Below are 62981 nucleotides of genomic sequence, written 5' to 3' on the forward strand. Positions count from 1 at the left end.
GCATACCACAAGCACTCGTCACCGACAATGGGACATAATTCATCGGCAAAAAAGGAATTTGTTGCCAAACTGGGCACTAAACAACATTTGATATCTGTTGAGCACCCACAAACAAACAGTCAGGCCGAAGTCGCGAACAGAGTGATCCTACGCTGCCTAAGACGAAGATTAGGCGGAGCCAAAGTGAGATGGGTTGAGGAGCTACACAACGTACTCTGGGCCTACAAGACAACACCACACTCGACCACTAGGTAAACTCTATTCCGACTAGCCTAAGGAACTGGAGCAGTATTTGAATACCAACCTGAAGCATTTTTTTTTTCATTTTGAAAATGTATCTAACACATTGCAATGCTTCATGAATAATTTTCAAACTCGTACATATTTTCATAACAATATTTCATGAATTTTTTTCAAACTTGTGCATCCTTTCATAACAATGGTTCATGATGTATATAAGATGTACACTTCAAAAATTCAGTTTTACCTCTTTAATAAATCTTTTTATACATTCAAACATCTTTTTCTAAGTGTTCAAAAATCTTTAAGTCATGAAATTTTGTGCATAACTTTTAAATCGTACAATAGTTTCATAACCATTGACCGTTAGTGACAATGTTTAGGTTTTTTTGAGGTAAGAGAAACTATTCCCACAAATAATGCCACCATTCTAATTTGGTATGAGAATATGGCTTCAATGAGGATTAGAGAGTTGCACCTTCTTCGCAATGATAAGTGGTACCTGCAAACACCTTAATGCTCAAGTTAATAAGTTAACATATAATGGGTGAAAAGATAGGTATGTCGATAGATGTTGTGTACCTGTGTTTCTCTTTATTGAGGGATTTTTCAAGCAGATCAAGATCTTACGTGGAGCGTCATCTTAATGTCTATATTTATAGCTTAAAAGAACAAAAGCCATTATATAAACCCTTATCTCTGGTTGAATATGTTGACTATGTTAAAGAAATTTTACTTAATAGGTTGACTATGCTTCTAGATTGTTCAATTGATGGATTGAACTCGAGTCTATTTCAAAATTTGACACTATATATTTAACCAAGACTCTAAAGTATTAGGTTTATGAGCAACAACATACGAAATTTTGTTTGATACCATATTTTAATCCAAAACTTTAAGATCTTAAGTGCCTGTTTAAAAAGACTCACTGTAACTTATCTACTAGCTAAGTTCTGTGCTATTGTTTGGTAATTCTTATCAAAACATATTATGACACCTTTCTTAATATCTTTTAAGTTTATTTTTATAAATTCTCAAAGATAACACACGCACGAACACAACTTAGAACATAGATAAACATAATTTAAATTTATGTTATGTTTTGTTATAAAAATAACTTATGCAAACTTATTCACAAGTGCTTATTTTGATAAGAACTTGTGCTAAAAGCTCCAAAAAAGATGTTTATCCCAAGAGATTTATGATATGAGACTTTTAACTCACACTTAATACATCACACAATTAACTTTAATTGTGTATGTGTGTGAAAAAAAACAATTTTTTCCTTCTCCTTCTATTTGTTTTAGGTTAAAAAAAAATGATGTTTACTTTATATTTTTAAGGCTTAATTACAATTTTGGTCCCTCTATTTTTTATTTTTTCAGATTTGATCCCCTATTTTAAAATTCGGCTTAATTGTTTTTTTAATATTTTTTAATAAATATGAAAATTTATATTATTATTGAGATAAAAATAATTATAAATGAAATTGAATTTTATTTATGCCACACAATCTTTGCCACCTCTTTAGTCCGATTGCCACATCATTAAAAATGAGACTCAAATAAAGTGAGGGACTAAATTCTAAAAAAAATCAAAATGGAGGGATTAATAAAAATAGATTTTAAACGGGAGAGATCAAAATAAAAAATAAAAGGACCAAATTGCAATTAAACATTTTTTTAAATATAGTTTTTATGAAAAATAATTTCAAGAGAGTCAAAGTTATTTTTAACTCATTTTTTATATAATAAAAAATAGTTTGATATTTAATAATGTAATCATTGTATATTAAAACATAGTTAAAATTGTTCTACTAAGTAAACACAGTTTGTAGTCGTGCAAGAACATCAGATATATATTCACATTTAAAGAGTGAATTTTTAGCATGACAAAGAAAAATATAGTTAAAATCACATAATATTTTAAAGACTTAATTACACTTTTGGTCCTCGTGTTTTAATCAGGTCACGAATATGCTCCTGCCTTTTTCAAATCCACGAAAATGGTCCTTACCTCTACCCCCCTTCAGAAACGATGATGTGTAAAAAAAAAGGCTTACGTGGCCTGACTTACATGGAATATCACAATTTAAATCCATTTTGATTATTTGAAAAAAGTCTAATTTTTTTTTTAAAAAATCATAACTAACATAATCCCTAATTCCTTTCACCAAAACCATTTCACGATACCCTAACCCAAAACACCTTCTTCATCACTCTCTCTCTCTCTCTCTCTCTCTCTCTCTCTCTCTCTCTCTCTATCTCTCTCTCTTACCCTATCCCACCCTACTCACAATCACGCCACACTCCTCTCTCCTTCAATTTTCACACATGCACCACACCACCCTTTCCTTCACGTTCTCAATCACCACCACCAATAAAAACAAACCTCCCTTAATTCTTTCTTCCGTACAAAAAAAAAGCCCTATTCTCTTTCTCCTTAATATCTGTTTCATCACTCACCACCATTTCATATACTTTTCCTTTTTGAGATGGGTTTAACAAACCGCATGTTATCATGGAATGAACAAGACAAATCCATGCTTCAAACCGTTCTTGGTCCTCCAGCTTTTTATTTTGTCATAACTAATTGTTTATCCAATGAAAATGTCTTAATCGCTATTGGTGGTAGTGCTGCAACTGGTGCTGATTCTCTTCAAAACAAACTCTCTGATCTTGTTGAAAACTCATCAACTTTCAATTGGAACTACGCTATTTTCTGGCAACTTTCTCAATCAAAATCTGGTGATTACATTCTTGGTTGGGGCGATGGATGTTGCAGAGATCCACACGAAGATGAACAACCAGAGACCTTTCAAAGATATGAAGAAAAAAAGGTTGAGCAGAATATGGGGAACAAGGTTTTACAGAAGCCACATAAAACTTTTGGTGGTTCTGATGAAGACAATTACATAATCAAAACACTTACCGGGTCCACCATACCTTGATTTATATACTCCAGTTGAAAGTGATGATGAAAGTGATTTATGATTTTAAAATTTTTATGTTTTGGTGAAGAAGGTGTTTTGGGTATCGTGTAATGATTTTGGTAAAATGAATTAGGGATTAGGTTATTTATGAGTTTAAATTTTTTTCATACTTTTTGCAAATAATCAAAATGAATTTAAATTGTGATATTCCATGTAAGCCATACCACGTAAGCCTTTTTTAACACATTAGCATTTTTGAAGGGGGAAGTGGAGGTAAGAACCATTTTTCGTAGAGTTGAAAAAGACAGAACCATTTTCGTGAGTTGATTAAAACACGAGGACCAACAATGTAGTTAAGCCTATTTTAAAAATATATTTGAATATTTTTAAATAAAAAGTTAATCCAACTAGCTAGTACTTTTTAAAATTTTGATGTAAAAAAATGTTAAATCCCTAAAATAACATTTATAAAAAAAAATTTAAACAAAATTTTTACTCAAGAATTTTTAAAAAATTTGTATAAGTTTTTTTTATACATAATACTTTAAAGTTTTTTTACACAAAATACTTTAAATTATTTTTATACATAATACTTAAAATTATTTTTATACAAAATACTTAAATTTTTTTTATACATAATACTTTAAAAGTGTTTTTTATACATAGTACTTAAATTTTTTTTTTATACATAATACTTTAAAAGTTTTTTTTATACATAATACTCATTTTTCATGGTGTGACTTTTTTTCCTCGAGAGATTTCTGTTGGGATCAACATTTTCTTTTCCATATTTAAACCTAGACGAGTTCAAAATTTCCTAGTTCTTCTCATTCTCAAAGACTATTTACCGTACCCGCCAAATTTCCAATTCCCTCTCCCTCCAAATGTCACACTCAGTAGAAGAGCAACTCTCCCTCTTTCGTTACCTTCTCCAAACCAGAAGGTTCTCCATCTCTGTCTCTCTTTCAAACGCGAACGTCCTCTCTCTTTTTTTCTCTCTAACACTTCAATTCCATTTTTCGCAGTTTCAACGAATCCACGTTCCGATTTCTGGAATCGCTTTTGGTCTCAAAAGATGTGAAATCATTGATCGAAACTCGATCCAGCTTGAAGCAACTCCTCAAATCTGAATCAATGTCCATTATTCATTCAATCGCCACAGAATCCGTTCACGATAAGCTCGTCGTTCTCGATTTCTTCGTCCACGCTTTCGCTCTTGTTGGAGATCTAGAGGTACTTCAACTATAACAACTGCTCGTATAACAGTATTGCAATGATTCAGTTCTATAACAACTGTTAGATTAACAATATGCTAATTCGTTTTAACATTTTGCATTTTCGAATTCCAATTTTGAAGAGTTGTTTGGCTTTGAGATACGAGGCTTTAGTAATGCGAGAACTCAAATCTGCTAGTTTTCAACCGCTACAAGTTTCTCCGGTAGAATGGTTGAATTTTGTGGAGGACGCTGTGCACAACGGTTTCCACTCTGTTGCAGTGAAGGTAACGATTGAGTAACGCGTCCGTCTTATTTATGACAATATGCAATTTGTGATAATGTAAATTGTGATGTAAAATTGGGTAGTTATGTAGTCTTTGCTCAATTTCTGTTTGGCAAATAGGCATGTGAAAATGCATTGCGGTGCATTGAAAATAACGATGTGCAAAAGCTTGGAAGAGACATGCTTCCTGAAAATTTGAAGGCTACTACTATCAGCGAGATTACTAGGCTCAGGAACTTTGCACTGACATCAGTTTTTTCACGTTCTGGTATATATTCATCCACTGCATTGAACATTCATGTTATTGTTGTTCTGAATATTGTGAATCTTTGGTTTCACTAAAGTAATTGCGATTTGTGCATTGTTTTCAGATTTTGCTATTCGAAATTTAAAGTGAAATGTTTCTCAGTCATTAATTGACCTAAGTATTTTTGTTGCAGCAAGAAGTCAAATTTTATTGGAAGTGTGTGATATATACTTTATGCTTTTAGAAGTGTGGTTTATGTTTTTCTTATGGATTTATGATGTTGCATTTGGTTAGACTTTAAAGCATATTTTCTTAGATTTTGCACACTACTCATACATATGAGAGTATTTCAATTCATGTAAGGTCAAGATGCTGGGTAGCATTGTTACATTTTTTTTCTCTCTTTCTCCTTGTCTTCAGAAGATGCTGGGCAGTATTGTCATATTTTTCTTCTATGGCTAATTTATAGACATTTGTATTAAAAGTTAATTTTCATATTCTTCAAAGAATTGGATTTATGCATTTTACATATTCACTGCTTCACTGCAAATGCTGTTTTGTCATATCAGTTCAGGTGCAAGCAACAGAGTACCTAGAAAGGAAAACAAGAGAGCAGCAAAAGTTGAACTTACCATTCAAAGAAAAACGATGTCTAGCAAGCACTTCTTTCAGAAATGGAATTAAAAGACAAAATATGCGAAAGTTACATGAACGACAAGGTCTTTTGCAGGTGAATGGTGCACTGCCTGAACGACATCCCAATTTGAGGTAAAATTAAATCCTGTTGTTGATCATGACTTTTTGGTGATTTATTTCATTGTTTGAGCATGCGAAGTTTCAAATTTCAGCTTGTCTTTGTATTTGCTTGTTAAACCTCGATCTCTATTTGGTTTTTTCACTTTTCACCAGTTGCAAGAATAAGTTGTTTACTCCATATAGTATTTGAGAAGTTAATGAAGATGATACTATATGAATTTTTGGGGTTATAGATAGGTTGATTTGGGAAGAGGAACACAAAGACTTAACTTAGAGGTTATTGGTTCTGCTCCTTTTACTTACTATTTGTATTAGCAGTTAGAAAAACTGTGGTTTACCCGTTTGTGGATAGAAATTGCAATTCTGAGTTTCTTTTATCAAGACCAACATCCTTTTAATTTTTGTGATATATTAAAACCAGTAGTGCAGATTGCAAGTTGCAACCTCCAGGTGTATAAGCAATTACGTGGTGTTAGTTATAAAAAAAGCCATCTCACTTGATTCATCAACCTCGTGGTTAAGCAAGCTCTTTTGATTGTTTTAACTAAAGTTCTTTTGATAACAAAACCTTGGAATGGCAAGTCTTAAGATCTTTATCTTAGTAATGCTAAAATTCATCTTGAGTTTGAGGAGTTTTTCGGATATTTAGGAAAATATAGAAGGGAATACAGTCATTTTCTTCGTTAGATGTGTGAGCTATGGTCAATATATTTTGTAATTTGTGAGGCTAAATTGATCAATCAAAAATAGATTTTGGATTCAAACAAATTAAAGAAAGACAATTCAAGGATACATCTCCTACATGAAAAATATACTTACATTTTTTTTTATAATTTGAATACACTCACAAACTATTAATTGGTTGACTATTTACTCGATAAAAATATTGTTACTTCTCACACACACATATGTACTATTTAGACATATATCACTGTAGATATGGTCAATTGAATGCAGAGATCAAGCTATCAAGAATAAGTTCATGTTCTTGAGTTCTCCTAATAGACTTGGATCCTCTAGAGTTGCATTTTGAAAATGAATTGTTTTGAAAATATGACATGCTAATGTTAAAAGTAAAGCAAATACGCGACATATTCACTGGTGAATAGATTTTTTCTAGGAGAATTATGTGCAAGACCAATGCTAGTTTTTAGGTCAAATTCGTTGGGAGAACGAAAACTTACCGAGAAAATGATAGACAATATGCAATTCTTTACCCCACGTGTTGTTTTATGTTTGAAAAAGTGAAAATAAAAAATTTCTTAGAAATTTAAAATATGGTTGGGTTGCCTCTCAATAAGCATTTGTTTAACTTTGTTGGCTCAACGCTTATGTCAGGGGATCATAATTAAGGGTGTTCAAATTAACTAATGTCAGGGGATCATAATTAAGGGTGTTCAAATTAACCAATTATATAAATTATTCATATCCATATCTAAATCCGGTTAATTTTAGTATGGTTTTTAACCAAATCCACATTTTGGACATTTTATAACTATGGTTTTAATCAAATTCATATTTTGGACATCCATATCCAAAATAAAAACTAAATTAAAATATTTTCTGAAAATCCAATTTTTTCTAAAATAAGTATAAATTATTTTTTCAAAAACTAATTGGATATGAATTGATTAGGTTAAATATCTGTTCATGAGCACCCCTAATCATAGTCGTATACGGGCCAAATTGTTTGGTTTCCCTTTTTATCAATTGTCATTATTTTGATCTATGACAGACCACTTTCTGTGTGGTTCCTAATATGTTTTAGGCCTTTGTTAGCTTGAGAAGTAGGTGGTTTCCTAGTATTATCCCCTTCATCTCTTTTTAGCGTTTGTGTCTATGTTCTAATCAATGACACATTACAATAAGTGTGATAGCAATATTTCCCAATTTCTTTTTATTATTTTGGTGGAGGTGGTTTCCCAGTTTCCTCCTCATTTTCTTCATCAATTTCAAACCTTTTGAAAATATCAAGAAATTTGACATGATGTCTTTGTATACATTTCTTGGTTAGAATGAATGGGTTTGATAATTCTTGTGTTGACTCAGAATCTTTTGTTTCCTCTATTTGTTTTTCTGGTTTAACAATAATTTTTTTTATCAGATTTATAAATAATATTATTTATCTTACCGCTTTTAATATTGATTATATTGTCAAGTTCTTCTGAATCCGTGTATAAAATTCTTAAGTTTCTGATTACATAAATAGTCATTTTCTTGTTGGCCATTGACAACTGCATAAATTAATTAAGAGTGCCTTCTAAATATGATGTCTCATCTGATTAAAGTTGACTTTGATTATCATTTTTATATAGCAGTTTTCCTATGTCTTGCATCCATCCTTGGTAAAAAATGGAAGGTTGCTTCTTTTGATAGTTATTGTATCCTCCTAGATGATAACTCATGTAGTTCACTACTTCAGCACAGGAAGGGTAGTAACTAATTGGATGATTCCCAACACATGACTCATTATATAACACATGGCTTTGTCTTCTAGGTGTTTTTTTTTGAATTTTTTTGAACATTTTTGAAAATTTGAAAATTTGATTTGATACTTCTTCCATGGTATGTGTCAACCACCTTAAATATCTTTGTATGACTCATAATATACCGTGCATTAAGAAAAAGAGTAAAGATCAAATATCTTTGTTGGATTAAAATGGTCATAACACCGTGATCATATCAAATGCATAAAATACATGATAATGTAGAAATCAAACCCCCAACAAGTGAGAACTTATCAACACATGACAATGGAGCTAGGTAGAAGGTTTAAAAGTACAACAATGTCTCAACCCTCTACTATTCCATTTAGACATGCCTTAAGTGTTACAAACACTCTGTCTCTCAATGAGAATTTTACTAAACTAAGTAAACTAATTAAAAGTTTATATCAAAACACTATATCCAAGCCCCTATTTATAGATTTCAAAATTTGTCCTAATTTTTTGGGTGAGCTTTGATTCATCTAGCGGATTTTTCGTTTAGGGTTACTTTGCGTTAAAATAATCTTCAAACCGCCTTGTAGAATTTGTCGGACGAGTAGTAATTTCACCAATTGAATTTAGTCAATTTTCTAACCAGATTTCTGTTCTAGATTTATTAGTCGATGGTCCATTCGCTCAACGAATTTTATTTCCATATACTATTTTTTCCTTGGTTCAGATTTGCGTCTCAAGCAATAAATTGCCCAACGAATTTGACATTGTTTTAACATTCAAGTCTTGGGTTATTTCCTCATATGGCTCAACAATTCATCCTTTTTGCAATGTTTATCAATCTTTTAACCAACAAAGATTAAAAAAAAATTATAAAATAAGATCAATGCATATTTTTTAGAACAATACTCAAATAATCATAAATTAAAGGTTTTCTATATTACTTCGTATGAAACTAAACTAATAAGTATATGAATATAATTGTAATATACAAATAAATTACACACTTCTCATTCACCAATCATCACAGGATCAACTAGTTGACATAATGACCAAGCCCTTAAGTTTGGAATTAATTTACAGATTGAGAGACAAGCTTGGGATATGCAAACTGAGATTGCTAAACTTGTCATAATTTTTTAGATAACTTGTCATGCAAGCAATATATTTAGTTCAATTAATTTTGGGTCATGATTTCTATTAAGTTTGTATTGCAGCCTATTAATAGGCATTGTTGCTAATGAGAAAGGAGTTGAGCTTTTCACTCTCAACAAGGAATGCATATAATTTAAAGATGGCTTATTATTTTTATTTATACTAAGTTGAAGCAATATACTAGCTAGTTCATTGAACATAAAGCAAGTATAGATTAGAGAAATGGTTTCTATGTGAACTCCCAAATCTACAAACATTCACGTTGATTGAACCCTAATCTTAAGGGATAGTCTCTGCCCATGTTAGGATTCCAATGACTTAAAGCAAAGAATTAATTAAATCTTTTTATATACTATCCTTCCAATTCTTACAGCTGTATTAGAGCTTAATCGTAATTTGAGTGTGAAACTTCAAATTAGATGTATATAAATAAGTATACTATACGTTATGTGTATAGAAAATTGCAGAGTCAATGTGTACGTAAAATTCACACAACTGCATGAATTGCCAACCCAACACACGCATAGGCCTTGTTTGACCACCGCCAAAATATTATTTAATTTAATATGTGAATTCTGAAGTATATATTATATACTATCTCTATTAATTAAACAAGACTATAAGTGGTTTCTCACTTTAATTTCTTCTTAAAACATCAACGTAATGTTAATATATTATTATCAACTCATACTTTACAAGAAAGACATGTGCATCTAGCAAATAATAATAACATAATATTCCACATTAGGCCAACAGCTTGAAATCTTACTGGCCTTATTATAAATACAAATTTTAAGTTCATTCTCTTAAACACCAAGGCTCATATCTTTCAAATGGGTTCAGGTTCTTCACCTTGTGCTTGTTGCAAATTATTGAGAAGGCGCTGCACACAAGAATGCATCTTTGCTCCTTATTTTCCTTCCGACGATCCACGCAGGTTCGCCATGGTTCATAAGGTCTTCGGCGCTAGCAATGTCACCAAAATGCTCCAGGTTTCACATCTATGTTAATTGTGGAAATATAATATATATGATTTTCGTAACATTGGAATGTCATCATTAACGCTTGTATATTTGTTTTGCAGGAGCTTCCAATTAATCAAAGAGCAGAAGCAGTGAACAGTTTAGTTTACGAAGCAAATGCAAGAGTTAGAGATCCTGTTTATGGATGTGTTGGAGCCATATCATATCTTCAAACACAAGTTTCACAATTACAAATGCAACTTGCAATGGCTCAAACTGAGATTCTCTGCATTCAGATGCAGCAAGACTCTACAGCCACGGTTACCAATACATTACCAACATATGTTGACCATGATGACAGATTGATGCTCCTATCTGAAAATAGTAACCGCTATGGAGTTCTTCCACACTATATTAACTTTCCCTCTTCTTCTTCTTCCTCATCTAATGTATTCCAAGACTTTGAGCCTCTTAAGAGAGAGACTTTTGGGCTTGAATTTGACAGCTAATTAATTAATTTCAACGAAAACTTTTGTTTCATCTATGTCGGTCTATTCAGAATATTGCTTTTGACTTTTTTTTCCTTGCCTTAACCATCTTATTTTCTATTAATTCAAAATTCAAAATTTAATCTACATATATGCAAAGTTTTTAGTCAAAATTGTTTCATTTACAGATTGGACTAATATACTATCTAAATATCATTTTTATTAAAAAAAATTAAATAAGTTAATTTAATGATAAATTAATTATTTATTAAAAAACATATTTATTGATTATAATTAATAAAATATTTAAATGAAAATAAATATGAAAACAATCTCATATTTACTTTTCCTATCATATTAGTCAACTTTTGTTTCAGTACTAAAATCTTATTCATTAACAATTTCGTATTAGTAAATAATATAAATTTATCATTAATAGTAATATATTTGATTATTATTTTTAAGAACTATACTTGACTTAAATAAGACACTTTAAAAATTGGATTGAGTATAATAAGAAAACATGAGTATAAAATAAGAATACATTTTATATTGATATATTAAAAAAATAATCATTTTGAGATAAAAATTGTAAATAATTTTTTTTTTATAAAACGCAGTAGTTTAGTTTGACTGAACCATAAATAAAATACATTAATTTATTTACATGGCCGCGCTTGATTCTTACATTCAATCTGATATGCTAAATTGCCTTTTCTATATAAAGATGGACGGAATATGGAGAAACTTTTTCATAATCTTATACGCTGGGTTTCTTTGTTTCTTTTGAGTCTCTTCCTCCTATCTAAGTGCATTTTACTGGAGTAACCGTTACCACCCATTCAAAGCTTCAAAGCTTCGACTTTTGGATTTTTTTTGCTTTATCACCTTCGACCTTACATTTCGAGGTACCTTTTCCTCCCTTTAGCTTTTCATTTTAGCATTTACTGTATTTTCATTACGATGAACGATAAACCTATTATCCTCGAGAGTGATTGAGAGGAAATTGTTTCTTCTTCTTCTTCTTCTTCTTCTTCTTCGAGAAGGGGGTGGACTCTGAATCACATTCTTTTTTCTTTGTCAGTGGGGATTTTAAATTGGAAATTATTCCTTCGATTGATGATTCTAAAATGGAAGGAACGTAGGAGAATTTCTTTCAGACGAGGTTCCTTCTAGGTATTCTTCAGAGATTCTATTTCTAGCAAAACCTGTTAGGGGTGAAAACCTTGTCGAGGGGCCAATGCCTCCCTTTGTCTTGAATGAGGTAGAATAGAAGTTGTCAGTCAAAGGAGGGAACTTGCCGTTAGTTTGTCAAAACAGACCGGGGAGTGACTCGTCATGAACCTATCAATGCTGAAGTCGCTCGTCATTTACAGTGCCAGGGGCTGTTTGATGCTGTATCTTGGGTTATCCCTGGTGATCATTATAAAGGTGACTTACTGGCTCGCAAGGGATTTCAGTTAATTGAGCAAGCTAATGCTAATAAATACCATTGGGTGGCCACTGAAATGGTTGGACTCCTTTCGTCTTGAATATCGTGAAGGCTATGATAAAATCTGACATTACAGTTGGCGACCCCTCAGATTAGTTGATTCTCCCAGTAGGTTTGGGGAGAGGATATGCATCTCTTTTGAGAGATGTTTTATTCCTTTATACGAGTGTCTTTTAACTAGGTTAAGGATATTATTTTCTAATTTTGAGGTGGCTATGATGAACCATTTGAAAGTTTCCCCCTCACAACTTCATTCAGAAGCTTGGGTTTTCATAAAGGTGTTCCAACTATATACTGGGTATAAATCTTAGAAACCTTCCCCAGGGCTCTTTTTTCGATCTTTTTTTGTATCTCATACTTCTCAAGATGACGCCCGAGATCAGGGATTGTTCTTCCTTCTCCCCCAAGTGGCTTGGTTTGGCTATTTTGCAACTGACTGGGGTAATTTTCTGGAACGTTTCATAATGGTAAAACCTATTGCTCCTGAAGCTCATCTTTCCTTTTGTTTGTTTTCGGCCCTGACAAGATGTGGTCGTTCTTGCAGAAGCAGTTTTCAAACGTATTGGTCTAGAGCGCATTTCCCACTACCCTCTTCCTTCTTACCATTATGGGCTAACTCCTCAATCTTCCGAGGAGGTGAAAATGAAGGAGGATATGCATGCCTGGTACTAAGGGCTCAATTATGAGGAAGGGTTTGGTCCTAATGAAGTACTCTCTTTTCAACAAAATAAAAGAATATTAGATACTTATGTGATTATCAGTGCGCCTGATCATTCTAAGAGACAAAAATTATTTGGTGAAGATGGGGATCTGAGGCGTTTCTTTTACAATGTTACTCGTTCCTTGCAGATAACATAAATTAGTTGTATAAAGCTATCATGCTCGCCAAGGATTAGGCCTTTACGACTGGCTTGTTTGGCCGGATGTCGGCGACTCTTATTGTTGTTTCTACTTCTACTCCAGGGATTTGAATACCGACTGTAGTGACTACCTTGGAGGTAGTTGAAAATGCAATATCTCGTATAATCCCTGAGGTGGAATAGTTGACTACAACAACGACTAACTTTTTTATTCAAGAGCCTTTGCCGTCTCCATCTCGTGTCAGAAGGAGTCAGAGTGATATCGCATCCACTCCTGTTGAATATGATTATTCCAAACAAGCTTGCTTGTTAGAAGGTGCCGAACAATATTCTCTTACTTATTTCTTCTGACTTACTTCAATTCTTCCGTCTCAGGTACCAAACACTCCAGAGGAATTTCATTTTCTATCTCTTTGTCTGATTACCGTTGTTTTTACCTACTACTCTTGTTGCCTTTATTCTCAAATTTATTTCTTTGGGAATTGGGTATTGTCTGAGGTCATGGTATAGATAAATCACCAATTGGACTGGATAAATAAGAGCATATCATTATTGGTTCACCGTGACGTTATGGTATTTCATCTTCAAGTGGACTGGATAAGACACAACGTCTAGCATTGCAGTGAAAGGTATGCCTAAGATATATATATATATATATATATATATATATATATATATATATATATATATATATATATATATATATATATATATATATGTTCTTGCACAGGCGAGTAATCATGTCATTAAAGGTTTGCAGGTTGGATCCCTCATACGGAGACAACCTTTTTCTCTTCATCCCGAGTTTCAGGAAAAACTCTCCATGCATGATGTCACATGAATTTCCTTCTTAGAAGAGGATCCTTGACACATCAAAGTTGGCCATAGTTTTTGTTATCAACAAAGGGAAGATTTCATTCAGATTCACATTCACCTTTTCACTATTACAGAACTTAAGGATATGCCTTTTCAATCTTTCATCAAAGATCGTGCTCCCCCTCTTTACCGTCATCAGCTCGTCAATTCTTCTCTTAAGTATTCCCTTAGACGAGTTATTAGGTCTTAGAAGACCTCCTATGATGGATGTGAGGTATTAGGCTTTTCTCCCTCCAGTATTACCCCCTTGTCGTTGCTATCTTTCCCCCCTTTAACTTCGTTCACAGCCTCGATGGCCTTCTTGAGGGAATCACTTTTTCCTTGGTGATTCATCCCGCCTTTTATATTCTTTCATTCTCTCGCAGTCACCTTTATGGCTATCCACCACAGTGTATCAAGTAAGCCTCCCTTTCTTGATAAATTATTCGATTGTATTCTTCAAGTATACAAATTTGTTAGTGTTGTGACCATGGCTCTTGTTGAAACGACATAAATTTATTTTATCTGTCCTAGCTAATTGCTTCACTGGGTAAGGGTTTATTATCCAACTTCCTTGAAGTCGGTATTCACATATTCTTGCATGAACTTCTCTCTTGATATGTTCAAGGGAGTGTAGGAAAAGAGTCTGGACTCAGGACTTCGGTCTCCATCTTTCTGACAGAGATTATGGTCTATCTTTATTGCTTGACCATTTCATGTGTTCCCCGACCCTTAGCCTTTGTTTATCTCTCTGCCCAAGAGTTCTTCTTCCTAATTGATGTAGGTCTTGGCCCTAGTTAGGAGATCATTTAGGTTTATGCTCCTCTCAGACCCAGCTTCTCGCAGAACATGCAATCTACCATCATCCCTCTCTTGAACATCCAACACATCGTCCCATCATTCGTCCCTTTGACTTCTACATTACTACAAAAAACACATTTTGAAATTCTGGAACTTGCAATACAAATGTCAAGACTGGTGTCTCAACACAAACCATAATGTCAGGACATACATCATCTGCTGACATAAAACACTTGCTAAAACCCAAGATTGTGGAGAAAGTAAACTGCAAGAAACTTAAACGACACAATCAATTGTTAATCTAGTTCGGTGCAACATCATCTATTCTATTATGGGGGCTACCAATCCAGGAAGGGAATCCACTACAATAGTAATAGTTTAAAGCCTAAATAGTCCCAGTTTATAACTTATAACCTAATCACTACTTATATGAAATTTCTACCTAAGAACCTCTTAGATATGAGACTCCCCTTCTCACTTCCCATAATCACCTCAGTGATAAAACTAGTCACAGTCTCAGTGACTAGTACTAAAGAACCAAATAGAAGATTACACTTCTAATAAACAATACTTCATTTTTCTTATAAGCTCCAACCAAGAACAATACTTAACTCTTTTGCTTAAAAGCTTCAAGAGTGAGAACAATCATTCTACCTCAATGTATCAGAAGATACATGAGTGACATATAAACAAAAACCAGGAAAACCTTAAAAGACTCCCAAAACCTAAATCCTTATTTTGCACCCATTAGTTGTTGTTGTGAATGCTTGATATTTTAGGTTTAGCAAGTCCTTATTTATAGATAGACTCTTGCAGTATGGGCTTGAACTCTTGAATCAAATTCAATCTTCTTCTTTTCAATCAGCTGCATGATCTTCACACAAAATATGAACAAATCAAATCAAATTAAATCCAAGTTTCCTAAAAAAGTCTCAAAGATCATATTTATGAAACCAAAGCAAATATGCATTGTTCCTAAAATATTCTTGATTGGCAGCGCATGTATGAGCACTAGAATATTCTAGAATCTCATATTTCTTAATAAAATCTTCAAGGATTAACCAACAGTACTGTCAAGATGTTCTATTGTAACATGTCACAACATCTGGTAGAACATCTGTCAAAACACATGACAGCAGAACCTGTCAAGACAGGTGGTTAAGATGTTACAACATCGTGCTCAACATCAAATAAGAATCATATTTTAGAAAAATTTATACCAACCATAAAACCATAGATCTAACACATTTCGCCTTTGACACGAAGTGCATTTAACCTCGGATAGAAAAGCGAGGTAACGAAGGGCGACATTAAAATCAGCCACTTTACCCCTCGGTTAACAAAAAACCGACGAGTTAAGTTATCTGCACATGATTTCGAATCCCAACATATGCATTTTTATTATTTTCAAAATTAGTGCATTATATCTCTCAGTTTATCAATAAAACCGAGGGGTAAGATAGATTTTTTTATAAAAAAACTCGTTACAATATTTACACAGAATATTAATAAATTAATTTGTTTACAAACTACATTGTTTACCCAGAATATTACATTATTTACACAACATATTAAAGTAAAAATTAATTTGTCAATGAATATAAAATGTTGGATCTTCAAATTATTGAATTTTGGAGAAGATCAAATGCTGGGTGCTAGGATACTTTCAATTACTTTTGTTTGCATTTGTTTCTGATATAAAAAAGGGTTAGATATATAAATGATTTCAAATAAATATTTAAGAACACAAACCTTAAACCCAAATAATTTTCTGCTCTTGCAATCCCTCCTAAAGAATTTTTCATGGCAAATTCCCTTGCAAATCTTAAAGTGGTGGATGTAGATAGTTTCAAGCTCTTCATGAGGTTTCTTTGTCAATTTTTGACATTCAGCATATTTTTTATAATGAAAGTTTTATATGTTTCAGGTGGATCACTAATTGTAGTATCTTGTGTGTTGATACTCATCAAATGGACGTCGAAGATTTGTTTAAGGATGATGATCAATATCCTCAATAATCACGCTAAATTATCCCTTCGGTTTTGACAAAAACCGAGGTAAAATATGTTTACCCCTCAGTTTCAATAGGAAACCGAGGTGAATAAGCTTTTTTTATAAAAATAAATAAACATTATATTGTTTACACATAATATTAAAATACAACATCTCAAGTTATTCTTGGAGAACAACAAATCTTTGCTGTAATTCTGATTTTGTTGCATACCTTTTGTACACATTATTTTCAAGTTCAGTCGTTTGAATGCATCCAACTTCTAATAAGTTATTCAAATGTTGATATCCCTTCTTTATTTAACTTGAATCAAGAATGATTTTCTGCACTTGCAATCCATCATAGATAACTTTTCCAGCCTTCTTTAAGTTCTAAGATTTCATTATCTTGAGCAAATGTTTTCATGGAAAATGCTTTGCCAAGAAAGAGAACAAGATATATAGTGGTGGATGTAGATAGTTTGTTGTGGATTGATGTCTTGGAAATATATTGAGTGTTGTTCCTTTACGAATGTAGGATAGTGATTCGTTGTTGTAGCTAAGTAACATAACCCCTCGGTTTTGTTAACCGAGGGGAAAATATTTTCTTTTTTAAATAGAAAAGTAAAATAAAATAAGTAAACCCCTCATTTTTAGAAAAAACAGAGGTAATAAATTTCAATTAAAAAATGGTAAATGATAAAGAATTAAAAGTAAATGTCATGTTTCTATTTCAATTCTTTACTAGTCACTATTTTTTGTGTACAATTTACAACATGTTTAAGAGTAAATTTCTCAATGTTATCAACTCAAGAAACAATGATGTTTTCTTTGATTGACAACATAGGAAGGTTATTACAAAAATACAACAACAACATCAATACCATTATGTGACATAGATTACAAGGGTAAAAAAATATTTTGTTCAAGATAGAAGAACACTGCATTTTTTATTTATGTTTTGCAATCCATCTCAAAGAATGATGTGTATACCTCGGCTACATATATGTTAGGATTATGGTAAAATCTGTTTAACAGGTGCTTTTATAGTAAAATTTGATTATTTTATCCCTCGATTATTATAGAAATTAAAGGGATAGATCATTTAGATTACAAATAAATAATAAATAATAAAGTAAAAAGAAAGGTTCCACTTATAAAGGAAAAACATAAATTGCATTATTTGGGATTCGAAGCATGTCCTGGATTATTTTTTCTCTAACTTTTATTAAAGACCTAGGGAACATGTGATTTTTGTTAAAACAAATAAACCATGGTGCGCTTTGACATTATACCTCGGTTTTTTTGGGTGAGGTGAAAACTTTGTCATGAAAAGTATTATTTATAGTAATGCTATCGCCACCTTGTTATATAGTCTATGAATTCTTGTACAATTTCTTTCTCCTTTTATTTGGTCCTACTAAGTGCGACTATTTTAGGGGGTTTCCTCTTTCGAGTAATGAGCCGGGTAGTAAAGGAATCATATAGCTCCTTCAAGGAATTTTTGCAACCCTCAAGAAAATAGCACGAATGTGGTGGTAGTCAAGCATGGTGTCTATATGGTCAACATGCTCATATGGATCCATTGTGCCATTATAGCTATCAAACTTCAGACTTTTCTCGAGAGATTTTAGGTTCCTACTATTGAGGATTTTACTTAAATATAGGGTTCCTCCGTTTAAAATCCTACCATTCGATGTCGCACATTCCTTTTCATTGAGAATGGTGTGATGGAGACCGGTGAACACGAAAAAAACTCTTGTGGAGTGTGACTGTCGCCTTTTCCACTGAAATCACACGTAAGAGTTTGATGTCCTTGATGTTGGATATGGTCGTGTGATATATGATCCACTCTACATGGAGAGATGATGTCGATGAAGATAGAATCTAGTGTGAATATTTGGTTTCCACATGAAGTTGCTTCACTTACAAAGTGGTATATAGGAGGAGGATACTGCAGATTCTCTTTGACTCGAAGAAGTCTTTTAGCCAAGATGTACTAGTTTAGTTGGTGTACCATGTTAAAAACAATGTTGAGTAGATCATTTGCCCCCTGCATTCCTTAGCTGGCTTGTAACTATTGGAGGTTTTGAAGCATCTCTTGTCCGGGAACCAGTGGTTGCGTTGAAGGTTTCTTTGAGGTTTGACATTGAAGTAGTTGTTGAGAAGGTCGAAAGGTCATGAGAACTTGGAATATGCTCTAGTTGATTGCTAGAGGAACTGAATTTCAAGGAGTATGAGTAGAAAGAGAAGTCACCAATATTGGACCGTCCTCAATCGCTAGTGATAGTCACGACAACAACGTTGCATTGGGTTGCTAATCAATAGATTTCGATGCTTCCATAGTTTTCACAAGATTATCGATTGTTCGAACGAGAAGATCAGTTATTTTTCGGATTTTGTGAAGAGACGATGGTTTCTTGTGAAAATTCGGGTCAATAGATGTTGATTCTCACAAACGGTGCCACTGTTCTGTGGTGGAACCTTGAATAGAAAATGAGATAGGAAGAAGATCTTCCGATGCAGCGGTGAGTAATTATTGTATGATAAAGCGAGAATGAGCTTCAAAGTTAACACTCTAACGTTCGAATCAGTGAAATATTCGAAAAGTAGTTTAAAGTGAGAATGAAAAGATACCTAAAACTGTCACATGTGAAGCTTATATAAGCGAGCAGTTAAAACCACTTCCGTTTAATCCGACGCATTATGCAGATCACTATTTAATTAGATCTGACAATGAAAGATCCCTCAATTTTAAAATGATTGTTATTTTAACAAATATAATTTATATCAAAATGAATGTCATTCTTATTTTTCAATCTAAAATAATTACTATTTTTTTTATTATTTCTTTTAATTATTGTTATGTACACAACTTTTAACACATTTATAAAAGTTAATCATAAAAAATTGATATAGTCCTCCACTAAATTTAAATTATTGCAGTAAATTAGTTAATTTTCTTTAATCTACAATATAAGAAAGTTCAATGTTCTGGAAAAGACCGAACTGCCCCTTTGCTTTCTTAATGAGCCACGTGGCTGGCTTATTTGCTTCCCTTTACTTACTTCCTTTTCCTTTCCTTTACTACTTCTTATGTTTCCCTATATACTTCATCATGTATCTTCCGTTTTGAAAACTATTTACCTTTTTCATTTTCTACTTTTTTTCTCTCTCTTCTATTAAACTACTCCCTTTGCTTTTTCTCTTTTCTGTCTCTCTCCCTTCTCCTGATGTTTCATCTTCCCCTTCTTTCTCTTTTTCTTTTTTTCTATGTTCATCTTCTTCATTCTTCTGGTTAGGTCTTCTTTGAATTGCGATATTTAAAATGCAATATTTATTCTATTCGTTTTATGAACATTATTTTGTTTGCATTTCACTAATAGTTTTGGTGCTAATTTTTTCAGATCTGAACTATAATGAGATTGAACAAAAACTTCCAGATCTAAAATGAGATCATGTAAAATTGAAACCTCAACCTTTATAATTTTGGTTCCATCAAAAACATGTAAGAAGAAAAACTTTCAGCTCTTTTTCCATTTTGTTAATATTTATTTGTTCACTTTAATGTTTTTTCATGTTGTTTTACTCTTTCGGCGGATCTGTAATTTTCATTTCTAACCTTATTTTTATTTTCATCTATCTTTTTTTTTCCTGGTATTTTTTTGTGTGCAAAAAAGATTAATTTTTTACATCCAGAAACTACCAAACATACAAATCTAAGTTTTCTTTTTTCTCACAGGTAAGAAAATTTCTCATTTTAAAAAAAAAAAAACTTTTTAGTCTCTCTATTTCATTTTTAGTGCAGATCAATGTCTTATTTTTGTACTATTTGTTTGTGACATTTACAGTTGTTTTGGTAAGTTTGTGAAAATTCAACTAAAGGGAGAATTTTGAAGGTGCTATCTGAACTTGTCTATTAAGAAGATCATGTATTTGTTGGTTCTCAAATCCATAAAAAAATTATCATTTTTATATGATTTGTTCACCACCTCCAAAATTAATTTATTTTCTTTTGTGATAAATTAAAATTAATCTGATATTGTAATTCTAAATGTATAGTTTTTATTTATACATTTATTTTGGCTTTATTATAATAATATTTTATATTGTAAATTTAATATTATTATTAATATGTTTTATGTTTGTATTTTATTTATCTTTGGCAATTTATTTAGTACAAATTAGGAAACCTAAAATCATTTTATTATATAAATAAAAAATTGATATGATTTAGAAAAGCTTGATGAACTTAAAGAATATTGATTAGGTAGATTTGTATCAATATCCCATAAATCAGTATATCAAAAATGAAATTTTTGAGAAAAAAATAAATTTATACCACTAAAATATTTGAAAAAAAAATACTTATTAAATAAAAGACATTGAAGAAGACTAAGGATGAGGATGAAACAACAAGTTGTTTTCTTAAAATGAACTCATATTGAAGAGGGTAGAATAAAAAAGGAAGAGAGGGAAATTGATTTTAAGTAAATGCTTTTATATTATAATAAATATTAGTTAATTATTATTATCAATATTTTTTGACCATTTATATTCATGACAACTTATAGGAATTAATTGTCTATAATAAAAGTCTATAAAAATTGATGATGAAAACAAAATAGGCAAACTACACCCTAGCCGAGTCTTCTTGAAAATGATCTCCTATAATGAAAATATAATGTGATTTAATCTAATTTAAAGCTATTGTTGTATTGAATAGTCTTCTTAAAAATGATCAAATGATATGTGTATTAAATGGTGATTCATATAAGATAGAAACAAAACTAAAACATTAAAAATAGTATATATATATATATATATATATATATATATATATATATATATATATATATATATATATATATATATATATATATATATATATATATATATATATATATATATATATATATATATATATATATATATATAACTCAATTCATCTCATATCATACTGTTCCCATCACCTGCTTTTTTCCTAAAGCGTGTATTAAGTTATCATCACCTATTTCACTTTTACTGCACTATGCATAAAATTTCTATCACATCATCTCTTTTACACACCCAAACATTTAAATGTTATATTTTTCCTCTCTTTTCTTATTTCAAATTCAACATTTCTTTTTTTATATATTCACTTTCTTCAACAATATAGCTTTCATCATATTTATATTTTTAATTTGTATTTTTTTTTAATTTACTCTCTATCATGAAAGAAAAAATATAATAAAAGTAATATTTATCATATTTTTAATAAAAAATTAAAGACCATAATTAAATTAAATGCATTAGAATATATTTATTTTCGGCTTCTTTCTCTTCTGCTTCATTTTTCTTATAGAAATCGTTTTCATTACATTTTATTTATAGTATTTTAAATTAATTTGTTATCTCATTTATATGTTTTTAAATTAATCAATTATTTCAACTATGATAATTATACTAATTTATTTTTTAATTTATATACCACATGAATGCCACAATTTCAATTCACATGTGTAGGCCTTTTTTTCTACGAAACAGTAGGAACCAGTTTTTTCCACAATTTTATTGGGTCAACACACTCCAACGCCATCCTCACCCATCATGGTTGTATATATTAAGCCATCCTATGAACCTACAATGATGTGACTTCACCTGAATTTTCTTGAGTTGTGTATTAAAAGTTTCCTTTTAGCTGCTAAGAGCACCCACATCGGGGAGTGCTTCACAAAGTTCAATGCATGTTGTGTCAGTAAATTCAGAATACATACTGTGCATGTGTGGTAAAAGCTTGCAAGGAGTGCTTTGCTTGGAACCGTAGTAAAACAATTTTTGAATAGTTTTGAAACAATAAATATAATAAAATATGTGTAGTATTAATAATTATAATGTATAACAGCTATTTTTTCAAACAAAGATGATAGTCAAATTTTTTACAACAACTCTTTTATAACAGCTCTTTTTTTAACGGTAAATTTTTTTCCTATATATATTTCAATATTTTTTTTTAAAATTACACTTCAAAATTTATTACAAAAATTTTATTTCAACATTTTTTTAATGAATCCCAACCACCATAATTCTCGGTTCAATTTTATCCAAAATGGTGGCATCCCTCCTCTTATTCCAAATCATCAAAATAATCCACAATTTGGAAATTATCCATATCATACATCCCACTCTCCATATCATACATCACATTCTCCATATCAATATCAACAATTTTCATCCCAAACAACTAATCCCATTATGCCTCGTGAAGTTGGTATTGGTACTAGTGGTGTGCAATCAAATGATCAAGAGTCTGAAATACCACAATTTTGCACTCAAGATAGTTTGAAAACTATCAACCTTGATGAAGATGTTGGAACCACATCGGTTGTAAATATACCGAAAACAAGATTTCAACCAAAGGAGGATGAGCTTCTCATTCAGTCATGGCTCAACGTTTCAAAGGATCCAATTGTTGGGGTTGATAAAAAAGGAGACAGATTTTGGAAGAGAATTGGTGAAGCTTATAATAAACATCGCGGCAAGATTTTTCAAGAGAGGAAACCATTGACATTAAAAGGTCGATGGCACAAAAAGATTAACCCCTCTGTTAATAAATTTGTTGGGTGCTACAAGCAAGCCATGAATTTAAAAAAAAGTGGGAGCTCCGAGATCAACATCATTTCAGCTGCATATGACATTTATTACCAAGATGAGCGTGAAAAATTTACATTCGAGAGTGCATGGAGATTATTGAAAGATGAACCCAAATGGCTTGCAGGTTCATCAGAACCTTCTGCAAAAAGAACAAAGAATTCGGCTTCTGGAGCATATTCTTCATCTTCTAACCCTCCAACACCAACAAGCAACGAAGACAATTCACCATCACCTTCTTCGTTACGTAGACCAATCGGTCAAAAGGCAGCAAAAAGAAAGGAGAAAGAAAAGCTAGTGGAAAGATCAACATCCGATGTCAAATTTAATACTTTACAAGACGACTTCCAAAAGAAAAATGAGTTGATGTCACAATTTGCACGTGATTATGCACGTATTGAGAGTGAAAAAGTTGAGATAGAGAAGAAAAGAATCGATGCAGAGAAACATAAGGCTGAGAGAGATATGGTAAGATTGAAGATCAATGATTTGCAAATACTTTCAAAAGATACATCATACATGGATTCAAGACAATTGCAAGCTCACGAGTTATTATGTGACGTGATTAGAAGAGAATATGGGCTTAATTAGTTTTTAGTATATCACTAGTTATTTTTAGATTCCTATGTATTTTTATTATTCAATTTGTAGCCGTTATTTTTAGATTCCTATGTATTTTTATTATTCAATTTGTAGTCGTTATTCCAAGTTAGTATTATTCAAACTAGCCGTTATTCAAACTAGCCGTTATTCAAACTAGCCGTTATTCAAACTAGCCGTTACTCGTAGCCCTATAAATACTCTTCACATGAGTAATAAGCTTCACACTCTTTTCCAACTTATCTTCCTCTTAATTCAATATTACAATTCTCTTCACATGGATCCTTCCAACCCTTCCCACATTGCAAAAATGTTCATGGATTATATGAATGATGGTATGGATGAAGAACTTGTGAGACTTTACTTTGAAAGTGAAGCCCAAAAAGAAGGTGCAAGTTCTAGCAGACCTAGACGCCGAAGAAGAAATATAGAGAGGAACCGTGAAGAAGGACATGAGCGTTTATTCAATGATTATTTTTCAGAAGCACCAGTGTACACAGATGAGCAATTTCGTCGAAGATATCGAATGCATAAACATGTATTCCTTCGTATCGTTGAAGCTCTTGGTGAACATGATGAGTATTTTCGGTTTAAGGTTGATGCAACTGGTAGATCAAGTCTTTCACCACTGCAAAAGTGCACTGCAGTTATTCGTATGCTGGCATATGGATCATCTGCTGATAGTGTAGATGACTATTTGAGAATTGGTGAAACAACAACACTAAAATGTGTTGATAAGTTTACAAGAGGTGTTATTAGTGTATTTGGGCCACAATATCTGCGAAAGCCAACTATTAAAGATGTCGAATATCTGCTACAAATGGGGGAGGCACGTGGCTTTCCAGGTATGTTGGGGAGCATTGATTGCATGCATTGGGAATGGAAAAATTGTCCTGTTTCTTTGAAAGGGCAGTATGTCCGAGGTGATCATGGTAAGCCAACTGTTATGCTTGAAGCAATCGCTTCACAAGACCTATGGATCTGGCATACATTCTTTGGGGTAGCTGGTTCAAATAACGATATCAATGTGTTGAACCAATCTGATGTCTTCAACGATGTTATGCAAGGGCGAGCTCCCGAGGTCCATTATTCAATTAATGGCACTGAATACAACATGGGTTATTATCTATCAGATGGCATTTATCCTGAATGGTCAACATTTGTGAAAAGTATCTCAATGCCACAAGAGGATAAGAGAAAATTATTTGCCCAACATCAAGAAGGTGCAAGAAAGGATATTGAACGAGCATTTGGAGTTCTCCAATCCCGATTTGCAATCATACGTAACCCAGCTCGACCTTGGCACTTGGATGCACTGAAGCGCATAATGGATACATGCATCATACTCCACAACATGATTGTTGAAGATGAACGTGCCACATATGGTGGCAATTTTGATTATTCTTATGAGCATTTAGGCAATGACCCGACTGCACCACCAGATGATTCTAATAATGATTTTCAGGAGTTTTTACGCAGAAGACATCATGTTCGTGACAAGGAAACTCATCGACACCTTCAACCAAACTTGATAGAACATATTTGGGAACGTTTTGGACATGAGAATAACCATAACTAATAATTATTTTAAGTGTTTAATATATTTTCTGCATGTTTAGTATATTTTCTACTAGTAGTTTGCATTAACGTTTACCAAATTTTCAATGTATTTTTATTTTGCCTTTATTTATTTATTTTTGGATATTTTAAATTTTTTATTATATGTTATTTTCTTTTTAATACATTTTGATATAATTAAATTATATATATATATATATATATATATATATATATATATATATATATATTTATATATTTATATATTTATATATTTATATATTTATATATTTATATATTAAGGTAAAATATAAATTTATAATATATTTTAAGTTTAGTGGGACCCATTTTAAAAATTTTAGATGAGTGGTATGGATATTTGAAAAATATATTAGGTGGGGTCCATTTAGGCTACTAAGTTGGGTAACTTGGATGTAGATGCTCTAATTATAGTGATAGATATATAACTCAAATTGCAGGTTCACACACCACCAAGCTGTACTAATCATCATGCTTCAAGTTCCCAATGCCCTTTCTTTTATAGAATATATATTATATATTATTACATAATTTACATTATAAGTATTTTTAGTAAACAACTTTTACTACATTTTGAAATATGGTATCCAGTGCTTCGCGTGAAACAAAATTTTTAAAACTTTCCCACTATATTATTTAAAACATTTATCATTTACTTCAAAACAAAATATCACATTCAGCTATTTGCTGAAATAGTGATATTATGTAATATATGACAACATGTATGTTGGACAAAGCTAGATTAATGCTAGACTAATATGAATTATGTACCCTATGAACAACAACTTTACTCCATCTAAATTAATATGTCAATTATATATGAATTATGAAAATCTCATTTATCAATAAATCAATTTGATTTTTTTCAAAATAAACTAATTAATTAACAAATTAATCATTAAAACTAAATTATTTATTAAATTCTTCTATGATATCTATTTTACCCATGCCACACTGTTTTTAATTAGTTGTGCTTAACAAATAATAAAAGATTAAAATTTTTTCCATTCGTCGTCTCATAAAATGGCACGGGACACAATCAGTTAATTCCAGACAAAAACATGCATAAATATTTTTATAATACCAATTTCAAATAATTATAAAGGGAACATGAAGTGTCTGTTCATAGAATATTAACGGGACTGTGAAATTATTGATCAAAATATACCGTGGCCCCAGGGCGTTTTTGACTCCAGCCAGGATCAAACCCGGGTACTAGCTAGTTCCGTCCCTTTGCCAACTGAGCCAACACTTTGAGGTTTCTCTCTCCAATATCTCTCTCTTCACAAGTTCTCTCATATCAAGCACACCATTAATGCTATGCAGACTATACATTTTACTTTAGCATTTTTCAAACACCTACAACAATTTAAAATTATTATTTAATCAAATTTGCAATCAAAGATTTCCAAATATACCACCCATTTAATTATTCTATTTCCCCCCTCTTTCAAATTCAAATTCAACTTTATTTCTCTATATATTCCCTTACTTCAACAATATCTCTTTCATCATGTTTTTATTTTTAAATTGTATTTATTTTTTAATTTTTTATTTTTAAAAATAATTTTGATTAATAATCTGTTAGTTATAATTTTTTTTTTTATGTTTTTCATATTTAAGCAAAAGGAACATATTTAAAGTATTTGTCATAAAAAATTTTAATTTTTTTACGATTTATGTGAATAGTTACAACTAAGTGACTACTTTTTTTTTTAAAATGCATGAGACCCCATATAAAAATAAATTTTAGACATTTTAATAATTTTTAGACAAAACAAATTTATCATAAGAGAGAGTTAAAAATAAACTTTTACAGATTCACGATGAGATTGTTTTTATATGTTTTAACAAGAAAGCAAAATCAAATATGTAAACAAGAAGAAAACTTAAATTGATTTTCCATCTATATAGTTGTTACCTTCACTTAATTTTTGTTAGATCTATGATTTATCAAGTTAATTACAATGAATAATAATTAGAGTAATTACTAATTGTTCTTTAGTAGTATATAATAATAATTTTAAAAATAACTAAAAAGGAAAAATATTAAATATCATTAACTGATTTTTTTAAAAAAATAACTATATATTAAAAAAAAATTATGCAAATAACCACGTTTCGAAAAAAATTACGCAAATAATCAGGTTTCTGAAACCCTTAACACCAAGGCGCCATCTCACATGGCTTATTCCTTTTTTTTAGTCCTAGGCGCCATTTGACATGGCACACTCAGTCCCAATAAGCCATGTCAAATGGCGCCTCCCTTCAACTTTTAGGAGGAGGAGCCATCTCATATGGCGCCTTCTTGTATATTTTTGTTCAATTTTCTATTTGAAAATGCACCAAGGCGCCATCTGAGATGGCTTATTGCAGAAAAGTTGTACATAGGAGCCATCCCAAATGGCGTCTCCCTTCATCTGATACAATGGTGGTGCCATCTCACATGGCGCATTGGTGTCAATGTTTTCTGAAACTTGGTTATTTGCGTAATTTTTTCCGAAGTATGGTTATTTGCGTAATTTTTTTCTAATACATGGTTATTTATAAAAAAAAATCTCATTAACTTATATAAAAATAATATATATAAAAATAATTTTACAAATAACTAAAATGGAAAAATATTAAATATCATTAAATTAAATAGATTTTATGTTATATCAACAAATCAGAGAAAAACTTTATCTTCAAATTTATCCTCATAATTAAAAGGGGACAACTTCTCTACCCATCACAAAAAGATGGGTAGTGAACCTCCAACCAATCACATGATTCCATCTCATTTAACATATTTAATTATTTATTAAAATACTACAAATGTTTGTTGTTTTCAAAGCATTTTACAAAGGAGGTAACCTTACCCAATTTTTTGAGTTGGGTAAATAAGAATTCACCTAATTAAATTAAATATTCTAATAAATTTATTATTATTATTAAATGAGTAGATAAAATAATCTAATTTTCTTTGGGATAAAAAATAATACTCTCGGATGAATTATGATACTGATGATAGTTGGATACCAACTTGTATAATAAGTATAAATAGAAAGTAATTATTAATATTTATATAATTGATGCGTGTATATATATATATATATATATATATATATATATATATATATATATATATATATATATATATATATATATATATATATAGGGTACGACTCAAGTGAAAACACTTGTTTATTATGAGAAATGAGAACAATAAATCACGACCATTAAATTTTGATTTGTTGATTTTAATGGACTGGATTGGTTTCTCTTTCTATAATCTTTAATATTTATTTTAAATCAACATAGATAGAGAAACCAATCCAGTTCATTAAAATCAATAAATCAAAATTTAAAGGTCGTGATTCATTGTTCTCATTTGTCATAATAACCAAGTGTTCTCACTTGAGTCGTCTCCTCTATATATATATATAATACACACTTCATTGATATTTAAACGTGTTTATTAAAATATATGCCATTTTAGTTAAATTTTTCAATTTTTTTAATAAAATGATCTTATTGATCTAAATGTTTTTACGGGTACCAGACATTTTTCTATACATTCAATTATTATTTTTCACAGGTATCTGACATTTTTCTATACATTCAATTATTATTTTTTCACAGATATCAGACATTTTTCTATACATTCAATTATTATTTTTTTACGGATACCAGACATTTTTCTATTAAAAAATTTAGATTTAAACCAAATGCGCGTCCCACAACAGAACCCGTAAAAACGCACGAGTTTGTTGCTAGTTTTCGGCTCAGGCTAGGGTGAGAGGCCTGTTTAGGTCTCTCACCGTGAGAGACTTCATTTTTTTTTTGTTTTAAATCATTATATTGCCATTAGATTAGATTTGATTGTATGATAATATGGTGTACCCAATACACACAATAATACTCCATAATATTGATGCATGTGTTATTTGCTATTTCCAATGTCTGACTCAAACAGTAAAAGTACAAAATTCTGCAGCAAATAATTATAGCATCAATTAATGGCTGAAGAAATAAAAAAAATGAAAAAATGGACGTTGGAGCAAATTGATTCTTAGTACATTATTTCAACATATATGGATACCATATATGGATACCAAAGAAAAATATATATTTTTTCACATGTATTCCTCATTAACATATATAAAACGTTACTAAATTAAAATTAATTAAAGAAAAATTATATAATTAAAATTAAAATTAATATTGTTTTTTATTTAAAATTTTGATGTTTTTTTAAATTTTAAAAAATAAATAAAGTTTAAATAAATAAATCTAACGTTAAATTTATTTTGTAAAATTTAAAAATTGATTTTTTTTAAAAATAAATTTTGTTTAAGTTATAAAATCTCACGTTAACTTTAAATTTGTTTTTTTTTAATTTAAAAAATAAATTATGTATAAATTTTAAAATTTCACTTTAATTTAAATTTTAACTTTTTTTAATTAAAAAAATTATTTTGGCGTTTAAATAAATTATTTTAACCTATAATAATAAAATATAATAATAATAATAATAATAACAACACATATTTATAATAACCATAATAATAATAATAATATTAAAATAATAACCAAAATAATAATAATTGCAACCAAAATAATAATAATAGTAATAATAATAATAACCATATTACAGATGAACTAATGATGTCCGACTATGTGTGAACCATGTCAGGGAGTCAACTGATGATGGTCAATTATGCCTGAACCATGTTACAGATGGACTGATGATGTCCGACTATGTCTGAACCATGTCAGGGAGTAAACTGATGATGGTCAACTATGCTTGAACCATGTTACAGATGAACTAATGATGTCCGACTATGCTTGAACCATGTTAGGGAGTCAACAAATGATGGTCAACTATGGGTGAACCATGTTACATATGAACTGATGATGTTCGACTATGTGGGAACCATGTCAAAGAGTCAACTAATGATGGTCAACAATGCCTGAACCATGTTACAGAAGAACTAATGATGTCTGACTATGCCTGAACCATGTCAAAGAGTCAACTGATGATGGTCAACTATGGGTGAACCATGTTACAGATGAACTAATGATCTCCGAATATGTTGGAACCATGTGAGGGAGTCAACTAATGATGGTCAACTATGTTTGAACCATGTTACATATGAACTGATGATGTCCGACTATGTGTGAACTATGTCAGGGAGTCAACTAATGATGGTCAACTATGTGTGAACCATGTTACAGATGAACTGATGATATATGACTATGTGTGAACCATGTCAGAGAGTCAATAGATAATGGTCAACTATGTGTGTACCATGTTACAGATGAACTGACGATGTCCAACTATGTGTGAACCATGTCAGGGAGTCAATTGATAATGTCGACTATGTGTGTACCATGTTATAGATGAACTGATGATGTCCGATTATGTGTGAACCATGTTAGGGAATCAACTGATGATGGTCAAATATGTGTGAAGCGTGTTACATATGAACTGATGATGGTCAATAATTTGTTAACCATGTCAGAGAGTCAACTGATGACATCCGACTATGTGTTAACATGTGAGGGAGTCAACTGATGACGTCAGACTATGTGTTAACCATGTCAGGGAGTCAACTGATGATGGTCAACTATGTGTTAACCATGTTAGGGAATCAACTGATGATGGTAAACTATGTGTGAAGCGTGTTACAAATGAAGTGATGACGATAAACGATGTGTGAAGCATGCTAGGGATTCAATTGATGATGGTCAAATATGTGTTACTCATGTCACGGATTCAACTGATGATGGTCAACTATGTGTTACTCATGTCAGGGATTCAACTGATGATGGTATATTATGTGTTAACCATGTCAGAGATTCAAATGAAGATGGTAAACTATGTGTTAACCATGTTAGGGATTCAATTGATGATGGTAAACTATGTGTTAACCATGTCAGGGATTCAGCTGATGATGGTAAACTTTGTGTTAACCATGTCAGGGATTCAACTGATGATGGTAAGCTATGTGTTAACCATGTCAGGGATTCAACTGATGATGGTTAAATATGTGTGAAGTGTGTTACATATAAACCGATGATGGTCAACTAATTGTTAACCATGCCAGGGAGTCAACTGATGACGTTCGACTATGTGTTAACCATTTCAGGGAGTCAACTGATGATGTCCGACTATGTGTTAACCATGTCAGGGAGTCAACTAATGATGGTCAACTATGTGTTAACAATGTCAGGGAGTTAACTGATGATGGTAAACTATGTGTGAAGCGTGTTTCAAATGAACTGATGATGGTAAACTATGTGTTAACCATGTCAGGGATTAAATTGATGATGGTCAAATATGTGTGAAGCGTGTTACAAATGAACTGATGATGGTCAATTATGTGTTAATCATGTTAGGGAGTCAACTAATGATTGTAAATTATGTGTTAACCATGTCAGGGATTCAACTGATGATGGTAAACTATGTGTGAACCATGTCAAGGATTCAACTGACGATGGTAAACTATGTGTGAACCATGTCAGGGATTCAACTGATGATGTCGAACTATGTGTGAACCATGTCAGGGATTCAACTGATGATGTCGAACTATATGTGAAACATGTCTGGGATTCAACTGATGATGTCCAACTATGTGTCTACCATGTCAGGGATTCAACTGATGATGGTAAACCATGTGTCAACCATGTCAAGGATTCAACTGACGATGGTAAACCATGTGTGAACCATGTCAGGGATTCAACTGATGATGGTAAACTATGTGTTAACCATATTAGGGATTCAACTGACGATGTTAAACTATATGTGAAACATGTCATGGATTCAACTGATGATGTCGAACTATGTGTGAAACATGCCAGGGATTCAACCGATGATGGTAAACTGTGTATGAAACATGTCAGGGATTCAAATGATGATGTCGAACTATGTGTGAACCATGTCAGGGATTCAACTGACGATGGTAAACTATGTGTGAAACATGTCAGGGATTCAACTGATGATGTCAACCTATGTGTGAACCATGTCAGGGATTCAACTGATGATGGTAAACTATGTGTGAACCATGTCAGGGATTCAACTGATGATGTCGAACTATGTGTGAACCATGTCAGGGATTCAACTAATAATGTCAAACTATGTGTGAATCATGTCAGGGATTCAACTGACGATGGTAAACTATGTGTGAACCATGTCAAGGATTCAACTGACGATGGTAAACTATGTGTGAACCATGTCAGGGATTCAACTGACGATGGTAAACTATGTGTGAACCATGTCAGGGATTCAACTGATGATGTCGAACTATGTGTGAACCATGTCAGGGATTCAACTGATGATGGTAATCTATGTGTGAACCATGTCACGGATTCAACTGATGATTTCGAACTATGTGTGAACCATGTCAGGGATTCAACTAATAATGTCAAACTATGTGTGAATCATGTCAGGGATTCAACTGACGATGGTAAACTATGTGTGAACCATGTAAAGGATTCAACTGACGATGGTAAACTATGTGTGAACCATGTCAGGGATTCAACTGATGATGTCGAACTATATGTGAAACATGTCTGGGATTCAACTGATGATGTCCAACTATGTGTCTACCATGTCAGGGATTCAACTGAAGATGGTAAACCATGTGTTAACCATGTCAGGGATTCAACTGACGATGGTAAACTATGTGTGAACCATGTCAGGGATTCAACTGATAATGTCGAACTATGTGTGAATCATGTCAGGGATTCAACTGACGATGGTAAACTATGTGTGAACCATGTCAAGGATTCAACTGATGATGTCGAACTATGTGTGAACCATGTCAGGGATTCAACTAATAATGTCGAACTATGTGTGAACCATGTCAGGGATTCAACTGATGATGTCGAACTATGTGTGAACCATGTCAGGGATTCAACTGATGATGTCGAACTATGTGTGAACCATGTTAGGGATTCAACTGATGATGGTAATCTATGTGTGAACCATGTCAGGGATTCAACTGATGATGTCGAACTATGTGTGAACCATGTCAGGGATTCAACTGATGATGTCGAACTATATGTGAAACATGTCTGGGATTCAACTGATGATGTCCAACTATGTGTCTACCATGTCAGGGATTCAACTGATGATGGTAAACCATGTGTCAACCATGTCAGGGATTCAACTGACGATGGTAAACTATGTGTGAACCATGTCAGGGATTCAACTGATGATGTCGAACTATGTGTGAACCATGTCAGGGATTCAACTGATGATGGTAATCTATGTGTGAACCATGTCAGGGATTCAACTGATGATGTCTAACTATGTGTGAACCATGTCTGGGATTCAACTGATGATGTCCAGCTATGTGTCTACCATGTCAGGGATTCAACTGATGATGGTAAACCATGTGTCAACCATGTCAGGGATTCAACTGACGATGGTAAACTATGTGTGAACCATGTCAGGGATTCAACTAATGATGTCGAACTATGTGTGAACCATGTCAGGGATTCAACTGATGATGGTAATCTATGTGTGAACCATGTCAGGGATTCAACTGATGATGTCGAACTATGTGTGAACCATGTCAGGGATTCAACTAATAATGTCGAACTATGTGTGAATCATGTCAGGGATTCAACTGACGATGGTAAACTATGTGTGAACCATGTCAAGGATTCAACTGAAGATGATAAACTATGTGTGAACCATGTCAGGGATTCAACTGATGATGTCGAACTATGTGTGAACCATGTCAGGGATTCAACTGATGATGGTAAACTATGTGTTAACCATGTCAGGGATTCAACTGATGATGTCGAACTATGTGTGAACCATGTCAGGGATTCAACTGATGATGGTAATCTATGTGTGAACCATGTCAGGGATTCAACTGATGATGTCGAACTATGTGTGAACCATGTCAGGGATTCAACTAATAATGTCGAACTATGTGTGAATCATGTCAGGGATTCAACTGACGATGGTAAACTATGTGTGAACCATGTCAAGGATTCAACTGACGATGGTAAACTATGTGTGAACCATGTCAGGGATTCAACTGATGATGTCGAACTATGTGTGAACCATGTCAGGGATTCAACTGATGATGTCGAACTATATGTGAAACATGTCTGGGATTCAACTGATGATGTCCAACTATGTGTCTACCATGTCAGGGATTCAACTGATGATGGTAAACCATGTGTCAACCATGTCAGGGATTCAACTGACGATGGTAAACTATGTGTGAACCATGTCAGGGATTCAACTGATGATGTCGAACTATGTGTGAACCATGTCAGGGATTCAACTGATGATGGTAATCTATGTGTGAACCATGTCAGGGATTCAACTGATGATGTCTAACTATGTGTGAACCATGTCAGGGATTCAACTAATAATGTCGAACTATGTGTGAACCATGTCAGGGATTCAACTGATGATGTCGAACTATGTGTGAACCATGTCAGGGATTCAATTGATGATGTCGAACTATATGTGAAACATGTCTGGGATTCAACTGATGATGTCCAGCTATGTGTCTACCATGTCAGGGATTCAACTGATGATGGTAAACCATGTGTCAACCATGTCAGGGATTCAACTGACGATGGTAAACTATGTGTGAACCATGTCAGGGATTCAACTGATGATGTCGAACTATGTGTGAACCATGTCAGGGATTCAACTGATGATGGTAGTCTATGTGTGAACCATGTCAGGGATTCAACTGATGATGTCGAACTATGTGTGAACCATGTCAGGGATTCAACTAATAATGTCGAACTATGTGTGAATCATGTCAGGGATTCAACTGACGATGGTAAACTACACTACGCCAAATTTGGCTTTTAGCAGCACCCCTACGAAAGCGCTTTTAGGAAAAGCGCTGGCATAGGCTTCGCTAAAGACAAAATTAAAAAACACGCTAAAAAAGCGCTCTAATAGTGGGGGGGTATGAAAGCGCTTTTAAGAAGCGCTCTGGTAGGGGGGGGGGTTATGAGAGCGCTTTTCAAAAGCGCTCTGGTAGGGGGGGGGGGTACGAAAGCGCTTTACAAAAGCGCTCTGGTAGGTGGGGGGAACGTGGGGGGAACGAAAGCGCTTTTCAAAAGCGCTCTGGTAGGGGTGTTTAATTAGAGCGCTTTTTGTCAAAAGCGCTGGTAAAGACCAGGCTATGAGAGCGCTTTCCAGAAGCGCTTTAGTAGCCTTATTACTAAAATTAAAACCAAAAACACGCTTCTACTGTTTCTCACTTTCTCTCTTTCTTTTTCTCTCTGCACGCGAACCAGAAACCCCACCCCTCACCGTCGTCGGTCCTCCGTCAACCTTATCGGTCCTCCGTCAACCTTATCGGTCCTCCGTCCACCACCATCGCGCGAACTTCTTCTCCTCCGTCCACCACCATCGTTTCGTCTCCGTCTCTTCTCCTCTGGTAGCAACTTGCTTTGCGCCACCCAGGTATCACACTTCTCATAGCTTTTAACAAAACCCTAGATGTATCAATGTATCCTTGTGATTCTGAATTTGATGGAATGCTCTTTTCTTAAGGCCTTTGATATATATATATATACATAATATTTCTGTTAGCAATTGCCTAGTTCCAGAAACGTGTGATTTTAGGTGATAGGGTTTGTTCCAGAAACTTCTAAGTGATAGGGTTTTGAGTTCTGTTGAACTGTGAAATGGTGGCTGTTGGATTGTTTGGGGTCTGCTTGTATGGTTTTCACAAAATATAAATTTAACCTCTTCTTATCTTTTGAGTTCTGTTCCATAGAGAGGCTCTTATTCTTAATTTGTGGTCTCCATTTATGTCCTTAGCCTCTTCTTATCTTAGTACAATTGAAATTGTTAGTCTCTTGTTATCTTAGTAGAATTGAAATTGTGAGTAAAGTTTCTTGACTGTTGTATAAGATATATGTTGTGTGTGTATGAGATTGAGAGTGATGGTATATATTGTACAATAAATTGGCTTGTTCAAGGATGCCAAGTACTGTAAAGTATGAGAATGACAGCACATAGAGAAATTAAATAATAAATAATATATAATAATAGTAATAATATATACCTTATGAGAGTTGAATTAATGAGGAAGAGAGAAGGTAAAGAATGAAACAAGAGTGAGTTAATGTATATAGACAAGGATGATTCATAAGGTTTGCTTTTGAGCAAAAAGTTTTATAGCTTCGTGTTAGTAGTGGTGTATTTAATTAACTGCATCGTGTGTCTTGTGTTAGTAGTGTTAGTAGTGGTGTATTTAATTAACTGCATCATGAGCTATTCACCCATTCTTATTATAATCATACATTGAATTGAATTTCTTGTATAGGTCTGACTGGATTGATAACTTTGGATCTCTTTGGAGCTCGTATCATTGACTCTGGTACTACATATTTAGGAGTATGTACACACATCAAACTATTGTTGATTTCCTTTGTTCAATCGATTTTGTCTTGGTGGTTACTAACTTTGTGAATTTGCTATAGGGGTAACTTGTGTATAGTGAAAGTTTGATCGTTTCCCAGCCTAGTTCGACGTTTGGCGTTTTCTTGAGTTCGGTAACATCCGAGGTAAATTTCTTTCTCAAATTACTGGTATTATGATGAATTTGTCTGAAATTGTGTGATTATATATGTTACGTTTTATTGCTTCGGATTCATTCCGTTTATACTTTGCGTTTTGACAGAAACACATTAGTTTTATGTGTTTAGAGAGTTAATATAGGAGGTACTTACTAACTTTGTGAATTGAATTCGCCATAGGGGTTACTTGTGAAGAGTGGAAGTTTGACCGTTGTTGTTTAGCTTAATTAAGACATGGATAAGACATGGATGAATTCAAACCGATTGTCGAAAGAGTACGAGAAAGGGGTATGGGAATTTGTTGAGTTTGCGGTTGCGAACTCCAAAGACCCGCTTCGAATGCCGTGTCCTTGCTTGGGTTGCTGTTATGCCGGGGGTAAGGTTGACGGGAATCAGTTGGGATCTCATTTACTACGGTTTGGAATTGATAGAAGTTATACATGTTGGACAATGCATGGTGAGAAAAGTACCGGGAATGCTGGGTCGAGGTGTAATAGGAAGTATGCTTCAAACGACGATTGCACAGACACATACGATTGTGATCGAGTCGAAGAGATTGCAGAAGCGCTGGAAGAAGATCTAGCGGATTGTCCCAAAATGTTTGAGAGGTTGGTAAGCGATGCAGAGAAACCGTTGTATGATGGTTGTTCAAAATTCACAAGATTGTCTGCGGTGTTAAAGTTGTACAACTTAAAGGCGGACAATGGATGGTCGGATAAAAGTTTCACAGAGTTATTAGCCCTTATGAAAGATATGCTACCAGAGGATAATGTTCTTCCCAATCGAACGTATGAAGCCAAAAAGATGTTGTCTTCTATTGGAATGAGCTATGATAAGATACACGCATGTCCAAACGATTGCGTTTTGTTTCGAAACGAGTATGCAGCGTTGAATGAGTGTCCTAAATGTGGTGCCCCTCGATATAAGAAAAAGTTGTCTCCTGCTAAAGTCTTATGGTATTTTCCTATAATTCCGAGATTTAGACGCATGTATCGTAGTGAGACCGATTCAAGACACTTGACTTGGCATGCAGATGAAAGAATTATTGATGGAAAGTTGCGACATCCGGCAGACTCACCACAATGGAGTAAAGTTGATACTGAATATCCTGAATTTGGAAAAGAAGCAAGAAACCTTCGGTTGTCATTGTCTACTGATGGAATGAACCCGCATGGTATTCAAAGTATCTCGCATAGCACATGGCCTGTGATTCTTATGATTTATAACTTACCTCCGTGGCTATGTATGAAGCGTAAGTACATGATGTTATCTATGCTAATTTCTGGGCCTAAACAACCAGGGAATGACATAGACGTATACTTGGCACCCTTAATCGAAGATTTAAAGTTTTTGTGGGAGAGAGGTGTGGAGGTTTACGATGGGTATAGGAAAGAAAGTTTCAACTTGAGGGCGATGTTGTTTGGAACAATTAATGATTTTCCAGCATACGGAAATCTATCCGGGTACAGCAACAAGGGTCAAAAGGCGTGTCCTGTTTGTGAAGATGAAACCGATACGACACGATTGGCGCTTTGTCAGAAGAATGTCTTTCTCGGCCATCGTAGATTCTTAAATTCTAATCATCACTACCGTGGGTGGAGAAAAGCATTCAATGGAGAGGCCGAACATCGTACAGCCCCGCCTTTTTTGTCAGGTGATCAAATTTTTGAAAAGGTGAAAGATGTGAGCACTCAGTTTGGCAAGCCTTTTGCACATTCAATTGTCAAGGGTGGGTGGAAGAAGAAGTCAATTTTCTTTGAACTTCCATATTGGAAGTCGTTGTACGTAAGACATTTCCTGGATGTTATGCATATTGAAAAAAATGTATTTGACAGCGTTATAGGTACGCTACTCAATATACAAGGAAAGTCTAAGGATGGCGTTAACATAAGGAATGACATGGTAAACATGGGGATGAGAACTGAATTGGGGCCCGTGACGAAAGGAAGACGAACATATCTGCCACCTGCTGTTTACACTCTATCTAGAAAGGAGAAGAAAACATTGTGTAAGTTCCTCAGTGAAGTAAAAGTTCCAGAAGGCTACTCTTCAGATATTAGAAGACTTGTGTCCATGAAAGACCTCAAGTTAAAGAGTTTGAAGACGCATGATTGCCATGTTATAATGGAACATTTTTTACCAATAGGTATACGTTCTATTCTGCCAGAAAAAGTAAGAAGCGCAATAACTAAGCTGTGTTTCTTCTTCAGGTCTATTTGCAGTAAGGTGGTCGATCCCGCGATCTTACCAACATTGCAAAATGAGATAGTTGTTACTTTATGTGATCTTGAAATGTATTTTCCTCCCTCGTTTTTTGACATAATGGTTCATCTAGTCGTTCATCTTGTGAAAGAGACACAACTGTGCGGACCAGCTTATATGAGATGGATGTACCCTGCTGAACGTTATATGAAAATATTAAAAGGGTACGTGAAAAACAGAAGTCGACCGGAGGGTTGTATTGCCGAGCGATACGTTGCTGAAGAAGCGGTTGAGTTTTGTACTGAATATCTGTCAAATGTTCAATCAATTGGACTCCCCAAATCTCATATTGTCGAAAAAAAAGAAGGAAAAAGGCTAATTGGAAATAAAGTTGTGACAGTATCAATGGTCGAACGGGATCAAGTGCACTTGTATGTTCTGCACAATGAGATTGAGGTTGAGCCGTTTGTTGAAATGCACAAAGTTGTTCTCCGAGATTTAAATCCAAATAGAAATGAGAACTGGATAGTACGAGAGCACAATCGAAGTTTCATACCGTGGTTTAGAGATCATATTTATTCAAAGTATCGTTCAGATCCTGCTTCAGTAACAGAAAGGTTGAGATGTTTAGCCTATGGTCCATCTGTAATTGTACTTTCTTATAGAGCATACGCAATTAATGGATACACATTTTATACCAAAGAACAGGATGATAAAAGTACTATGCAAAATAGTGGTGTTACCTTGGTAGCTGAAGCTATGCACATATCAAGTGCGAATGACTTAAATCCGAAATTTGCAAATTTGTCATATTTTGGGGTTATCGAGCGCATTTTGGTGTTTGATTACGCGAAGTTTCAGATTCCTGTATTTGGTTGCAAGTGGGTTGAAAATAATAGTGGCGTACGAATGGATAAGTCAGGATTTTTGCAAGTGGATCTCAATAGGGTAGGGTACAAAGATGAGCCTTTCATTCTAGCCTCTCAAGCTAAACAAGTGTTCTATGTCAATGATCCGACAAGTACGAAATGGTCTATAGTGCTTTTATCTAACAAAATAGTTGATGAAAAAATTGAAGATCAAGGTGATATTGGTGTTGGCATTGAATCTTGTACAAGACACGATCAAAATGAGAATGAATCTTGTATTAGAAATGATCATAATGAGGGTATTTGGATCAATCCAACCGTCCGCATTGTTAAGAGACGCGTAGTACACAAACCTACCAAGAAAAGAAAGAGACGTTAGTGATAAAGGTAATAGTATACATAGTCCGACTAATTTGTTTTATTCAATTTGGTGCATATTCTCGTTTTGTACATAACTTTTGAACCATGTATCCGCTTGTTGACTTCTTTACATGTAACTATACTATTTTGACGATTCCGGAGCTGCTCATGCACTTATCTTTACATTTCGGGACTATTTTTTTATCGGTTTTGCTTCTGCCCGTAATCAAAAGTCGGGCTTAGGGTCTGAATTTCGGAAAACCGACTTTGTTTTTGAGTCCGTGGCGACGTTTTACCATAGCCATGTAAATTTCGTTCAATTCCGATAACTTTCTTTTTTTACGCTTATTTTGATTTGTACCGATTTCGTTTCCGATTTACTTGTACATGCATGGTTTGACTTCCATTTGACTTGTATAGATTGTTAGCTTATTAATAGTGTACTAATGTGCTTTAGTTTGTTTGATACAGGTTCAATGGCTTCAGATAGAGATGCTCCACCTGAAAACCCACCTGAAAACTTACAAGAAAACTCACAAGAAAGAGTTGCTTCGGATACAAATGCTCCACCTGATACTGAAGCAAAAGAGGTTGCACGAGGCATCACTATTATGAGGGGAATCATACGACATAGAGACCAAGGATTAGTATACCGATTGGAATGGAATTCTGATAAACAACCAATTGGTCCTAATTCTGCAAAGTTGACAAGTTATATTGGTACACTTGTCCGTATGCATATTCCGGTCTCCATAGCTACCTGGAAATCGAAAACGAAAAATTTATATTGGTACATTTAAAGTGTTAATATATAATCTGAATCAAAATATGCATGATTTTATATTTTACCTAACTTATATGATTTTTAGGCATCCGCTCGGGAGTCACAACAAGTGACGCAGCAGGTTCGTAGCGTACCACCCAGTGGTCCTCCGAAGCAAGCGGCAAGAAAAGGCGGTGCTTTTGTGCCTCGATACCGGGCGACACTCGCAACAATGGTTGATATGTCCGATATGAAGGATGGTGCTTTACGGGAAATCGATATGGATGAAAGTGTCTTCGGTATTGAGTTCAAGTCACATATTACAATTGAAGACTTGCAAGAGATTTTTAACCATGATCAACTAGGCGTCAATAACATGCACTCATACATCCGGTAATATTCACTCATCCGATATATTATTTAATTAGTCCCACAATATAATTTATTTACACTTTTCAATGAAAAGAATCTAATGTTTATTATGTTTTTATTTAAGGTTGTTGTATGACAGAGTGTTGCGCGGGACTGCATTGTCTAACAGATTCCGGTTCGTGTCTTCCGCCCATTGCAGCGGAATGGAAATTGTTTCGGATCCGGAATCTGTTAGACAGCGCTTAGTCGATAGATTCATGTCCACCGGCAATACAGAATGTCTGCATCTTTGGGCGTATAATACCCGACCAGTAGGGTTAGTTTCTCATTCTTTATTCATCTAATCTCTGTTTCTTTAGTGTATAGCAATATTTTCATATAACCTATTGTTTTAATTTATAGAGCACACTGGTTGCTGCTTGCTATCAACCCGATAAGGGAAGTCGTGTATTATCTGAATTCGGTAAAGGGTGAATGGACCAATTATCCGGCCATGAAGGAAATCGTTGATTTGTAAGTGGGATCGTTCTAAATATATATTCGTGTATATTTATATATTTACTTATTTGTGGGATTGATCTAAACATATGCTTTTATATATTTGTTAATTAGATCAATACAAGTATTCCGTAGTCAACGGGACGCACAGGTATCCCGGACTAAATCAAACAACATCACCTGGATCGAAGTGCAGGTACATTACTTTTCACAAATTTGCTTATAATATTTATGCTACTTGGTAAAACAAGACAACTTATATAGAATCTTATTTGTTTTTCTATGTAGTGTCCGCTACAGCGTAACAGTTCAGACTGCGGATACTTTGTATTGAGGTTTATGAAAGAAATCATTCAGGCGAATCAATTAGAGATTCCTCCCACGGTATAAAGTTATAACTTAAGATAATTTCATATAATTTATTACATTTACCTAAATATATTATTCATATTATGTTTTTGTTTTATAGTACCTTGACGAATTCCGTGCTGCTGGGTACTCGAAGCTAAAGTTAGAAGAAATCAAAGAGGAATTGTGTCAATTTTATATTAAGTTATTTTTCATGCAGATTTGAACTATAATATTGTTGATTTTGTAATGATGTATATATATAATTTTGTAATGATGTATATATATAATTTTGGATATTATAATGGTATATATTAGTATATATATTGTCTTACTGATGGCTGAAATAATATAGTCGAAAATATATTACAGGTCGAAAATATATTACAGGTCGAAAATATTACAGGTCGAAAACATTACAGGTCGACTGGGAGGATTAAATTATAGGCTGCACATAAAAATACCTCATTTAGCAACTACAGCGCTTCTAAAAAGCGCTCTTAAAGGTCCACATACTAGAGCGCTTCTTAGTAAAAGCGCTGGCAAAGACCAGTAAAAAAGCAAAAAAAATTAAAAAATTACGCAGCATACAAAAGCGCTTTTGGAAAAGCGCTCTGGTAGGCCCCCCTATGAGAGCGCTTTTTCTGGAAAAAGCGCTCTCATAGGGGGGCCTACCAGAGCGCTTTTCCAAAAGCGCTTTTGTATGCTGCGTAATTTTTTAATTTTTTTTGCTTTTTTACTGGTCTTTGCCAGCGCTTTTACTAAGAAGCGCTCTTAAAGGGGGGTCTACCAGAGCGCTTTTTCCAGGAAAGCGCTCTTATAGGGGGTCCTACCAGAGCGCTTTTTCCAGGAAAGCGCTCTTAAAGGGGGGGTCTACCAGAGCGCTTTTAAAAGCGCTTTCGTAGCCTACGCCAGCGCTGGCTTTGGCAGCGCTTTAAAGCGCTGTTAAAGGCCAAAAAAAGCGCTGTGAAAGCCCTTGTACGGCGTAGTGCTATGTGTGAACCATGTCAAGGATTCAACTGACGATGGTAAACTATGTGTGAACCATGTCAGGGATTCAACTGATGATGTCGAACTATGTGTGAACCATGTCAGGGATTAAACTGATGATGGTAAACTATGTGTGAACCATGTCAGGGATTCAACTGATCAATTAAAACAGTTAGATTAATGAAAATCAATGGTTAAGATTTGTAGTAAGTGTTCAACACTTACTCTTGGAGTAAATATATCCCTCCTCGTATATATATATATATATATATATATATATATATATATATATATATATATATATATATATATATATATATATATATATATATATATATATATATATATATATATATATATATATATATATATATATATATATATATATATATATTTCAATTACTAACTTTAATGATTGATTTTTAATACATATTTATTCTAACCATTTAATTTATTATTATCATTTATCTTAATTAAAAACCAATATTATTTATCATTATTCTAACCATTTTTATATTAAGATAAACCAATATAAAAATGGTTAGAATAATGATAAATAATATTGGTTTTTAATTAAGATAAATATATATATATTTCAATTACTAACTTTAATGATTGATTTTTAATACATATTTATTCTAACCATTTAATTTATTATTATCATTTATCTTAATTAAAAACCAATATTATTTATCATTATTCTAACCATTTTTATATTATATTATTATTATTATTATATATATATATATATATATATATATATATATATATATATATATATATATATATATATATATATATATATATATATATATGTGTATATATATATAACATATGAAAATGAAAATATATTTTGTATACATTTATTAATAAATTTTGAAAAAATTAAAATTTTAGAAATTATTTTCCTTTCCCTCTTATATGATGAAGGTTTCCCACACTTATTTTCCACTCCCTCTCATTTTTTGAAACTTTCCCTCCTTTATTTTCAGCTTAAACCAATTTTTTTTAAAATTATATAAAAAAAGATAATTTCAGAATATTCTGTACCACTAACATTCACTTTCTCTCTAATTTGATATTTTCACATTCTCTCTTCTATATGGTAATAAAATATTATTATACAATTTATTTGATGTCATAGATATTTCTTTTTATCTTTTATTTATATTTACTTTTATATATTTTTTTATATATTTATTATGTTGTCATTATTATTATTATTAATATTATTATTATTATATTACAATTATTTCATATATCACTTAAACTGATTCCACTACTAAATAGGAAGTTTCTTTATTTCTCTCTCTACAACAACGCTTAAATCCATCTTCCCCAAACACTAACCCTAGCCGCCCCTTCCATTTTTTTGGCCATGATTCAGTTTTTTATGGCCACACCATCACCACTAATCTCTTCCTCTCAACATACATAGTTTTTCTACGAATTAAATTTGCGCCAGACATTCATGGGTGAAAGCTCCACTTTGAATTTGTGATCTTAATGATTGAAGTTTCATCTGGATCTTCACAATTTCAACATTGTTACCGGCGCCGGAAATAAACTTCTGTTGATTTTCTTCTTCTCTTCACAGACGAGTAGTCAATTCTTTTTTTCTTTTGTTCAGTTCATAATTCCATTTGAAAAAAAACCCTTTTTTACCCTAATTTCTTTTAGATCTGAAGTTTGCTAATATTTTTTATAACTATTGATGTTTTGATCTGGTAAAATTTTCTTACTTTCTCGGCATGGTTAAGGTTTTGTTGTAAATTTATAATATTTTAATTCTATTAATTTGTATTAACATTTATCTGTATTGCAGGGAAATTTCTTTTTAAAGTGTTAGCTATGTGTTTGTCTGTTATATTGAGAATGTTGGGAATCATATCAAGATCAACTGGAGGAGTGCATCTTTTTGATGGAATTGAAGAATAGAAGAATTAGTATCAACACATTTTTGTTTAGATGGTCATTATAATATGCAACTCATTGAAATTAATTTTATTTTTTTTATGACAAGTTTGTAATTTGTAAGAATCATCCTTCATTCTTGAATGTGAATTTATATTTTAACAAATGTACAAGTTCTTTGATATGGAATACTTAATATGAACAAAACCTTTATATATTTTATTGGGTTCTGTTATCTTTTAATTAATATTACAAAATATTGAATATGTAGTATTTATTAAAAAATATTTATTATATTTAAAATATTTTGATTGGCTAGTAATGAATATTTATTGAGATGATATAAAGATTCAATAATATAATAAATAAATAAATAAATCTTTTGTAAGACAATTTTAAATTGAATTATTGAATATTCATTGCTTTTTAGACTATTTCAAATGGCGTAATTAAAGCAATTAAGTAAATAAATAGTACTTATTATTTATAAATTAGCTCATAGTTATCACATAATTATTTTAAAATATATTATAAAAAAATTAATATTAAAAATAGTTATACTTATTTTGATTAAGTAACAATTTAAATTTTAATATTAAAAAAAAACATTGTATTAAAAACTATCTTAATTAATTTTTATTTAATATTTTCTTTTAATATTTTTATTAATGTTTAAAATTTAATTAGATAAAAACTGTTCTTTTAATTTACTGTTACAATTAGTAAGTACTTGCAGCATTGGAATCTTCAATGTGATAATTAATATGTAATATTGGGTGTATTTTAGTGTGTGGTTGATATCTATGATGATAATTATAGACTTGATATTCAATGACTATTCAATGGCTGAGATTGATTTGAAAAAAAAAAAAAAATGGTCTCTCACGGTGAGAGACCTATGGGCATTACCCACCTTAGACGGCGCCCTAGTTTTCCTCAAAAACACAATCTGACGTTGAAAGTTGAAAACAACCAAAAGCTGAACGTGGGTGATCACTGATGCCCAAAATGTACCTTCCTTTCCCTGCGTTTGCAAGCCACGTGTCCTCAACGTCGTTGTTACAATTGACGATGTGTGAATCATGTCAGGGATTCAACTGACGATGGTAAACTATGTGTGAACCATGTCAGGGATTCAACTGACGATGGTAAACTATGTGTGAACCATGTCAGGGATTCAACTGATGATGTCGAACTATATGTGAAACATGTCTGGGATTCAACTGATGATGTCCAACTATGTGTCTACCATGTCAGGGATTCAACTGAAGATGGTAAACCATGTGTTAACCATGTCAGGGATTCAACTGACGATGGTAAACTATGTGTGAACCATGTCAGGGATTCAACTGATAATGTCGAACTATGTGTGAATCATGTCAGGGAATCAACTGACGATGGTAAACTATGTGTGAACCATGTCAAGGATTCAACTGATGATGTCGAACTATGTGTGAACCATGTCAAGGATTCAACTAATAATGTCGAACTATGTGTGAACCATGTCAGGGATTCAACTGATGATGTCGAACTATGTGTGAACCATGTCAGGGATTCAACTGATGATGTCGAACTATGTGTGAACCATGTTAGGGATTCAACTGATGATGGTAATCTATGTGTGAACCATGTCAGGGATTCAACTAATGATGTCGAACTATGTGTGAACCATGTCAGGGATTCAACTGATGATGTCGAACTATATGTGAAACATGTCTGGGATTCAACTGATGATGTCCAACTATGTGTCTACCATGTCAGGGATTCAACTGATGATGGTAAACCATGTGTCAACCATGTCAGGGATTCAACTGACGATGGTAAACTATGTGTGAACCATGTCAGGGATTCAATTGATGATGTCGAACTATGTGTGAACCATGTCAGGGATTCAACTGATGATGGTAATCTATGTGTGAACCATGTCAGGGATTCAACTGATGATGTCTAACTATGTGTGAACCATGTCTGGGATTCAACTGATGATGTCCAGCTATGTGTCTACCATGTCAGGGATTCAACTGATGATGGTAAACCATGTGTCAACCATGTCAGGGATTCAACTGACGATGGTAAACTATGTGTGAACCATGTCAGGGATTCAACTGATGATGTCGAACTATGTGTGAACCATGTCAGGGATTCAACTGATGATGGTAATCTATGTGTGAACCATGTCAGGGATTCAACTGATGATGTCGAACTATGTGTGAACCATGTCAGGGATTCAACTAATAATGTCGAACTATGTGTGAATCATGTCAGGGATTCAACTGACGATGGTAAACTATGTGTGAACCATGTCAAGGATTCAACTGACGATGATAAACTATGTGTGAACCATGTCAGGGATTCAACTGATGATGTCGAACTATGTGTGAACCATGTAAGGGATTCAACTGATGATGGTAAACTATGTGTGAACCATGTCAGGGATTCAACTGATGATGTCGAACTATGTGTGAACCATGTCAGGGATTCAACTGATGATGGTAATCTATGTGTGAACCATGTCAGGGATTCAACTGATGATGTCGAACTATGTGTGAACCATGTCAGGGATTCAACTAATAATGTCGAACTATGTGTGAATCATGTCAGGGATTCAACTGACGATGGTAAACTATGTGTGAACCATGTCAAGGATTCAACTGACGATGGTAAACTATGTGTGAACCATGTCAGGGATTCAACTGATGATGTCGAACTATGTGTGAACCATGTCAGGGATTCAACTGATGATGTCGAACTCTATGTGAAACATGTCTGGGATTCAACTGATGATGTCCAACTATGTGTCTACCATGTCAGGGATTCAACTGATGATGGTAAACCATGTGTCAACCATGTCAGGGATTCAACTGACGATGGTAAACTATGTGTGAACCATGTCAGGGATTCAACTGATGATGTCGAACTATGTGTGAACCATGTCAGGGATTCAACTGATGATGGTAATCTATGTGTGAACCATGTAGGGATTCAACTGATGATGTCTAACTATGTGTGAACCATGTCAGGGATTCAACTAATAATGTCGAACTATGTGTGAACCATGTCAGGGATTCAACTGATGATGTCGAACTATGTGTGAACCATGTCAGGGATTCAATTGATGATGTCGAACTATATGTGAAACATGTTTGGGATTCAACTGATGATGTCCAGCTATGTGTCTACCATGTCAGGGATTCAACTGATGATGGTAAACCATGTGTCAACCATGTCAGGGATTCAACTGACGATGGTAAACTATGTGTGAACCATGTCAGGGATTCAACTGATGATGTCGAACTATGTGTGAACCATGTCAGGGATTCAACTGATGATGGTAATCTATGTGTGAACCATGTCAGGGATTCAACTGATGATGTCGAACTATGTGTGAACCATGTCAGGGATTCAACTAATAATGTCGAACTATGTGTGAATCATGTCAGGGATTCAACTGACGATGGTAAACTATGTGTGAACCATGTCAAGGATTCAACTGACGATGATAAACTATGTGTGAACCATGTCAGGGATTCAACTGATGATGTCGAACTATGTGTGAACCATGTCAGGGATTCAACTGATGATGGTAATCTATGTGTGAACCATGTCAGGGATTCAACTGATGATGTCGAACTATGTGTGAACCATGTCAGGGATTCAACTAATAATGTCGAACTATGTGTGAATCATGTCAGGGATTCAACTGACGATGGTAAACTATGTGTGAACCATGTCAAGGATTCAACTGACGATGGTAAACTATGTGTGAACCATGTCAGGGATTCAACTGATGATGTCGAACTATGTGTGAACCATGTCAGGGATTCAACTGATGATGTCGAACTATATGTGAAACATGTCTGGGATTCAACTGATGATGTCCAACTATGTGTCTACCATGTCAGGGATTCAACTGATGATGGTAAACCATGTGTCAACCATGTCAGGGATTCAACTGACGATGGTAAACTATGTGTGAACCATGTCAGGGATTCAACTGATGATGTCGAACTATGTGTGAACCATGTCAGGGATTCAACTGATGATGGTAATCTATGTGTGAACCATGTCAGGGATTCAACTGATGATGTCGAACTATGTGTGAACCATGTCAGGGATTCAACTAATAATGTCGAACTATGTGTGAATCATGTCAGGGATTCAACTGACGATGGTAAACTATGTGTGAACCATGTCAAGGATTCAACTGACGATGATAAACTATGTGTGAACCATGTCAGGGATTCAACTGATGATGTCGAACTATGTGTGAACCATGTCAGGGATTCAACTGATGATGGTAAACTATGTGTGAACCATGTCAGGGATTCAACTGATGATGTCGAACTATGTGTGAACCATGTCAGGGATTCAACTGATGATGGTAATCTATGTGTGAACCATGTCAGGGATTCAACTGATGATGTCGAACTATGTGTGAACCATGTCAGGGATTCAACTAATAATGTCGAACTATGTGTGAATCATGTCAGGGATTCAACTGACGATGGTAAACTATGTGTGCACCATGTCAAGGATTCAACTGACGATGGTAAACTATGTGTGAACCATGTCAGGGATTCAACTGATGATGTCGAACTATGTGTGAACCATGTCAGGGATTAAACTGATGATGGTAAACTATGTGTGAACCATGTCAGGGATTCAACTGATCAATTAAAACAGTTAGATTAATGAAAATCAATGGTTAAGATTTGTAGTAAGTGTTCAACACTTACTCTTGGAGTAAATATATCCCTCCTCGTACATATATATATATATATATATATATATATATATATATATATATATATATATATATATATATATATATATATATATATATATATATATATATATATATATATATATATATATATATATATATATATATTTCAATTACTAACTTTAATGATTGATTTTTAATACATATTTATTCTAACCATTTAATTTATTATTATCATTTATCTTAATTAAAAACCAATATTATTTATCATTATTCTAACCATTTTTATATTAAGATAAACCAATATAAAAATGGTTAGAATAATGATAAATAATATTGGTTTTTAATTAAGATAAATATATATATATATTTCAATTACTAACTTTAATGATTGATTTTTAATACATATTTATTCTAACCATTTAATTTATTATTATCATTTATCTTAATTAAAAACCAATATTATTTATCATTATTCTAACCATTTTTATATTATATTATTATTATTATTATTATTATTATTATTATATATATATATATATATATATATATATATATATATATCTATATATATATATATATATATTTATATATATATATATATATATATATATATATATGTATATATATATATAACATATGAAAATGAAAATATATTTTGTATACATTTATTAATAAATTTTGAAAAAATTAAAATTTTAGAAATTATTTTCCTTTCCCTCTTATATGATGAAGGTTTCCCACACTTATTTTCCACTCCCTCTCATTTTTTGAAACTTTCCCTCCTTTATTTTCAGCTTAAACCAATTTTTTTTAAAATTATATAAAAAAAGATAATTTCAGAATATTCTGTACCACTAACATTCACTTTCTCTCTAATTTGATATTTTCACATTCTCTCTTCTATATGGTAATAAAATATTATTATACAATTTATTTGATGTCATAGATATTTCTTTTTATCTTTTATTTATATTTACTTTTATATATTTTTTTATATATTTATTCTGTTGTCATTATTATTATTATTAATATTATTATTATTATTATATTACAATTATTTCATATATCACTTAAACTGATTCCACTACTAAATAGGAAGTTTCTTTATTTCTCTCTCTACAACAACGCTTAAATCCATCTTCCCCAAACACTAACCCTAGCCGCCCCTTCCATTTTTTTGGCCATGATTCAGTTTTTTATGGCCACACCATCACCACTAATCTCTTCCTCTCAACATACATAGTTTTTCTACGAATTAAATTTGCGCCAGACATTCATGGGTGAAAGCTCCACTTTGAATTTGTGATCTTAATGATTGAAGTTTCATCTGGATCTTCACAATTTCAACATTGTTACCGGCGCCGGAAATAAACTTCTGTTGATTTTCTTCTTCTCTTCACAGACGAGTAGTCAATTCTTTTTTTCTTTTGTTCAGTTCATAATTCCATTTGAAAAAAAACCCTTTTTTACCCTAATTTCTTTTAGATCTGAAGTTTGCTAATATTTTTTATAACTATTGATGTTTTGATCTGGTAAAATTTTCTTACTTTCTCGGCATGGTTAAGGTTTTGTTGTAAATTTATAATATTTTAATTCTATTAATTTGTATTAACATTTATCTGTATTGCAGGGAAATTTCTTTTTAAAGTGTTAGCTATGTGTTTGTCTGTTATATTGAGAATGTTGGGAATCATATCAAGATCAACTGGAGGAGTGCATCTTTTTGATGGAATTGAAGAATAGAAGAATTAGTATCAACACATTTTTGTTTAGATGGTCATTATAATATGCAACTCATTGAAATTAATTTTATTTTTTTTATGACAAGTTTGTAATTTGTAAGAATCATCCTTCATTCTTGAATGTGAATTTATATTTTAACAAATGTACAAGTTCTTTGATATGGAATACTTAATATGAACAAAACCTTTATATATTTTATTGGGTTCTGTTATCTTTTAATTAATATTACAAAATATTGAATATGTAGTATTTATTAAAAAATATTTATTATATTTAAAATATTTTGATTGGCTAGTAATGAATATTTATTGAGATGATATAAAGATTCAATAATATAATAAATAAATAAATCTTTTGTAAGACAATTTTAAATTGAATTATTGAATATTCATTGCTTTTTAGACTATTTCAAATGGCGTAATTAAAGCAATTAAGTAAATAAATAGTACTTATTATTTATAAATTAGTTCATAGTTATCACATAATTATTTTAAAATATATTATAAAAAAATTAATATTAAAAATAGTTATACTTATTTTGATTAAGTAACAATTTAAATTTTAATATTAAAAAAAAACATTGTATTAAAAACTATCTTAATTAATTTTTATTTAATATTTTCTTTTAATATTTTTATTAATGCTTAAAATTTAATTAGATAAAAACTGTTCTTTTAATTTACTGTTACAATTAGTAAGTACTTGCAGCATTGGAATCTTCAATGTGATAATTAATATGTAATATTGGGTGTATTTTAGTGTGTGGTTGATATCTATGATGATAATTATAGACTTGATATTCAATGACTATTCAATGGCTGAGATTGATTTGAAAAAAAAAAAAAAATGGTCTCTCACGGTGAGAGACCTATGGGCATTACCCACCTTAGACGGCGCCCTAGTTTTCCTCAAAAACACAATCTGACGTTGAAAGTTGAAAACAACCAAAAGCTGAACGTGGGTGATCACTGATGCCCAAAATGTACCTTCCTTTCCCTGCGTTTGCAAGCCACGTGTCCTCAACGTCGTTGTTACAATTATTTTTCTATTATTATTGATTCCATTTTGTTTTTAGATTTTCTGATTTTGAATTTTGAGGTAGTAAGCTTTTTTCATGTGACTAGCTTTTATCACTCTTATCATTTTGCAACACGTGGTTTACCTTTTGTCATCATATATAAAGTGAAAGAGAGTGTCTTTAGTGATAAATAAATTATAAAATAATTATTTGATCATCTATATAGATAAATATATTTAGTTTGATCATATCCATAGATAAAAACATTTATATTATTATTAGTATATTAGAACAAAACCAGAACACATAATTAAAAATAGATCCTAGTGGTGGCCCCTATATAGGATGACCGACTTGAAAATGGCGATGTGATTAAAGACAATGATTGCATGAGCCTTTGCCTACATGTGAATCGTGACATTGTTCTATTTTTGGACAGGTTCCATTTTTCTGACCTACACTGCTTTGGTTTCTTCTTATACAGTTTGAAAATCTATATGAAATAAAATAAGAGAATCTGACCTACATTGCCTTGGTTTCTTCTTATACAGTTTGAAAATCTATATGAAATAAAATAAGAGAAAAAAGAAAAAGGAAAGGATGATTTCATAATCTTTTAAACTATAGTTTAATTTATCAATAATTAGTTGGTTTAATGATAATTGACGCTAGATTTAGTAGGTAGAATCATGGTTCGATTCCCCTGCGATCGGGAGAGAACTAGAACCACTTAATGTCAGAACTATCCCCTATACCGGTGGTGGTGATAAACTAAAAAAAACTATAGTTTATTTTTAAAACCAAAATTCAAAATAACATAAAGTTGTGAAAAGGTAGAAAAAATGTATATTAAAAGTAATTAACATTTTGATCACTAACTTCATGTTTCCGTTAATATTCAATATTTTAATAAGTAATTTTATGTTTTCGTTAATATTCAATATTTCAATCAGTAACTTCAGGTTCCCGTTAATATTTAATATTGCGATCATAACTTCATGTTCCCGTTAATATTTACTATTTGAGTCAGTAACTTCAAGTTCCTGTTAATATTCAATATTGTGTGATCAGTAATTTGTTCCCGTTAATATTCAATATTTTAATCAGTAATTTCAGGTTTCCTTTAATATTCAATATTGTGATCTGTAACTTCATGTTTCCGTTAATATTCACTATTTTGATCAGTAACTTCATGTTCCCATTAATATTCAATATTTTAATCACTAACTTCAAGTTTCACGTTAATATTCAATATTGTGATAAGTAACTTCATGTTCCCGTTAATATTCAATATTTTAATCAGTAACTTCAGGTTCCCATTAATATTCAATATTGTGATCAATAATCACATGTTCTCGTTAATATTCAATATTTTGATCAGTAATTTCATGTTCCCGTTAATATTCAATGTTTTAATCAATAACCTCAATAAAATAATAAAATAATATGAATGTAAATGTTATATTTCTTAATATATTTTATTCACATGTCTAATAAAATAATATTTTGTATGATGGTCAACCACAGTAAAACCTCATATCTCTAATGTATGATAAATTATTTCTCTTCTTATGAAAAATGGATTAAAAGGATGATTATACTAATATTACATCATCATGCTTTTAATTTTCAATCTCTTCTTTATGGACCATTACATATAAAAATCATTCAAATAAATGAAATCATAACTAAAATTTACAAAATCATTAAGTTTTTCCGTACAAAACAAAAAAATTGATAAGAAAAAGTAAAATTTATAAATTAAAAAAAAACTTGAATCATTCCCTCATAATATCATCACCATTTTCTTCCATCTTCCATAATAGTTTAGATGTTGTGTGTTGTTATAGATCCATCATCCCCTTTGCAATATTATTCTAAGTCACATTTCATAGTTTCCATAGCCTTCAATCCTCTTGGCCTCTACATCAAAAACTCAAAATTCAAATTAAAAAAACAAATAAAAAAGGATTTTAACCTTTAAAACACAAAAACACAACACCATTAACCATTTGCCTTGTTGTTACTTTTCTTCTCCCTAACTTCATATCTTTCTTGACACATTAGTCATATTCTCGGTCGCACGAGACAGAACCACCGCCTCAGAATTTTTATACACAAAGTTTTTCATCAAAATTAGAAATAACAGATCTAAAAATAACATAAATAAAGATAATATTTATGATCTAAAATGACTAACCACAATTTATGTTTTCACAAACATTGTTGACGTTTTTTACTATCCGTTTTCGTGTTCTTATCGATAGATCTACAATTGAAAAAATAAAATAAGTGAAAAAGATGTTAAAACATGAAGAAGAGAAAATAAAAATTTATGTTCAAACTTACATAATTGAAGAAGAAAGAAAGAAAGAAATAGAAATGAAAGAGAAGCAGCAAGTAAAGAGAGAAAATGATGAAAGAAAAGTAGTTGGAAAACAGGGAGAGAGAGAGAGAGAGATAGATAGAGAGAGAGAATGAGTAGTAGGTAGAGTAGAAAAATAAAAAACGTTGAGATAATAAACAAATGGAAAGGAGGAAAGTTAAGCCAGCCACGTGGCAGGCTGTGTGACCAGTAAGGGTAAGTTAGGAATTTTCACAGCCTATTCTTTTCTTATATGATAGATTTCCTTTTTAACAGGTATCATAATGTTGTGGTGATAATGAATGGTTGAAATTTATTCTTGCATTTCTTGTTTTTCTATTTTCTTAATAATAAGTATTTTCCTTTTATTTTGCTATTATTTCTTCTTTTTAATTCTATTAATTTCTTCTCAAGTAATTAATTAAAGATGATTTATTTTAAGGCCATTCATAGTCTCTATTTTACATGCATGTTAGATAAAATACATTGATGATCTATTTTTATGATTTGTATTATCTTGATGTTTATGTTGATAATTTTTGTATATGGTATAATGATTAATTGATGATTTATGTGCTCTTACTTATTTTATAGTGTTAATTTTTTTTTTTAAAACTCACTCTTTCATGATTGTGTTAGTCTTTGTTTGACCTACATTTGCATAATTGCAATATATTTAAAATTTGTTAAGGGATTACAAAATTTTGTGCAAATATATCATCAAATTTAATGTTATATAAGGTTTTGATCACTAAAATATTAGTAGTTAATGGAGTCGACATGGGCATGGTTTTAAATTGTAGTTGTGGTTGCGATTGTGGCTGTTGCGATGCGGATTGCGGTCGTTGCAGCGTGAATTTTTTTTATCAACAAAAGATAATATACTTTATTATTTATTTTATGTTTCACAATGTCTTCCATTTCCTCTCTAAATTTCTCATATATCTCTAGAACAATTCGCTATCATTTCAAATCTTTCGAATCTTTTTAAAACAAATCTTAAATTTATAATATAAATAGGAAGGAAGGTAGACCAAGTAATTTTTTCAAACAATGCACAAACTATTGCATGCTGATGCGGTCCAATGCGAGCTGATGCGGTCGTTGTAATGTTATGATGCGGCCGTTGCGACATTATGATGCGGATTTTTGTGTGATTTGCAATCACATCGCAATTGCGGCCTGATACGGATGCGAACATTACCGCAACCGCAATAATGCGTCTGTATCACGTGATGTGGTCCGCAATTTAAAACCATGACCATGGGAGATCAATGGATACAATCCATTTGATGATCAACTATTCCTCACTCAATAGCAGGAGGGTTTGCATATTTCAGGGTCAACTAATGAAAAATGGATGAAAATGAAGTTGAAGTCCAACCAGCTGCGTCAAATGACACAACCTTAAACACCCTTTTGGAATCAGTCAATAAAATACTGTAATCATTCACAATTTAGCAAAGGACATGATAAAGAGAAATACCTCGATATATGATGATATAAATGACAACAAGTAGTCTCACTTACGTGTTCTTTCGGTATTGAAGTATGTTTAAGTTTATATCTTTCCTGTTTTCTAGAAACATTTCCATTCCCATATTTTTCTGCTTTTTGTAATTCGAATTACAAATTTTGAATTAATAAAATAATGACCATTTCTTTTTTTAGTAAAATATGTTTGACCTATTTGAACTATGTACTTGAATATTTAAATTTCTTTCTGCATCTTTATCCGTCTTTTTTATTATACCAAGAAGGAAGAAGTATACTCTCAAGGGAAGTAGAGTATACTTTTTACTCATTTGAGGGGGAGTTTAAATACTTCAATTTATATTTATCTAGTTTTCTTTTATCACCTCCTTAAGAGATGACTTGTCATCATAAAAAAGAGTGGCGGAATGTGGATCTATATACTTGCAGGTATAATCATGATGTGATTCAAGATGTGGAAGCTTATGGATAGAAAGATACTTAAGTCAATTAGTAGCTGCTTAGGTTTGACAATGATATGGTTTTGATGATGACAATACTTGAATTTGACTCAAGTGGTAAAAAAAGCACAAGACGATTGATCAAGTTATCCTCTTGAATCATATATGTTTAAATTCAACATTGTAGTCAAACAACTCTCCAGTGCGGACTTGGGTTCATGATCACCGATTGATAACTTGAAAACATATCACGTTTTACGACTCGATTCACATGCTATCATTGTTTTATTTCTCGTATTTATCATGTTTTATTGATGTTTTTATTGTGTTTCAGATACTTTGCTTGTTCGAGAAAAAATGTGCGTCGAAAATGGAAAGGAGCAGAAAGAGCAAAAAAAAATGCAGAAAAGTGAAGTTCTGCAAAGACGGAGGTCACCGTCTGCTAGTGGAGGTCGCAATTTCCTTCGAGTGCAGAATGTTCAAAACAGAACACTGACTCGTTATGTCCCACTTTCCTTCTTTTTCTCAACTATAATGCACACGATTTTTTGTAATGGGTCTTGACCGTAACACTATATATAGGACTAGGATTTTAGTTAGAAATATCTTGGAACGTATTTAGGGAACCTCTGACGAATTTCATACGCGAATTGTACACCGAGATTAAGTCTTTACATCAATTCAATTTTATTTCGGGTTCTTTAATTGTATGCTTTTTAATTAGTATTTGTATGCTCTTTATCTTAATTGGCATGCTATCTTCCTTAGCTATATTCATGTTTAAAATCAATTTGACTAAAACCATGTCCAGTTAAATAGGTTAGAGTCCACTACGTGAGGATCGTCGTTTTGACGGGACTCGGTAATTATGTTGGCTTGACTATGGTTATTAAATTCTGTTTTGGATTTAGTTTTTAATTAAATTAGGTAACCTTGTCACGAGAGTGAGAGGTTACTTACCACGATTTCGTCAAGAGAGTGAGAAATTTATTAAGGTTCGAACCGGGACTGCGAGAGCGTGGGGGACGAGCCAGATAATAAAAACTAGGCATTGATCCTAAAGAGAGCGAGAGCGCTTTAGGTATCGATTATGACTTAATTAGTTTTCAAAACGCGATCCTTAACTAGAATGGGCGAGCGAGAGCAAAATCTCATGGTTAGGGAACGTGGCTTTATTCAAGACCATGAGAGTGTGAGGTTTAGTCTTTAAACTATTATTTCCTACGGAACACCCCAGAAGTCCAGTCGAATCAACGAGTTATAGAGTCCCAGAGATGTACAATACACATTCCGGTCTCTTCTTAATCTCTTAATTTATAAACTATTCTTTCTCAAAAGCTTTATTTTCTCCCTTTGATAAAAAGTATTCACCTTAGCTAAACATAGTAACAATACGATAGCATTAGTTTGACTATTAGTCCTTGTGGGTTCGATATCTTTTAAAACTACACGATAGGTTGTGCACTTGCAGTCAGTGAAAGTCGCAATCAAGTTAAATTCGCGATCAAGTCTTTGGCGCTGTTGCTGGGGACTAATTTAGTTAATCTTGTGAATCTTTTGTTGCACATTATAGACTAAGGCAACAATTTTACTTCCTAATTTTCCGGTTGTATGCCAAGCACTCGCTCAAAAAGCAAAGACTTAGAACAACCGACCGACGAACCTGAGCGTTTTCTTAACGTAAGATTACAAATAAAAGAATACTGTTTAAAACACGATATTCCTTTTCCCGAATCAGAACTTGAACCTAAACTAGAACTTGAACCAGAACCAGACATGGCCAAAGGACCACGTAATCTTCCTCTTAAGTTCTATGCTACCCCGTCACAGCAAGAACCACATAATAGTATTGCGGCCCATGCTATATACCTAAACGATTTCGAGTAGAAACCTTCATTGTTGTCCGTCGTACAACAAAATCAATTTTCCAGTAATCCTACGGACGATCCTAATTAAAATTTGTCCAAGTTTATGCAGTACGCAGACACAGTGAAAGCAAATGGTGTCAGTCGTGATGCGATAAGACTATGTCTTTTCCCTTTCTCATTGAGAGATAAAGCCCGGGCTTGTCTAGAATCCTTGCCATCCAACTCTTTCATCACATGAGAAGGGTTGAAGTAAGTCTTCTTAGCACGATATTTCCCACCAAGCAAAACAGCTATGCTAAGAGCCAAATTTAATGGATTTTGACAAAAAGATACTGAATCTCTTTTCGATGCATGGGAAAGATACAAGGACATGATGTGGATCTATTGTAAAATACAAGATTGACAATAGATGCTGCCGTTGGCGGCACACAAATGGACAAACCTTATGACGAAACCTATCAACTCATCAAAAGTATGACTCAAAACAATTACCAATGGGGAAGCAAAAGAACTTAGAAAAGTCTCAAACGAAAGGAGGAATGTACAAAATTAGCAGCCTTGAATATGTCAATGCCAAGGTAGATGCTCTTACTCAAAAGATAGAGAACTTAACCATAACCCCTGTAGCCACTGTGGCTGCAGTAGCTCCAAACTACGAATTATGCGGAGTTCCTGGGCATGCTGCCTTGAATGTCAAATTTAAAAGGAATAAGTCCTTCTATATTTATGCATCGCATCATGGTAGAAGAAGACGGTAAAACATCTAGAGAACACCAAAGAAGAATTAATCACGTCCTAAGTGATGTAGTAAAGTGGGAAGTTCAAAAGCTCATAGAAGCAAGAATTATCTACCCGATATCTGACAATAAATGGGTAAGCCCAATGCATGTCGTACCTAAGAAAGGAGCTGTCGCTGTTGTCAGTAATGAAAAAGGCGAATTTGTTGTCAAACATACTCAAATTGGATGAAGAATGTGCATTGACTATAGGAAACTGAACAAAGCCATTCGTAAGGATCATTTTCCGTTACCCTTTATTGATCAAATGCCTGAAAGATTAGCCAAGCACTCTCATTTTTGTTATTTAGATGGTTACTCAGGATTCTTCCAAATTCCTATTCATTCAGATGACCAAGAGAAGACAACCTTCACTTGTCCTTATGGTGCATTTTCCTATCGACGAATGCCATTCAGACTATGTAACGCTCCCGCAACATTCCAAAGATGCAAGATATCAATTTTTACTGATTTCATAGACGACATCATGGAAGTATTTATGGATGACTTTTCCATTTGTGGGCTAAGTTTTGAAGGATGTTTATCGAACTTAGAGATGGTACTAGAAAGGTGCACAAAAGTGAACCTGGTTCTCAACTGGGAAAACTGTCATTTCATGGTCCGACAAAGAATAGTACTTGGACATATAGGGTCCGATAGAGGAATTGAAGTTGATCGAGCAAAAGTAGATATTATAGAAAACCTTCAAACTTCGAAAACCATTAGAGAAATCCATAGTTTCCTAAGACACGCCAATTTTTATCGACGATTCATTAAAGATTTCTCTAAAATCACAAAACCATTAACAAACCTTCTAATGAAAGAAGCTGAATTCATTTTTGACAAAAACTGCTTAAAAGCGTTCGAACATTTAAAAAATGCTCTCATCACAACACCTATTATGCAACCATTCGACTGGCGGATTCCGTTTGAAATAATGTGTGACGCTAGTGATTATGCTGTAGGTGCAGTCTTAGGACAAAGAAAAGACAAAAAGCTTCATGCAATTTATTATCTGAGTAGAACCTTAGACCCCACACAAATGAATTACGCCACTACAGAAAAAGAAATTCTCGCTGTCGTGTTCGCTAGATAAATTCCATTCTTATTTAGTAGGAGCAAAAATAATCGTCTACAGAGATCACGCTACAATTAGAAACCTTTTTAAAAAAAGACGCAAAACCAAGACTATTAAGATCTATTCTACTCTTACAAGAGTTCGATCTCGAAATCAAAGATAAGAAAGGCACCAAGAATGTAGTAGTTGATCACCTTTCACGAATAGAGGACATAAAGTATGAACCCGTGCTTATAAACGATGATTTCCCTTATGATCGACTAATAGCCCATATAACTAGTACGACAAATGAATGCTATTCGGACATTAACAATTTAGAACCCAAAATAATTATGGAAGCGATTTGCACCCAAACTGCAGTGCCATGGTATGCTGACTTTGTCAAATACTTAGTCGCCATAGTACTTCCACCTGATCTGAATTACCAACAAATGAAGAAATTATTCCATGATCTTAAACATTACTACTGGGATGAGCCTTTTCTTTTTAAGAGAGGCGCCGATGGTATCTTCCGCCGATGCGTCCCTGAACAAGCAATTGAAAGCATAATATCTCATTGTCATTTTTCCCCATATAGAGGAAATGCAAGTACCCCAAAGACTTGTGCAAAGATCTTGCAAGCTGGCCTTTTTTGGTCAACTATGTGGAAAGATGTCCATTTCGCAATTAAAAACTGTGATCGGTGTCAACAGACCGACAATATATCCCGACGTGACGAGATGCCCTTTAAAGGTATTATGGAAGTAGAGGTCTTTGATTGTAGGGAGAATATATTTTATGGGTCCTTTCCCATCTTCATGTGGTAATAAATACATACTCGTTGCTGTAGACTACGTTTCAAAATGGATTGAGGTTGTAGCCTCTCATACGAATGACACACAAGTAGTTATTAGACTTTTTAAGAACGTAACCTTTCCTAGATTTGGTGTGCCGAGGCCCGTTATTAGAACTAGAGGTTCCCATTTCATTTTAAACATTTTTGAAAAACTGTTGCTAAAATATGGAGTTCGAGACCGAGTCGCAACACCGTACCACCCCTAAACGAGTTAACAGATCGAGCTTTCAAATAGAAAAATTAAGAAAATACTCGAGAAAGCCGTGGCCATTTCTAGGAAAGACCGGTATTTAAAGCTAAATGAAGCATTGTGGGCATATAGAACAACCTACAAAACCCCGATAGGAACCACACCATTCAAACTAGTTTTTGGTAAATCATGTCATCTGCCGGTAGAACTGGAAAATAAAGCTTATTGGGCCATTAAGACCCTTAACCTAAATTACACTGCTGCAGGCGAGAAACGAATTCTTGATATCCATGAATTAGAAGAACTTAGATTAGATGCTTACGAGAATGCTCGAATCTATAAAGAGAGAACTAAGCGATGGCACGATAAATGCATATCACGAAAAGAATTTAACGAAGGCAACATAGTAATCCTTTTTTAATTCTCGCTTAAAACTCTTCCTAGGCAAACTTCGTTCGTGATGGTCTAGACCTTTTGAGGTCAAAAAAGTATTTCAGAGCGGAGCCGTTGAAATTAAAAGTAAGTCACGAGAGACATTCATAGTGAACAGGAAGCGACTTAAGCACTATCACAATATAGGAAATAGAGATTACTATGTTGGCTTCAAATTAGCAGAGCTGCCCACTCAAGTGAACAAATAGTTCCTGAAATTAATGTCGAACTCCAGACATTAAATGAAGCGTTTTGTGGGAGGCAACCCACACGTTTATCCTTGTGTAATGATTTTTCTGTTATGATGTATGATAAATTTGAAATGTCTATGATAGTAAAGTTTAGTATTTTCTTGGGTTTTAAATTCACCAATCAGTGAAATACTTTTTTAAATAGATCAACTTAAGAAAACTGAAATGCAAAAATAAATTTAAAGCTCTAAATCAACAAAGATGACAGAGGCCATCAAAGAATCTCGTTCATTAAAATGGTCCCAAAGTTGGATGTCTCCCATTGTGGGGAGAAAAATGGTCTTATGACTTTCTTAAATATGCTTCTATTTGCATATTTTTCTGTCTTTATTAAAATCATCCCTTT

The 62981-nt window shown here is 32.8% G+C and overlaps 5 protein-coding genes and 1 long non-coding RNA gene across 6 annotated transcripts; 5 read left to right on the top strand and 1 right to left on the bottom strand.

The window, feature by feature from the left end:
* The first annotated feature begins 2734 nt into the window (after positions 1-2734).
* LOC131658482 (transcription factor MTB1-like) lies at positions 2735-3190 on the top strand. The gene has a single exon (XM_058927770.1). It carries the CDS (start codon positions 2735-2737, stop codon positions 3188-3190), a length of 456 nt encoding a protein of 151 aa, XP_058783753.1.
* Positions 3191-4001: 811 nt separating this feature from the next.
* Positions 4002-6447, top strand: LOC131656280 (protein DOUBLE-STRAND BREAK FORMATION-like). Its single transcript, XM_058926024.1, has 5 exons — positions 4002-4115; positions 4198-4405; positions 4530-4673; positions 4793-4940; positions 5489-6447. The coding sequence occupies exons 1-5, from the start codon at positions 4057-4059 to the stop codon at positions 5689-5691; spliced, it is 762 nt and encodes a 253-aa protein (XP_058782007.1). The 5' UTR covers positions 4002-4056; the 3' UTR covers positions 5692-6447.
* A 3651-nt stretch (positions 6448-10098) lies between these two features.
* On the top strand, positions 10099-10780 carry LOC131656281 (LOB domain-containing protein 12-like). The gene is made up of 2 exons (XM_058926026.1): positions 10099-10260; positions 10353-10780. Exons 1-2 carry the CDS (start codon positions 10102-10104, stop codon positions 10737-10739), a joined length of 546 nt encoding a protein of 181 aa, XP_058782009.1. The 5' UTR covers positions 10099-10101; the 3' UTR covers positions 10740-10780.
* An 11983-nt stretch (positions 10781-22763) lies between these two features.
* Positions 22764-23939, top strand: LOC131656283 (uncharacterized). Its single transcript, XM_058926028.1, has one exon. The coding sequence runs from the start codon at positions 22764-22766 to the stop codon at positions 23937-23939; it is 1176 nt and encodes a 391-aa protein (XP_058782011.1).
* Positions 23940-24102: 163 nt separating this feature from the next.
* Positions 24103-25527, top strand: LOC131656282 (uncharacterized). The gene has a single exon (XM_058926027.1). It carries the CDS (start codon positions 24157-24159, stop codon positions 25525-25527), a length of 1371 nt encoding a protein of 456 aa, XP_058782010.1. The 5' UTR covers positions 24103-24156.
* Positions 25528-54452: 28925 nt separating this feature from the next.
* LOC131656284 (uncharacterized) lies at positions 54453-55386 on the bottom strand. The gene is made up of 3 exons (XR_009300048.1): positions 55256-55386; positions 55107-55175; positions 54453-55007 (listed from the first exon to the last, which is right to left on the bottom strand). It is a non-coding gene; the product is annotated as an uncharacterized LOC131656284 (long non-coding RNA).
* Between the last annotated feature and the right edge of the window lie 7595 nt (positions 55387-62981).

Source organism: Vicia villosa, linkage group LG3 (assembly GCF_029867415.1).
Source record: "Vicia villosa cultivar HV-30 ecotype Madison, WI linkage group LG3, Vvil1.0, whole genome shotgun sequence".
In the NCBI taxonomy this organism is placed as follows: domain Eukaryota; kingdom Viridiplantae; phylum Streptophyta; class Magnoliopsida; order Fabales; family Fabaceae; genus Vicia; species Vicia villosa.

Coding starts and splice junctions, on each gene's coding strand:
- LOC131656283 (XM_058926028.1), top strand. CDS start 22,764: ATGAATCCCAACCACCATAATTCTCGGTTCAATTTTATCCAAAATGGT.
- LOC131658482 (XM_058927770.1), top strand. CDS start 2,735: ATGGGTTTAACAAACCGCATGTTATCATGGAATGAACAAGACAAATCC.
- LOC131656281 (XM_058926026.1), top strand. CDS start 10,102: ATGGGTTCAGGTTCTTCACCTTGTGCTTGTTGCAAATTATTGAGAAGG. Junction 10,261..10,352: donor ATGTCACCAAAATGCTCCAG/GTTTCACATCTA, acceptor TTTGTTTTGCAG/GAGCTTCCAATTAATCAAAG.
- LOC131656282 (XM_058926027.1), top strand. CDS start 24,157: ATGAGTAATAAGCTTCACACTCTTTTCCAACTTATCTTCCTCTTAATT.
- LOC131656280 (XM_058926024.1), top strand. CDS start 4,057: ATGTCACACTCAGTAGAAGAGCAACTCTCCCTCTTTCGTTACCTTCTC. Junction 4,674..4,792: donor TCCACTCTGTTGCAGTGAAG/GTAACGATTGAG, acceptor TTTGGCAAATAG/GCATGTGAAAATGCATTGCG. Junction 4,941..5,488: donor ATCAGTTTTTTCACGTTCTG/GTATATATTCAT, acceptor TTGTCATATCAG/TTCAGGTGCAAGCAACAGAG.